We start from the raw sequence: 70218 nt of genomic DNA, 5'->3' as shown, positions 1-70218 counted from the left end.
TCTTTTGCATTGCTTTACGTCTGGCGTGCAGCTTGAATTTTGTTATCGTCACCACTCAACAAGACACCCACAAACACAGCTCACCACTTACATAGACAACATAGTACAACCTCTTTTTAAATCAACCAAAAATACCAACAACCTTTCTTTCATGCAGCTTAATAATAGGAGTCTAGCACTAAATTCAGTATTCAAGGTAGTGTTGTTTGTGCCGCTCCCAAAAAGTTATTGCTCCACTGTTTGTTATTGTTCAATCCCGCATGCATTAGTTAGATTCCACTTATGCCCTTGCATTATATATTGATATATACTAATTGCCATTAACTTATATACAGATCGAAGATCGTGCCAGCATTGTACCTCTGGTTGCGGGCTTGCGTAAGGAGGTCTTAAATCTGGTCTCCGAGGGAATTGGCTTGATCTGGGAATCGTATAAGCTGGATCCCTATGTTCTGCGCCTGTCTGAGTGTGTAACACAGTTCCAGGAGAAGGTAACAGATGCCAGTTTTATAAAAGAAAATTTCTAAATAAACATATTTTAGGTGGATGACTTGCTAGTGGTGGAGGAGCAACTGGATGTGGACGTGCGTTCGCTGGAGACGTGCCCCTATAGCGCGGCTACTTTTGTGGAAATTCTCTCCAAGATTCAGCATGCTGTCGATGACTTATCGCTGCGTCAATATTCCAATTTAAGTGTTTGGGTTACGCGTCTCGATGAGGAGGTGGAGAAAAAGCTTGCCTTGCGTCTGCAGGCGGGTATTCAAGCCTGGACTGAGGCTTTGACCGGTAACAAGAAAGAGGTGGACACTTCCATGGACACAGACGCTCCAGCACAGCCCACGCACAAGCTGGGTGGTGAGCCACAAGTGCAGAATGCTGTGCACGAAATACGCATCACCAATCAGCAGATGTACCTATATCCGTCGATTGAGGAGGCCCGCTTCCAGATCATGCAGCAGTTCTTTGCCTGGCAAGCGATTGTCACCTCGCAGGTACGCTTGCAGAGCACACGATATCAAGTGGGTCTTGAGAAGCCTGTCTCGCAGACCTATCGCAATCTGCTGACTAAGCTGCCTGAGGGCAAGATACTGGAGAATGCCTATGGCGCAATTGAGCACAAGATCAGCGAGGTGCGCAACTATGTGGATGAATGGCTGCGTTATCAAAGCCTTTGGGATCTACAGGCGGACACACTGTACGGCCGCCTGGGCGAGGATGTGAACTTGTGGATCAAGTGCCTCAATGACATTAAGCAGTCGCGCACCACCTTCGACACCTCGGACACACGTCGCGCTTACGGTGCCATAATCATTGACTATGCCAAGGTACAGGCCAAGGTGACGCTGAAGTATGATTCGTGGCACAAGGAGGCGCTGGGCAAGTTTGGCACGTTGTTGGGCACCGAGATGACCACGTTCCACACCAAGGTATCCAAGTCACGCACAGATTTGGAAATGCAGAGCATCGAAGCGGCCAGCACTTCAGATGCAGTCAGCTTCATTACATATGTGCAGTCTTTGAAGAAGGACATGATTGCCTGGGACAAGCAGGTGGAAGTATTCCGCGAGGCTCAGCGTATTTTGGAACGCCAACGTTTCCAGTTTCCCAACAATTGGTTGCATGTGGACAACATCGAGGGCGAATGGTCTGCTTTTAATGAAATAATCAAGCGCAAAGACACAGCCATTCAGACACAAGTAGCAAGCCTTCAGGCAAAGATTGTGGCCGAAGACAAGGCCGTGGAGACACGCACCGTGGACTTCCTTAATGACTGGGAGAAGACCAAGCCCACCGGTGGCAAAATACGTCCCGATGATGCTCTGCAGCAACTCCAAATCTTTGAGAGCAAATACTCGCGACTCAAGGAGGAACGCGACAATGTGGCTAAGGCCAAGGAGGCGCTTGAGCTGCAGGAATCGGCAGTTCCCAACAACAGTGCCGAACGTATGAATGTAGCTCTCGAGGAACTGCAGGATCTGCGCGGCGTTTGGAGCGAGTTGTCCAAGGTTTGGACCCAGATCGATGAGACGCGCGAGAAGCCATGGCTCTCAGTACAGCCGCGCAAGCTGCGTCAACAACTGGAAGCTATGATGGCGCAACTGAAGGAGTTGCCTGCTCGTCTTCGCATGTACGAATCATACGAGTATGTCAAGAAGCTTATCCAGAGCTACATCAAGGTGAATATGCTTATTGTGGAGCTCAAGTCGGATGCTTTGAAGGAGCGTCACTGGAAGCAATTGACCAAGCAGCTGCGTGTCAACTGGGTCATCTCTGATCTGACATTGGGTCAAGTGTGGGATGTCAACTTGCAGAAGAACGAGGGTGTTGTCAAGGATATCATTCTGGTCGCTCAGGGAGAGATGGCGCTAGAGGAGTTCTTGAAGCAAGTGCGCGAATCCTGGCAAAACTATGAATTGGATTTGATTAACTATCAGAACAAGTGCCGCATCATTCGCGGTTGGGACGATCTGTTCAACAAGGTCAAGGAACACATCAACTCAGTGGCCGCTATGAAACTATCGCCCTACTACAAGGTCTTCGAAGAGGAAGCTCTCACCTGGGAGGAAAAATTGAATCGTATTAACGCCCTGTTCGATGTATGGATCGATGTGCAGCGTCGCTGGGTCTACTTGGAGGGCATATTTTCGGGCAGTGCAGACATTAAAACTCTGCTGCCCGTGGAGACTTCTCGTTTCCAGAGCATTAGCTCCGAATTCTTGGGTCTGATGAAGAAGGTGACCAAATCGCCAAAAGTCATGGATGTGCTCAATATTCCGGCTGTGCAGCGCTCGCTTGAACGTCTAGCCGATCTACTGGGCAAGATTCAAAAAGCTTTGGGAGAGTACCTTGAACGTGAGCGTACTTCATTCCCACGCTTTTACTTTGTGGGCGATGAGGATCTGCTGGAGATCATTGGCAACAGCAAGAATATTGCACGTCTGCAAAAGCATTTCAAAAAGATGTTTGCCGGAGTCGCCGCCATTCTATTGAACGAGGAAAACAATGTTATACTGGGCATATCTTCGCGTGAGGGCGAGGAGGTGCATTTCATCAATCCAGTATCCACTGTGGACCATCCCAAGATCAACGAGTGGCTGTCACTGGTGGAAAAACAAATGCGCTTTACGCTCGCCTCACTGCTGGCCCAGGCTGTACAGGATATCAAGCAGTTCCGGGAAGGCAAAATCGATCCACAGAAATACATGGAATGGTGCGACAAGTATCAAGCTCAGATTGTCGTACTAGCTGCCCAGATCCTCTGGTCTGAGGACGTGGAAGCTGCCTTGCAGCAAGCCTCGGAGAACAACAATTCCAAGCCCATGCAACGCGTCCTTGGCAATGTGGAGAACACATTGAATGTCTTGGCCGATTCTGTGCTACAGGAGCAGCCGGCCCTACGTCGCCGCAAGCTGGAGCATCTCATCAATGAATTTGTGCACAAGCGCACAGTCACTCGACGTCTGATTACGAACGGTGTCACCTCACCAAAATCCTTCCAATGGCTGTGTGAGATGCGTTTCTATTTTGATCCCCGACAGACGGAAGTTCTGCAGCAGCTGACTATTCATATGGCTAATGCGCGTTTCTTCTACGGTTTCGAGTATCTAGGCGTGCAGGATCGTTTGGTTCAGACGCCACTCACGGATCGTTGCTATCTGACCATGACGCAAGCGCTGGAATCACGTCTGGGTGGTTCACCTTTCGGTCCAGCGGGCACGGGTAAAACAGAATCCGTTAAGGCGCTGGGCAATCAACTTGGACGCTTTGTGCTTGTCTTCAACTGCGACGAAACATTCGATTTCCAGGCTATGGGCCGTATCTTTGTCGGTCTGTGTCAAGTGGGCGCCTGGGGCTGTTTCGATGAGTTTAATCGACTGGAGGAGCGTATGCTCTCCGCCTGCTCGCAGCAGATCCAAACAATTCAGGAAGCACTCAAATACGAGATGGACAGCAATAAGGAGAGCATCACCGTCGAGCTTGTGGGCAAACAAGTTCGCGTCTCTCCAGATATGGCCATTTTCATAACCATGAATCCGGGCTACGCTGGCCGTTCCAATCTGCCAGATAATTTGAAGAAGCTCTTCCGATCGCTGGCTATGACAACTCCTGATCGTCAGCTTATCGCCGAGGTCATGCTCTTCTCGCAAGGCTTCCGCTCCGCCGAAAAGTTAGCGTGCAAGATTGTGCCCTTCTTCAAGCTCTGCGACGAGCAGCTATCCAACCAGAGCCATTACGACTTTGGTCTGCGTGCACTGAAGTCAGTGCTCATCTCTGCAGGCAATGTGAAGCGTGATCGCATTATGAAGATCAAGGAGCAGATGCGTCAACGTGGTGAGGAGAACATCGATGAAGCTTCAGTGGCAGAGAATCTGCCCGAACAAGAGATCCTCATACAGTCGGTGTGCGAGACAATGGTGCCCAAACTGGTAGCCGAGGATATACCATTGCTCTTCTCGCTGCTTAGCGATGTCTTCCCCAATGTGGGCTACACACGTGCCGAGATGAAGGGTCTCAAGGAGGAGATTCGCAAAGTGTGCCAGGAGGATTATCTGGTCTGTGGCGAAGGCGATGAACAGGGCGCCGCCTGGATGGAAAAGGTAAGTGTGGCCTGGCCGCTTCTCTCTGACCATATCATAACATTCGATTCGCCTCACACACGCTTACTAACCACTAAAAAGGGACTCGGCTCCACTTGGGTCGACAAAGTAACTAATTTCATATTCAATATGTGTTCATTGACAACCTTTTAATGTAATGCTGTGTTCCCATTCAGGTGCTGCAATTGTATCAAATATCCAATCTCAATCATGGCCTCATGATGGTTGGTCCTTCAGGCTCTGGCAAGTCCACGGCTTGGCGTACACTGCTCAAGGCTCTAGAGCGCTTCGAGGGAGTTGAGGGTGTTGCTCACGTAATCGATCCCAAAGCTATTTCCAAGGAGGCGCTTTATGGTGTTCTCGATCCGAATACGCGTGAATGGACTGACGGTTTGTTCACTCACATTCTGCGTAAGATTATTGACAATGTGCGTGGCGAGATTAACAAGCGCCAATGGATCATATTTGATGGTGATGTCGATCCCGAGTGGGTGGAGAATCTTAACTCGGTGCTTGATGACAACAAGTTGCTGACATTGCCCAATGGTGAACGCCTTTCGCTGCCACCTAACGTGCGAGTCATGTTTGAGGTGCAGGATCTGAAATTTGCAACACTTGCTACAGTCTCTCGTTGCGGCATGGTCTGGTTCTCAGAAGATGTGCTTTCCACGGAGATGATCTTTGAAAATTATTTGTCACGCTTGCGTAGCATACCGTTGGAGGATGGTGACGAGGACTTTGTGGGTGTGATGAAGCCCGCCAAGGACAAGGAGGAAGAGGTGTCGCCCTCTTTGCAGGTGCAACGTGACATCGCGTTGCTTTTGCAGCCCTTCTTCTCGGGTGATGGCATTGTGGTGCGCACACTGGAGTATGCCATGGACCAGGAGCATATCATGGACTTTACACGATTGCGCGCACTCAGCTCTCTCTTCTCCATGCTTAATCAGTCGGCACGCAATGTGCTCAACTTTAACGCACAGCATCCGGACTTCCCATGCTCAGCTGATCAGCTGGAGCACTATATACCTAAGGCTCTCGTTTACTCGGTGCTTTGGTCATTCGCTGGCGATGCTAAACTAAAGGTCCGCATCGATTTGGGTGACTTTGTGCGCAGTGTTACAACTGTGCCGCTGCCAGGTGCTGCCGGAGCACCGATCATTGACTACGAGGTTAGCATGAATGGTGAATGGGTGCCATGGAGCAACAAGGTGCCTGTAATTGAGGTGGAGACCCACAAGGTTGCCTCGCCCGATATCGTGGTGCCCACGCTGGATACGGTGCGTCACGAATCGCTGCTCTACACATGGCTAGCCGAGCACAAGCCTTTGGGTAAATACACTAAGCCTAGATAGCAACATTGTATATATAACTATGTATCTCTTTCACAGTGCTGTGTGGTCCACCTGGCTCTGGCAAGACTATGACACTGTTCTCAGCGCTGCGTGCTCTGCCCGACATGGAAGTGGTTGGTCTCAATTTCTCATCGGCTACAACACCAGAGCTGCTGCTTAAGACGTTCGATCATTATTGCGAGTACCGCAAGACGCCAAATGGCGTGGTGCTCTCCCCTGTGCAGATTGGCAAGTGGTTAGTGCTGTTCTGTGACGAAATCAATTTGCCGGACATGGATTCGTATGGCACACAGCGTGTTATTTCATTCCTGCGTCAGCTGGTGGAGCACAAGGGCTTCTATCGTGCAAGTGATCAGGCATGGGTGTCTTTGGAGCGCATTCAGTTCGTTGGCGCTTGTAACCCGCCCACAGATCCGGGTCGTAAACCCCTCTCGCATCGCTTCTTGCGCCATGTGCCAATCATTTACGTGGATTATCCAGGAGAAACGTCGCTCAAGCAGATCTACGGCACCTTCTCGCGTGCCATGCTGCGTCTAATGCCCGCACTCCGTGGCTATGCAGAGCCACTCACAAATGCTATGGTGGAGTTCTATTTGGCGTCGCAAGATCGTTTTACGCAGGACATGCAGCCGCATTACGTGTATTCACCTCGTGAAATGACACGTTGGGTGCGCGGTATCTGTGAAGCTATACGTCCTTTGGACTCGCTACCCGTAGAGGGCTTAGTACGTCTATGGGCGCACGAGGCCCTGCGTCTGTTCCAGGATCGTCTTGTAGATGATTCGGAGCGTCGCTGGACCAATGAAAACATTGATCTAGTTGGCCACAAGCACTTCCCAGGCATCAATCAGGAGGAGGCACTACAAAGGCCCATCCTCTACAGCAATTGGCTTTCGAAGGATTATATGCCAGTGAATCGTGAGGAGTTGCGCGATTATGTACGTGCGCGCCTAAAGGTCTTCTACGAGGAGGAGTTGGACGTGCCGCTTGTGCTATTCGACGAGGTTCTCGATCACGTACTTCGCATCGACCGTATCTTCCGCCAGCCGCAGGGCCATCTGTTGCTCATTGGTGTGTCCGGTGCCGGCAAGACAACGCTGTCACGTTTCGTGGCCTGGATGAATGGTCTGTCCATATTCCAGATCAAAGTACATAACAAATATACTAGCGAGGACTTCGATGAGGACCTGCGCTGTGTGCTGCGCCGCTCTGGTTGCAAGGACGAGAAGATCGCCTTTATATTGGACGAATCAAATGTCCTGGACTCTGGCTTCCTCGAGCGCATGAACACTTTGCTGGCTAACGGCGAGGTGCCCGGCCTCTTTGAGGGCGACGAGTACACGACCCTGATGACCCAGTGCAAGGAAGGTGCTCAGCGTGAAGGTCTTATGCTCGATTCCAGTGATGAGTTGTATAAGTGGTTCACACAGCAGGTGATGCGCAATTTGCACGTTGTCTTCACCATGAATCCCTCGACGGATGGCCTCAAGGATCGCGCAGCTACTTCGCCGGCTTTGTTCAATCGTTGTGTGCTCAATTGGTTCGGAGACTGGTCAGACTCAGCTCTGTTCCAGGTGGGCAAGGAGTTCACCACGCGTGTCGATCTAGAGAAGCCCAACTGGTCGCCCCCGGACTTCTTCCCCTCTGTCTGTCCGTTGGTGCCCGCCAATCCCACGCATCGCGATGCTGTCATCAACAGCTGCGTCTATGTGCATCAGACTCTCCACCAGGCCAACGCGCGTTTGGCTAAGAGAGGTGGACGCACAATGGCAGTTACTCCACGTCATTATTTGGACTTCATCCATCACTTTGTCAAGCTGTATAATGAAAAGCGCAGCGATTTGGAGGAGCAGCAGCTGCACTTGAACGTGGGTCTTAACAAGATTGCCGAGACTGTGGAGCAGGTGGAGGAGATGCAGAAATCGCTGGCAGTCAAGAAACAGGAGCTGCAAGCAAAGAATGAGGCAGCCAATGCGAAGTTGAAGCAAATGTTCCAGGATCAACAGGAGGCGGAGAAGAAGAAGATACAATCGCAGGAGATACAAATACGTCTAGCCGATCAAACGGTCAAAATCGAAGAGAAGCGCAAGTATGTGATGGCAGATCTGGCCCAGGTGGAACCAGCTGTGATCGAAGCACAGCAAGGTAAGTTTTTCGGATACCAATGGGCGGGAGGGGTCAGATATTTAGATTGTAACTACGTATTGCCTCTAAGTCTAGCTATAATACTTTTATGATAATATTTAAATCGATACTTCCACACACAAACACCAACACCAATCTATACATAAACACTATTCGCACAATCGTTAGCCGTTAGCTCGATTAAAAAGAAACATCTGGCCGAGGTGCGTTCGATGGCAAATCCGCCCGCTGTAGTAAAACTGGCACTGGAATCGGTCTGCGAGCTGCTCAATGAGAGTGCCACAGATTGGAAGGCCATACGTGGCATACTCGTTAAAGACAGTTTCATATCGTCGATTGTTAACTTGGAGACAGATAAGATCACGTACGCAACTCTCTATATCTCTATAAGCCACCTGATATCTGATATATATATATATAGCCATCATTTTATCACATTTATCAATTTATCATTTAACGCCAAATCATCTCAGGTTGTTGTGCCGTATTGTGACACTAATTGGCATCATATATCTCCACATATATATATATATAAATATATAAATATATATATACATACATATATATATATATATATATATATATATATATATATATATATATATATATATATATATATATATATATATATATATATATAAATACTCTATAACATAACTAAACAACTGCAATATATATATAATCGTATATCTACTACTACTACTACTACACACACACACACAAACACTCTGCATACGCAATGCACTGGCAAATATCTTAACTTACTATATATATTTTATCTGTAACCTTAAACATAATGTTAAATATCATGTGTATAAGTTGTAAACTAAAGAAGTTGTTAAGATTTGTTGATTAATTTACGCTATTGAAAGCAGGGCAATATTCTTGATCGTCTGGTCTGTTTGACATGGACTTTTCCAGGATAAGCCAAGCCATAAGCCAAAATATAAATTTGGAAAGAAATGATAAAAAGTTATAGTTATACTGGGGAAAACGTCGCAGGCTAGTTGAAAAAGTAATTTCTTTTATATTAATCTATATTATATGTAAGGTCTGAAATATTTTAATAATATTCTATTATAATCTTGATCAACAACAATCAATATAAACAATCGACTCGACATGTCCGTTGTTTTGCTTGTCTGTTTATGAATATTTGATCAAAGTTTTTCGGTTTCTCATGATGTCTTACAATACTTCGAATATTACTATAAGCCAAATGGGCTTGCTAAGCCGAATCAAAGTGGATTATCGTATACGAAATCTACTATTCAGAAACAATGCTCTCATAAGAAATAACAGCCGTGTCCTGGAATAGCCCATATATCGGAATAATATTTGTAGTCTTAAAAAAACGAATCGTTTTAACATTTGCTAGGCTAGTTTTTACGAGTTAACATTAGTTAAGTGTCCATATCGTTGTGCTGCATATCGTTTATAATAATTCTGATCCTTCATGTTAACCCAACCACCAAACCAACCCAATCGATCCACAAACAGCTGTGAAGTCTATACGCAAACAGCAACTTGTTGAGGTGCGAACGATGGCGAATCCACCGTCGGTGGTTAAATTGGCACTCGAGTCGATTTGCCTGCTGCTGGGCGAGAATGCGACCGATTGGAAATCGATACGCGCAGTGATAATGCGTGAAAATTTCATTAATTCAATTGTATCTAACTTCGGTACCGAGAACATAACGTAAGCATGAAACAAATTTTACATTTTGTTTTTCTTTTTTGTTCTCGAATTGATTTAATTTTTCCTTGACTTTTTTTATGGAGTGTAGCAATTTTTTCTTTTGAGATTTGTTTTCCCGTAGTAATTGTGAATGATTAAGCGAGCTGCGTTGTCTGTAAATATTATTTATGTTGCTCCTAATCTTTAATCTTAACTGGTAATTGGCTCCAATAATTAATTTCTTAATACTTCTTCATTGTTTTAATGGTTTTGGTTAAATTTTTGCGTTGAACGATGATAACAAACTGCTTTGCTTGCTCAATTCATACCAATATAACCCGAATAGTGGCAAAATTTGATAACAATTAATAATCTGTGATCTATGATTCATTTCGGAATTTCACAGTGATGAGGTTCGGGAGAAGATGAAGTCCAAGTACCTCAGCAATCCTGACTACAACTTTGAGAAGGTCAATCGTGCGAGTATGGCTTGCGGTCCCATGGTCAAATGGGCCATAGCACAGGTAAATATTATATAGTATATATATACATATTAGTTCAATTCTAATCTGTTTCTCTTTTCCAGATTGAATACGCAGACATGTTGAAGCGCGTGGAGCCGTTGCGCGAGGAACTGCGCTCATTGGAAGAGCAGGCCGATGTGAATTTGGCAAGTGCACAGGAGACCAAGGATTTGGTGGAGCAGCTGGAACGCAGTATTGCGGCTTACAAGGAGGAATATGCGCAGCTAATTTCCCAGGCGCAGGCCATTAAAACTGATCTGGAGAATGTGCAGGCCAAGGTGGATCGCTCTATTGCGCTGCTCAAGAGCTTGAACATTGAACGCGAACGCTGGGAGTCTACCAGCGAGACCTTCAAATCCCAAATGTCCACCATTGTGGGCGACGTGCTGCTATCGGCAGCCTTTATAGCGTACGGCGGCTATTTTGATCAGCATTATCGCCTGAATCTGTTCACCACCTGGTCACAGCATTTGCAATCGGCTAGCATACAATACCGTGCGGACATTGCACGCACGGAATATCTATCCAATCCAGACGAGCGTTTGCGCTGGCAGGCGAATGCCTTGCCTTCGGATGATCTGTGCACTGAGAATGCGATCATGCTGAAGCGCTTCAACCGCTATCCGCTGATCATTGATCCGTCGGGACAGGCCACAACTTTCCTGTTGAACGAGTATGCCGGCAAGAAGATAACAAAGACATCCTTCTTGGACGATTCGTTCCGCAAGAACCTGGAGTCGGCGCTGCGTTTCGGTAATCCTTTGCTTGTACAGGATGTTGAGAACTATGATCCCATATTGAATCCGGTGCTCAATCGGGAGCTGCGTCGCACTGGCGGCCGTGTGCTCATTACGCTGGGCGATCAGGACATCGATTTGTCGCCATCCTTTGTCATCTTCCTGTCGACGCGTGATCCTACTGTTGAGTTCCCGCCCGACATTTGCTCGAGGGTGACCTTTGTTAACTTCACAGTGACGCGCAGCTCTTTGCAATCGCAGTGCTTGAATCAAGTGCTGAAGGCCGAACGTCCAGACATTGATGAGAAACGTTCCGATCTGCTGAAGCTCCAAGGTGAATTCCGTCTGCGTCTGCGTCAGCTGGAGAAGAGTCTGCTGCAGGCATTGAATGATGCCAAGGGCAAGATTCTAGATGACGATTCGGTCATCACAACATTAGAGACACTCAAAAAAGAGGCCTACGACATCAACCAGAAGGTGGATGAGACGGACAAGGTGATAGCCGAAATCGAGACGGTCTCGCAGCAGTATCTGCCACTCTCTGTAGCGTGCAGCAGCATGTACTTCACGATGGACAGTTTGAACCAGGTCCACTTCCTCTACCAGTACTCGCTGAAGATGTTCCTGGATATATTCTCGACCGTTCTGTACAACAATCCACGGCTGGAAGGTCGCAGCGACCACTCGGAGCGTTTGGGCATCGTGACCAAGGATCTGTTCCAGGTGTGCTATGAGCGTGTTGCACGTGGCATGCTGCACAACGATCGCCTTACCTTTGCTCTGCTGATGTGCAAGATCCATCTTAAGGGCACCGGGGAATCAAATCTAGATGCAGAGTTTAACTTCTTCCTGCGCAGCCGCGAGGGACTCTTGGCTAATCCAACACACGTTGAAGGATTAAGTGGTGAGCAAATCGAGGGCGTTAATCGCTTGGCTTCCCGTCTGCCCATCTTCCGCAAGCTGGTGGAAAAGGTGCGCTCCATGCCTGAGCTTGGCGCCTGGTTGCAGCAGAGCTCACCGGAGCAGTGTGTGCCTCAGCTGTGGGATGAATCAAAGGCACTGAGCGCCATTGCAAGCTCCGTGCATCAGCTTTTGCTCATTCAGGCCTTCCGGCCGGATCGCGTCATTGCCGCTGCCCACAACGTGGTTAACACGGTGCTCGGCGTTGACTACATGCCCAATGCAGAGCAGGAGCTGGACTTTACGGCCGTGGTGGACAAGCAGTTGAACTGCAATACGCCTGCTTTGCTATGCTCTGTGCCCGGTTTCGATGCTTCGGGTCGTGTGGACGATTTGGCCGCCGAACAGAACAAACAAATCTCGAGCATTGCCATCGGTTCTGCCGAGGGCTTTAACCAGGCTGAGCGAGCCATCAACATGGCCTGCAAGACAGGTCGCTGGGTGTTGCTTAAGAACGTACATCTGGCGCCACAGTGGCTGGTGCAATTGGAGAAGAAGATGCACTCGCTGCAGCCACACTCCGGCTTCCGCCTCTTCCTTACCATGGAAATCAATCCCAAGGTGCCGGTGAATCTTCTACGTGCCGGTCGCATCTTTGTCTTTGAGCCACCGCCAGGTATTCGGGCCAATCTGTTGCGCACCTTCTCGACGGTGCCTGCGGCCCGCATGATGAAGACGCCCAGTGAGCGTGCTCGACTCTATTTCCTGCTGGCCTGGTTCCATGCCATTGTGCAGGAGCGATTGCGGTATGTGCCTCTGGGCTGGGCCAAGAAGTACGAGTTCAATGAGTCGGACTTGCGAGTGGCTTGTGATACGTTAGATACGTGGATCGACACCACAGCCATGGGACGTACCAATTTGCCACCAGAGAAGGTGCCTTGGGATGCGCTGGTCACTCTGCTCTCTCAGTCCATCTACGGTGGCAAGATTGACAACGATTTCGATCAGCGTCTGCTCACCTCTTTCTTGAAGAAACTCTTCACGGCGCGCAGTTTCGAGGCAGACTTTGCCTTGGTGGCGAATGTGGATGGCGCTTCGGGTGGGTTGCGACACATTACCATGCCGGATGGCACTCGCCGTGATCACTTCCTTAAGTGGATCGAGAATCTAACGGATCGCCAGACACCTTCCTGGCTGGGTCTGCCCAACAATGCAGAAAAGGTGCTGCTCACAACTCGAGGCACTGACTTGGTTAGTAAGCTGCTCAAGATGCAACAGCTGGAGGATGACGATGAGCTGGCATACAGCGTTGAAGAGCAGTCGGAACAATCCGCACTGGCCGTGGGACGCGGCGAGGATGGCCGTCCGTCCTGGATGAAGACGCTGCACAACTCAGCCACCGCCTGGCTGGAACTGCTGCCGAAGAATCTGCAAGTGCTCAAACGCACCGTGGAGAACATCAAGGATCCGCTCTATCGCTACTTCGAGCGCGAGGTGACCAGCGGTGCTCGCCTTCTGCAGACTGTCATCTCAGATCTGCAGGATGTTGTGCTGATTTGCCAGGGGGAGAAGAAGCAAACGAACCATCATCGTTCCATGCTGTCCGAATTGGTGCGTGGCATTATACCCAAGGGCTGGAAGCGTTACACAGTGCCCGCTGGCTGCACCGTCATCCAGTGGATCACGGACTTTAGTACGCGTGTGCAGCAGCTGCAGAAAGTATCACAGCTTGTTTCGCAGGCTGGTGCCAAGGAGTTGCAGGGCTTCCCCGTCTGGCTGGGTGGTCTGCTCAATCCGGAGGCGTACATCACGGCCACCAGACAGTGTGTGGCTCAAGCTAACAGCTGGTCACTCGAGGAGCTCGCTTTGGATGTGACTATTACCGATGCCGGTCTGAAGACCGATCAGAAGGACAGCAGCTTTGGAGTCACCGGACTCAAGCTTCAAGGCGCCCAGTGCAAGAACAACGAATTGCTACTCGCCTCCACCATTATGATGGATTTGCCCTTGACCATACTTAAGTGGATCAAGTGAGTATTCCCACAGAATGTTTGCTTAATTTGAACTTGAATAATTTGTTTTGCTTTGCAGAATCTCGTCGGAGCCGCGGGTGAGCAAACTAACTTTACCCGTTTACTTGAATTCCACGCGCACGGAGTTGCTCTTCACAGTGGACTTAGCCGTGGCCGCTGGCCAGGAGTCGCACAGCTTCTATGAGCGTGGCGTGGCCGTGTTGACCTCTACGGCTTTGAATTAATATATCTAACTATATTTCATATTGTATACGTATTTCATAATATGATCCCCATACTGTTTTGAAAACCCAATCCCCCATCCCAATCAAATTTAAATATATATTCACATAACTAACGACCCCAACAAATAGAGCAATCCAGTCCTGAAATTCAAAAAAAAAAGAAAGTAAATATGTTCAGCAAATTCGGGAAACTCCTACAAGGGGAGACCGTTAGACTTTCTCAATGCCGGCGATTCTATGGCCAGCCAGTCCTGCCGTACGACTGCGTGCAGGACATGACGCCTTCCTCTTTGGTCATCGAAGCTGAGGCGCGTCGATTCATTCACGATTGCCTGCGACGATTGAACGTACCTTTTGAGAAGCTGCGCTGCGTCAGCGACATTATGCTCGCTGCGGACTACAGGGGTATCCATGGCATGGGCATCGGTCGGTTGGAGACGTATCTGAACGATCTGCAATATGGTGGTGTGGACATCACAGCCGAGCCGGAAATCATCAGCCAGACGTCGGTAACTGCCCAAGTAGACGGCCATGGCGCCATGGGCGTATTTGTTGGCAATTTTTGCATGGATCTGGCCGTCGAGAAGGCGATTAAATCGGGCATTGGCTTTGTGGTCGCCAAAAGATCCTATGACATTGGCATGGCCTCTTGGTATGCATTTCGAGCCATGGCCAGCGGCTGCGTCGGACTGGTGTTGTCGAATTCACCAGCCATGATGGTGGCTCCGGGCTGTCGGGAGGCTAGCATCGGGGCCAATTGCTTAGCCTTTGGCGCAGACGGTAATCACTCTCATTTTATGCTAGACATGGCAACCAGTGTAAAGGGGATGGGTGCTGTGGAGTGGGCGAACATCAACGACGAGCGTATTCCGGTCAGCTGGGCAATGGATGAGTCTGGCGTGCCCACAACGTTTCCCGGTGTGGCGTTACGGGCTAATCGACTCAATCCTGCGGGCGGGCAGAATGGATATTGCCTGGCCACCATGATTGACTTATTGTGCGGAGTTATGTCTGGTGCCAACTATGCCACGCGCCTTGCGGCCATGTCTGCGGAGGAAAAAAAAGTTGCAAGCTCAAATTTGGGAGTTGCCATGCTCGCTTTGGATCCGTATGTATTTGTGCCAGACTTTGGAGAGCGATTAGATGATTTCAAGAAGCGTATCGACAACAGTACTCCGGTGGACAAATCGCGACCTGTCAGGATGGCTGGAGAGCGGGAGAGGCTTTACATGCGCCATGTCGATGAGATGGGTGCGCTGTCCTTTCCCAACACCTTGTTGGCTAAATTCAAACACATTGCGGATAGTCTTAGCGTGCAGCCGATGCAGCTGGCCTTCATAAACGCCAAGCCAAAATACCTTCGGTTCTAGAATTCTAAATGTCTAGATGTTATTTTATGTAAAATAGAGATTGCAATTGTTGTGACAATATGTGCTGACGCCAGATGGCGTGTGCAGAGGAAGGAAGCTTATATTGCTTAGCAGAATTGATGTCAGTAAACGCTGCACACTAAAAACGAATGTCTTAAGATGACGCTAATAGAAATTCGCTGCCAATTGCAGCGCCACCTAGGGGTAATTTTGTTACTTACATAAGGACAATAGTGGGAGCAGTTTATAAAGGATGAAAGGAAACGTCGTTGGGTGGCGCTAAAAGAAATTCGCTGCAAATTGCAGCGCCATCTAATGTACAATTTTATTACAATTAAGGATAATAGTGGGAGCAGTAAATAAAGGGAAAATGTGAGGTGGGAGTACAGTAAGTGTAGCTAAAATACTAGGGACAGGCGTTAGTTGTAGAAAGTGTATATAGAGAGCGCTGTCAAGTGGCAGTTACTGCTGTTAAATTTTGAAAAGCTAATTTAAAATTTTTCTATATGAGATATATGTCAACTGTGCATCAAATTTGACCTGAAAACATAGTTTAAAATGGTTTGATTTGTACTTCCAGTCATAAATATCCAAGATGAAGGATGAATTCTATATTCTTAAGCATAGCTATAATAGTTACAGATACAATAATAGCAAAAGTTCTCTCAGCAAGTGTAGAGCTGCTGGTGCCACGACAGATCGTCTGCTCAGCTTGGCTCCCATGTGGTTTTCTGAACTACTTAAGGTAATTGCTGGATGCAAATGTGCAAATTTTCACAAATTACGCGAATTAGGCAGCCGTTGAAGGGGTATAAATAGGCTGCGAGTGCACGCGTGGCACTTCATTGTGGCAGTCATGTGGTCGTCTTCGCGCGTTCGGATATTCGGAGCCCTCTTGCTGGTGGTGCTGTTGCTGGACTGGTCGCTGGCTCAGTCGCAGCAATCGAAGGATGCCCAGAGCTTGGAGGAGTTCCGGCAGCGATATCTGCTGCCGCTGCTCTCGGCTGGCACTCGCAACTGCACGCTGAATGCCTGCGAGACGCTGAGGATCATTTCGCAGCTGCTGCTGCTCGTTAGGGCGTTGCCCAATGGCACGCTGAGCTCCAGTCCGGAGGCTGCACGACGAACTAGGCCGGGTGGCCAGAGCAGAGAGTCGTCGGCGAGCGGAGATGTGAGCTCCATCTTCAATCTGTCGGAGTTCGATAAGCGAGTCAGGCAAATCGAGAGCCGGCTGCGCTCCGTGGAGCAGCCCATCTGGCACCTGGCCAGTGGCAGCGAGCTGGAGTGGAACCACTGCACCTCAGGCGTCTGTCGCTGCAATCCGGACACCAAGAGCTTCACCTGCTGGAACACGAACCTGAAGACGGTGCCCGTCAGCCAGGTGATACCCATGAACATGGTGGCCATCGATCTCTCGCGCAACGCGCTCTCCACCCTGCACAAGGACACGTTCCGTGGCCTCACCTTGCTCAAGCAGCTGGACATATCGAACAACGTGCTCGACTTTCTGCCCTTCGATCTCTTTCAGGATTTGGATAGCCTACTACAGCTGTAAGCGAACACCATTCATATTCACTTGTGCCCACTGAACTCGTTGTTTGTCTCCTCGTGCAGTCGCATTCAGAACAACCAGCTGGAGGACATCGATCCACGGACTTTCTGGAAGCTGCGCAATCTGAATCTGTTGGATTTGAATAAGAACGAGATCAGTTTCTTGCCCGAGTCGCTGTTCTATCACGCCCAACGGCTGACCGTCATCAATCTGTGCGACAATCAGATCAAGAACTTCCCGCCCAATCTGCTGCGGGACCAGCTGATGCTCGAGGAGCTGGACATGTCGCGCAACAGGATCGAGCAGCTCGTCTCGGGCAGCATGCGTTACCAGACCAAGCTGAAGGCCCTGGACTTTGGCTTGAATCAAATCGGTGAGTTATCAATTGAATTTGCCGTTTGATCGACTGACTGACAGCTTGCGTCTTTAGCCAAGATTGAGGACGACTTCTTTGAGGGCCTGAAGAGTCTGCGCACCTTGATGCTGCACAACAATCGCATCACGTCCATCTCGGGCACCATATTCAACAATCTGGTCAGTCTGGTCACGCTCGACTTGACCATGAACCGCATCAGTCATGTGAGCTTCCATCTGACTAAGCCCAGCTGGCACTAGATTTACTTACCACGCCGCTTGCCCCACAGATTGATGGCCATGCCTTTGCGGAGCTGAAGAACCTGAACGAGCTGCTGCTCGGCCAGAACTCGCTGTGCAGCATACCGTCGGGCCTCTTCCTGCAGGTGAGCGCCCTCACGCGACTGACGCTCTTCTCGAACAACCTGACAACGCTGGAGGCCAACGACTTCCAAGGCCTGGCCAGCCTGCAAATCCTGATGCTGAACAACAACGTACTGAAGCACTTCGATGCCCGCGCCTTCGGGCCGCTCACTCAACTGCAGAAGCTGTGAGTTTATTGCCCTTCCATTAGCCACTCCAGCTCATTGGCTGTCCTTACCTCTGCCCTTACCCACCAGTCGCATCGACTCCAATAAGCTCATGTATCTGCCGCATGGCGCTCTGCACGGCCTGGACAAGCTGGTGGCTGTTAAGCTGGACAAGAACCCGTGGCACTGCGACTGCCGCGCCCTGTACTTGGCCCGCTGGATACGCGAGTTCGTGGTCAAGCTCTGGGACGGCCAGCAGCCCATGTGCCGCGGCCCAGGCGACCTGGGCGGCCACGAGGTGGGCCTGCTGCGCTACGACGATCTCTGCGACGGGCAGTGGGCGAGCATGCTGTCGCTGTCGCCGCGTCTTCCGGTGCGCACCCATCGCATTTCCACACCGATGAACTATACCGACTATTTCAATTTGTACTTGAAGCATATCTATAACGCCACCACGGACGAGCAGCTCAAGGAGGCCGAGATAACCAGTGTGGCCATCAAGAAGGTGCACGTCGACTAAGGCGTCTCGATTTCCTAGATTTCCTAGACTTCCTAGACTTCCTAGACTTCTCCTCTATCTGTCTGCCTTGCCTTAGCATATCTATTCAGCATATTGATTTTAAAGTGAGCTGCAGCAACTGCAGCTAAAACGAGCTCTGTATCTTTTAGTTGCCTTTTGGCATTCACTCTCATTCCTTGCTTCATCAGCTCAGACCTTCCCCAACAGTCAGGTCAACTTCATAGTCAGCCAAAACCTGGACATAACTCATTAAAGCTGTAGTCTGAGTAAGTATTTTACATGTGTAAGGCGCTAGCTCTATCCCTAAGCAATGCAGCTCCGACAGTTCGTTAGGCTTTGTGCCTCAAAGTCTAACTAAGCTCTAAGATCTCACAGTCTTTAGCTTTATACATATTTATATATACTCATATGTGTCCATGGGTAATTCATCCAGACATAGCTGTAACCAGTTTCCATTAGCCATTTCCCTGCTGTCTCTTAAATATTATGGCCATAATTGTTGTCCCTGTCGGTTGGCACTTGCTGCCTCTGCCTCTGCCTCAGCCTCGGCCTCTGCCCGTTTTCTATTAGTTCTCAGCCACATGGGCAAATACCTTCATGGCTAGCTGGCTGTGCTTCAAAGCAACTGCACTCTGTGTGATAGCCAGCTCGCTCTGCCCCTGCTCCCTGCCTTCGTGCCTTTCGCTCTCACAAATTACGGCCATGTCTCGCGTTTCGGTTTTTGCCTATGTGTCTGCGTCTAGGACAAGCTTTTTACCTAACCAATTTATTGCTTCCGTTGGCGTGCCCACTCCCTATCTCATGCCCTTCGATATCACTGCTCCTTGGCTCACCTAGCCGTGGCAGTTTTTGCCGTTGTCCTTGCAATTTCCATGTGTTGACATTGCCCACGCTCTTCGTTTTCCCGTTTTCCCATTTTCCCATTTGCCCATTCACTTTCCCCGCTTTTTGTCGCTGACCCTGCCCCGTGCTAGCGTCTCTGCCTATCTGCTGGCTGTTTCCTGTTTCCGTCTATTGCTGGTCGCCTCCCTGCGGGCGTGGCAGTGGGCGGCGGCTGACTCGCATGCAGACAACAAATGCATTTTATGCGAAATTTGCAAGGCAAATATTAAAAATTGAATGCCGACATTGTTGTTGTAATACACTGTACGCGCCTGCAGTGGGGCATATTAGTTCTGCGTGCTTAAATGCGAGCAATAGCTGAAAGCTGTGCACACATACTCTGCGTTAGGCGAGTCTACTGAGTGTGGCTCTAGGTCTTCCTACTGCTCTCCCTCACTCTCTTTGAGAGGTTTTCCTACAGTTCATAAAGTCAGCTTCGACTTGTAAGAGATGTTCAGACTCTCATCTCCTCTTGGGGTGCCTACATTCCTCCTCCACCTCTCCTCTACACATTCTTCATGGAGTCTAGCGGAAAGGCAGCTGCAGATTAGTTGCTAAAGCAAGCCAAGTCAGCAACTGCCATTGCCACTCCAGTGTGCACAGGGTATCTGGCAGTCGTTCACTCGCCACTGGGCACACTATAATTCACTGTTGTTGTTTTTGTTTATGCGCTGCCTTGCTTGGGCCTGGGGCGCTGATTGCCTTAAAAGTGTCTTCGCTTTGTGTCCGCTGGGCGAGGGGTGCCTGATAGAGGGGGGGCGGGAAGGGGAGCTGCGTAAACTGTCAACCCTTTTCCTGCATGGATAGCGAGCTCCGTGCATAATGTACAATATACAATATACGATATGTAATCATGTATTTTTTTCTTTTTACGCAGGGGTTGTGGCTGGGGGTGGTTGTGCAGGGGTTGAGTGTGAATCTTTGCTATCAGACGCATCTGTCTCAGCATGCGCCTTATCGTTGTTTTGCTTAAAGCGGAAGTAAAAGGATTTGAATTGCCTGCTTTGCCCTCTGAGCCGGCTAATAAAACAAACCCCCTTTGCCAACCGGCCTGGTCCCATGAGGGCTAATGGATGTAAATTTCTTCGAGTTGAAAATCACTCGGTTGGCCAAACGGCACTTATCCAAAAGTTTCTGAATCGGAAAGTCGTGTTGAAAAGCTGCTGCTTGACTTAGCCGAGTCACGAACCCAAGTGTGTTTTGCAGCGGCCGCTGCTGGGCTCAATGGCGCTGCTGTGCAGCTCTGCTACCTATCGCTTGAGCTGAACTCGCCGTTTGTCACTCAATTTACTCTTGAGCTTTTTCGTAATGCTCAAGCGCGCGCTTTAGTCAGCAGCTTCGCTCTGCTGTTGGCGTTCGGCTGCGCTCGTCGGCGCTCAACAGCCGAAGCCGTTGACACAGTGAACTCGGCAGTGGCCACGATGACGGACGTCGGCGTTGATGTTGGCGTCGCTGTCAGCAGCGTTTTGGCAGCATCTGCGATTGTTGTTGTTGCTATTGTTGTAGCTGGTGCTCAATTTTGGTCAAAATTTGTGATTTATTTGAAAATTTGAAATAATTTGGTTTTTATTGTGCAGCAGCAGCAGCGCGCAAATTAATGCAAATTTCATGCAGCTCTCACGCAGAGGCAGCAGCAGCCGCAAGACACCCAAAGGAGCAGTTGCTAAAAGTCCTTTAACGTTGCCCAGTGCCCGATGCCTGACCTAAGGCAATGCCAAGCCAAGCCAAGCCAGGCCAGGCCACACCAGGGCAGGCGCAAAATTTGACTAAGGCAAATTCACTTAGACGTCGCCCCGACGCTGTTGGCCTTTTGCACGGCGTTCGCAGCTCAACTTTTTGTAGCTGCCCCACTCACGTACACTCGCAGAAAATGAGTGTGAGAAGGCGAAAAGATCGCCAGATCTTGCATTGGCAAGTCTTTTATTATATTAAATGAGTGCTTCACAAGCTCCTTTTTGTAACACTAGTTCAGTTAGTTCAGCTTTTCAGTTGATTTGCTTAGTACGGTAGAGTCTGACTGTGGTCATCTAGAGCTGAATAGTTCAATAGAACTTGTAGTTCGTGAACTAGTAAGCAAATGAAGAACGTTCAGTTTATGAATAGCTGTAAAAAATTAATTGTACATTTCCTCAATAAGTGAGTAAAGTTTGTTATTCATGACCGACTGAACTATTTATTTTAGTGATCAGTGAATTAACTTCGTAGTTCCAACTGTGAACTGTTCAATTGAACTTATTCTGATCTATCTTTATTTGGATTTATTTAGGCAAAAGTCAATATTTTTCTAGATTAAACCTATATATATATATGTATATATATATATATATATATATATATATATATGTATATATATATTTATATATATATATATATATTTATATATATATATATATATATTTAATTCTATTTTAAGCATATTTTCTCTGAGTGTATATTTATATATACTCTATATATACACAAACACACTCATACTTGTATGTATATATATATAGCAAATGCTGCCAAAGGAATCATATTATGTGTGTGTGCGTGTGCGTGTGTGTGTGTGTGTTTGGCTGCCACTTTGGAGCTGCTACAACGCATAAAAATGCGAGTATTAGCTTGTCCCTGTGAATATTTGTAAGCGAGTGTGACTGTGTGTGGGTGTGTGTTTGCGTGTGTGTGTTTGCGTGTGTGCCGTTGGTTTTTGTGGCCACGCGTCCATTCGGTTGCCGCTGCTGCGCCTGGTCCTCTCTGCGCCAGCACCAGCTCCAGCTCCAACTCCAGCTTCAGATTGTCTGTTGGCTGCTCGCTGGCTGACTAGCTGGCAAACGTGGCGTATACTTAATTCGGTTTATGCTCGAACGTGTCGCACATTATTCTTATGAGCGACGCTGTCGACTACTGCTACGATGTGTGAAATATGCTGAGTGTGTGTGCGCAGCAATACTGATTAGATACACACACACACACACACACACTCACTCACAGCGCGGCTCAGTTGACAGAAAAACAATTAAAATTTGGTTGCAATTTGTTTGATTTTTCACAACAGCGAAATGAAAAAATGCAAATGATGAATATGAAAATGAAAATGAAAATGCAAATGGAAATCTAAATGAAAACGAAAATGAAAATTAAAAAAAAAACTGTAAAGTCTGCCCATTGACCTTATTGAGCACTCAGACGGCAATGGGAGCAAAAAGTGGACGCAAACCAAAGCCAGGGCTGAGCGCAACAATAAAAAAATTATATATATATATAAATATATATATATATAGTACTTGGCAAGTCTTTTTATTGTTATGAAATTTTGAGTGCTTGACAAATTTTATATTGAAATAGCTTTTCTCTGGAAAATACTTTCATTAAGCTTCAAATTTTGTTTTCACGCATTTTCCGCTTCGTCAATGTTGAGTATTCGACTCAATGGTGATTGAATGGACATGGCAGTGCCTTGATTGGTATATCATTAGGTCAATCATTCAATCAACAAGTCGTAAAATGATTGAATACTCTTTTGATTGAGGCATAAATAAAGCTGTGGGCTGTGGGCTGTGCTGCAGTGGAAGTCAAACAACTGAATAGTCAGTCAATCTGTGAGTCATCAATGTCTCATTGACTGAGTCAGTCACTTAGTCAATCATTATGATTGAATGGATGTATGGCTAGAGCTTACGATATCGTCAGGTATTTCAAGTTTTTTTTCAAACATTCTCTTCAAGCTATGAGCTATGCTGATGTAGAAGCCAACAGTCAGTCATCTGTCCTTTAAGAACTTAGCTAATTACTTAGTATATATTTTAATATATCATGCGAAATCATAGCATCCACGCATTCAGCGAGTAGCAAGCCCAGCTCTTGGCTAGCTAGGCATGGTCTGCGCCTTTGTTGAGGCCATTTGGAGCGGGCCGCATTTGTGGCTTTCATAATTTGAACGACCTATTTCGTGTGAAAAGTGTGTCGCATTCGCCTCGACTGGCTGGGTCAGTGTGGAGAGTGGACAGTGGACAGTGGACAGTGGACAGTGGACAGGAGCTGCACAAGTGGAAGTTTTAATTTCAATTTTTTATTGCTTGGAATCTGTTTGGACAGCAACCTGAGCTACCTTCCGGTGGCAAGTTTTAGTTTTTATTTTGCCTGTTTGCGTTTTTTCTGCTTCTTCTTCTTTTTTTTGTGGCAGCAATGAAAATGTTTTTCGCTTCGCTCAACTCTCAACTCAGAATCCCCCTTGTCTCTGTGTCTCTTGACTTTTTTGGGGCACATTTATTGGCTGGGCGACAAATTTTTATTGCCCAGTTTTAGTTTTGGTCTGCGGCTGCATATGGCGCTGATTTCTTCTCGCCAACTCCGGCCCGCCTCCGGTGCTGAGCTCTTTCGGTCTGCTGACAAAAGTTTTGGCCCGTCCTCAGACTGCGGGTCTAATCATATTGCCAGGCGCCGTGGCCAGCCTTCGGGTTACGTGATGCATTTTTACAAGACCAACCTGCTCCAGTCAGTCGAGACACGGGCTCTGACTCCATAGAGTAGTTCGACTCGCCTCGCTGCTCACAATTTGACTTTTGATGTGGGTATGTGCGAGCGTGAGAATGAGTGTGTGAGTGTGTGAGAGTGTGTGCATGTGTGTGTCTATGTGTTTGTCTGTCTTGGCACGCCCCGCTGGCACCATGGGCTGCTGCGAAACTTTGTGTTTCAAAAAAGGCTTAAGCTGCACACAGAGAGAGCGGGAGAGAAAGAGTGTGCCATATGAAGAGCTGTACATACTTTGAAATTAGAAACCAATTTGTTAGACAATCGCGATCAGTCGTTCGACCTGTAAAGACGTGAATTCGAACAGCCTTCGCTTAAGCTCTACTGCTGCAGAGTTCTAAAAATAGAACTTTGCGGTGCATTCTTCAACGCAACAGCAACAAAAACCGCACACGCAGCGTTTTCTTATCGCTTGCTTCCGCGTAACTCAATTGCTTTAATTGCAATTTACGAAATTTCGTCGCTTGGCGCGAGTGCGCCTGCACTCAAAAGCACAATCCGCGATGACATCTAATGTCAATGACCGCGCTACAGCTGTAAAGGTAAATGCAGAAATGCAAGCCCAGCTTAACGTTGTGATGGCAAATAGGCAAGCCTCCATCATGCCAATAAACTCAAAAATAGATATCGCCTCCGTGCAAGGCATCACTAACAACAAAAACACGAAACGTAAACAGCCAAATTCACCAAAAACCATCAAGAAAAGGCTCATCTTCGACGAACCAAGCACCAGCAATGCAGCATTAATATCAGAAAATCGATTTTCACTGCTCGTAGAAGAAGATGAAGACTACAGCGAATCACCTGTAGCTCCAGAAGCCCCAGTATTGACCGACCAGCAAACTACACCGAAACCTCGTCCGCCCCCCATATGGTGTCCAAACATCAAGTCTGTGGCCCTACTTCAACAGATAATAGATAAAGTAATTGATGCTAAATCATACGTAATTAAGCCAAAGAAGAATAACATAGGTGTATTAACCCAATGCAGTGAGGACTATCGCAGAGTTATAGACCACTTTACTAAGCTGGAATTGGAGTTCCACTGCTACCAGCTTAAGGAGGACAAACCATATAGAGTCGTGTTCAAAGGGCTTCACTCCAGCACTGATACAACACTAATTAAAAAGGAATTGGAAACCAAAGGCCACACAATTACAAATGTGCACAACCCACTGAGCCGTATGGACAAAACACCGCTAAATATATTTTTTGTTGACGTGGCTCAGGCCCCCAACAACAAAGAAATTTTGGACATTCGAGTTGTCTGCAGGCAACGCTGCACAGTGGAACTGCCAAGAAGATACAACGACCTGACACAATGCCATCGCTGTCAAGAATTTGGACACACACAACGCTACTGCCACAAAGCTCCCAGGTGTGTGCGTTGCGCCGGGAAACACGCATCCAAAGACTGCACCCGCGAAAAGGACCAGGCACCAACTTGTGTGCACTGTGAGTTACAGCACCCAGCCAACTATAAGGGCTGCCAAGTATACAAGCGGTTGCGCAAATTGCAATCCCCAGCACAAAAAAGGAGTCCCACACAAACACCGTCTACGGGTCCGAGTACTGCTTCCGAAATTACAAGGCCCCGGAGCATTACCCAAGCCACGAGCTTTGCAACGCCTATTAGTGGTGTTTCTTACGCACAGGCCGCTAGAGGTGGACCGTCAAATAAGAATACCACAAGTGACACTTTGTTCACTGAAATGCTTCAGCAACAACAACGTCAGTTTGACGCAATTAATGCCGAGCTCAAAGCGATGCGAGAAGTACAATCCCAACAAGCAACCATGCTAAACAGTTTAATGGCCATCATAACCAAGCTTGCCTACAAATAATGGCTTTACGTGTGGGTATCTGGAACGCCAATGGCCTGAGAAACAAGACTCAGGAACTGGCTGCGTTTCTCTCACAAGAAAACATAGATATAATGTTAATAACAGAAACTCATGAGTGCCCCACTACACAAATTTTCGGATACGAACACTATCAGGCTCATGGTGAAGGAGCAAACTGCTTTGGTGGATCCTCAATCCTCATACGAGCAACAATACCGCATACACCTTTACTGTCAATTTGCAACGCAACAATGCAGGTCTCAGCCATCACCCTGCCTACGTCTATTGGAGCGATCGAAGTTGCGTCAATTTATCTTCCGCCAAACACTGGTCTGTGTGATCATCACATGGAACAGGTTCTAGGCCAAAGGTTGAATAAGACCCTCATCGGCGGCGACTGGAATGGATGGCACCCATTTTGGGGAAGCAATAGTGCGAATCGTCGCGGAGAAGTCATATTTGAGGCGATTCAAAACTTACAATTCAGCATATTGGCGACTGGAGCCCCCACCCGTTACCCAATTAATGGACACAGGCCCTCGGCAATCGACTTCGCTGTCTACAAAGGCATCTGTGACCGGCAATTGACCATTGAAGAATCCTTGGACCTATCCTCTGACCACCTGCCACTAATAGTCACAATCCACGCGCAGCCACAGCCCTTGCCCATTAGGAAACAACTACTGCCAGCAGGATCAGATTTAGGAGTCTTTAGGCGCGAGCTCCATTACTCTTTGCACATAGAAATGGAACTTAACACTCCTGAAGACGTGGACTACGCAGCAAACAAACTGCAGGAAGAAATAGTCAAAGCTGCGCACCAAGCCGCCCCACCATCTTGCCAAACAAGACAACAGTCTCCGTACAACATCCCCCTCACCTTGGAGGCCCAACACCTACTAATACACAAAAGATGGGCCAGGAGACGCTGGTTAAGATTACGCACGCCTGATGCCAAATCCACGTACAACGAAGCCACGAGGCATCTTAAAGCTGCTCTCGCCCTGCTTCAAAAGAGGTGTATCAGCGATGCGCTGGTACGAGCTGAATCGCCCACTGACGCAGAGTTTCAATTATGGAAATTTACAAGAAAGCTCAAACGGCAGCCAATACGTCGACATCCCATTCGGAGCATTTCTGGTTCCTGGCACATTGGTGACGAAGCTCAAGCTGAGGCTTTTGCAAACCACCTTCAAGACCAATTCACGCCGGTGATTACCGCAGAGGCCTCAGAAATCGAAGCAACAGAAGACATCGTTCTCTCGCCCCTCCCAGCTGAAGACCAGATAACTGGATGTACAAAAGAAGAGGTTCTTGAACACATCAGAAGAGTGAAGGCAAAAAAATCCCCTGGATATGATCTAATAAACGGCAGAGTCCTTAGAGCACTGCCTGACTCCACCATAGACTACATAACTATGGTGTACAACGCCATGCTCCGCATCCGGCACTTTCCAGCCTGCTGGAAGCGCGCCGTGATTGTGATGATTCCTAAGCCTGGCAAACCCGTGGGAGAAATTGAGTCGTACAGACCAATTAGCCTGTTGCCAGTACTCTCCAAAATATTCGAAAGAATATTTCTGGAACGAGTACTGACACATCTGGGACGCCAGGAGGCCATTCCAAACCATCAGTTTGGCTTCAGGAGACAGCATGGAACACCGGAACAGGTTCACAGAGTTGTGCACCATATCCTTGGAGCCTTTGAAGAAAAGATGTACTGCTCTGCCGTCTTTTTAGACATCAAACAGGCGTTTGATCGAGTTTGGCACCTGGGACTGCTGCAGAAAGTGAGGACCACCCTTCCAGCCCCATTTTTCGCGTTGCTATCCTCATACCTTATTGGAAGAACCTTCCAAGTGTCAAGGGGGCAAGCAGTATCCTTGACTAGACCAATTATGGCTGGAGTACCACAGGGTAGTGTTCTAGGCCCAACACTTTATACTTTATTCACAGGAGATATGCCAACTCCCGAGCCAAATATAGGAAGTACAGATGCAGTACTCATAGCGACCTATGCAGATGACACCGCCATCTTATCACGTCACGTATCTGCGCAAGAAGCTTCAGACTCACTACAAAAATATCTGGACTCTTTCGGACGCTGGGCAAAACGGTGGTGTATCACCATTAATGCACAAAAGTCTGTACATACTACCTTCGCCACTAGAAGAGGAGATTGCCCAAGCGTTGCATTGGGGCCCACTATTCCCAAAGCCTCAAAAGTAAAGTACCTTGGTATCACTCTTGACAGAAGGCTGACTTTTAAAGCGCACATAAGTCAAGTAACCTCAAAATGCAAAAGCAAGCTAAAAACCCTCGACTGGATGCTGAGAGCTTCAAGCAAGTTGTCTTACAGCAGCAAGGCCGCCATCTACAAGGCAATAGTTGTCCCAACCTTCGTATATGGTATCTCTCTATGGGGCTCCTCGGCGAAGACTACAAGGAACAAAATTCAGACCCTGCAGAATAAAGCACTACGCAGATGGACTGGAGCCAGCTGGTTTGTAAGAAACTCAGTCTTACATAGGGATTTAGCAATTCCCACAGTTGCTGAACTCATTGGGCGACACAGTTCAAGATACGCGGACAGACTTGCAGCGCATCCTAACCATCTCGCAAGCAACCTGGCTATAAACAACAATAGGCGAAGACTGAAGAGATTGCATCCTCTAGACAATATTAGAACTAATTAAGATAGTAGCTACAAGTGCAGAATAATTGGCATATCTGCCCTCCCATTAGTTAAGGTTTAGAGCTAAATGCGCTATAGAGTCTAAGACAATAAGCTGCAACAAAATAAAGAAAAAAAAAAAAAAAAAAAAAAAAAAAAAAAAAAAAAAAAAAAAAAAAAAAAATTTGTTAGACATTTTCGACATAGATACCCTTTACTTGCGGGCAGGAGCTTAATGATTTTGGATAACCACAGAACTGGGCTAAACATACATGCATATAGCTTGTCATGCGTTGTCATTGCCTCAAGGCTTGCTAGAAGTTGGACAACCTTTAATCGCACAACGGATGTTCATGCTGCTTACATAATTTTTTATAATTATTTTTTCATTATTTGAATAGTTTTCAAGTAAGTTTCAATGGAAACTTTAAACAATATCTAAAATCAATGCACGTAAAACATATTTTTGTGTTTCATCAGTGACATCGCTGCCTAAAGAGCTCGTCAGCTTGGGCAGTTTTTAGCTGCATACAGTCATATATATGAATGATTGATTGATTTAGTTTTTGTCGATTTTTTGGCCCATTGTTCAGATTTGGTGCGGCGCATTCGACATGTCAGAATTTGTGGATATTCTGTTTAAATACCGTAATGAAGTCTGCTTATACAATATAATGTACCGTGTTTGTGCTACGTGCCTTGGTTATGTTATTGCACGCTAAAGCCCAACTTCCGCTCAGCATCCGCCAGCGGGCCACAGAGAGCGAGGGGGGGGGGGGGGGGGGCCCGAAGCTGGCTGTGTGTTTTTATTTGTGTGCCGGCAAATCTTAAAGTTGTTTTACTGCTCGTTAGTGTTAGTCGTCCGACTAGCGAGTCGAGCAGCAGCCAGGCAGTGTGTGCGGGAGCGGGATATATTGCCACCATGACACCCTATTGTTATAACACGTTCCACGACCCAGCCAGAGGGAGGCTGCGATTGAGAATGGGTTAGAGGCGACGGATGAGACTGAGAGACAGCGAGACGGCGTCTGTTCTGTTGCTCAACTGGAACTGAAGTCTGTGTTTGGCCAACCAGGCACTGGAGTATACTAAAGCTTGAGAGCTTGTGTGTATGTGTGTGTGTTTGTGTGTACTGATGCGTGTGCCAAGGTGCATGCTAAGTGCCACATCCCGGCAATGGGCGCCTTGGCTAATGTGGAGTGCCAAACGTTGAGGTAGAAAAAAACTTTCTTCTCTCTCTGTCTCTGCCTCTGCCCCTGTCTCTGTCTCTGTCTCTGTCTTTATCACCATCTCGCTCGCCTCGTTTGGCTGTCCTGGTAAATGTTTGTCCAGCATAATTGCGCTCAGCATGCAGTTTTCTCTTTGGCCAACATGCGCCTTCCCTCTGGCCCTCTGCTCCATATCCTCTTCACTTTTATCGTTTCCGAGTTTGGCTTTGCTTTTCAATTTTGCCGCATGCGGCTTTCTTTGGGGCAGCTTTAAAGGATTTGGGACTTGTTTACGTGGCGTATTAGTAACATCTATAACGAAAGCCATCAAAGGCAATTCGAGGCGCCGCAGGCGCCATTGCAAATTATTTTCACATCGGCCCAGCTAACTAACACATCAACAAACAGCCACAAATTATTTGTTGTTTCAGTTGAGTGTGTAAGCCGCATCATAATAAAATAATAGCAAATATTTGATATGTTTGTGAAACTATGCCTAAAGAGCTACATGTCAGCTCTTCATTAGATATTAATTACACTAAGTAACTAAATTGTCTGTAGAAGCTGCTGCAGGACAATCACTTAGCCAGCAATCCTGTTGCTTACGCTGGCAATTTGTAAGTGCTAAATTTTTATGTTGCTGCAACTGCAGCACACTGGATTCTGATTGATTTTATTTCAAGTATATTTCATTAGCCATGCAGTTGACGACTTGCCATTGATTATATAATTAGATTCGTGTCAACATTGTTAAAGCTCATTTAGACATTTCTATTCACTTGGCTCTGATGTTTTCCTTATGCAGCTTGCTCTTGGACTTAGTCTACCCTTTGAGTAAAGTATCATATAGCAATTGCTGTCAGACCAATGTATATAGCAGCAGTTCAGACACAGCTTGTTTTACTTTACCCCCGCCTCTGCTCTCATCATTTACATACCATATATTGCATTGCTTATCTGTAACCCAACACTTCTATTCATTCCTAGCACAATTCACTAACTCAGCCGAGTTTTTCAATCCACTTGCCTGGCTTTAAAGGGTATCTGAAACTTAGTCAACTTGCAACAGGCAAAATTGTGTTTGCTTTGATTTTCATTTAGCATTGTCGAAGCAATTGCTGTGACTGGCCATGACAATTACTGTTTCGTTTTTAACCATAATAATCTGCTCAGTTATTTGTGTAATTAAACAAGCAATAAACCCCCCAGTGGCAGCGTCTGTGGAAAGTCTGTGGAAGGCGTGAGCCCAGTCCAGAGAGCCATAAAACCCCAAAGTCGAAACCACTTGGGTCTCTGTGCGTTCGTTTGTTTGTTTGTTGTTTTGTTAAATGTTGTAGTTGTTATTGTTGCAGTTGTTGCTGTCGTTCGCTCGTATTTGTGGATGAGATTTAAAATGTTTTAATCAACTACGAAAATACACATAGCATGTAGGTTTGTTCAAATATTTGCAATGATGTGCAAAGTGTTTCTGTAGTCGACTTTGCGGCTAGAAGTTGGCAAAACTTTGCGCAATTTTGCGGCTATTCGCTGAAAATGTAATCAGCATTTGGCTCCAACACATTGCCCACTCGAATGCCAATCATAATCGTAACATCTCTGCTCTGCCATTACTCAATTAAAGTGCAATTAAACAATTCATTAATAGTTTTATATATATTTATTTATTTATTTATTGTGTCGTTATAGAGTGTTATATATATATATGTATGTAGGTATATATTTAGTTTTTTTGCTCTGTGTGTGTAGGTGTACTTGTTGTAAACACTATGGTTAAATTGTATATAAATTTGTATATATATATATATCACTTAAACTATAATTATCCAATTGCTGGTTAATAACAATGCATCAATGCGCATTAAATGCCAATTTTACCAATTTTCGAAGTGGCGTCGTCGTTGCTGTTGGCTAAGTGCGCGTCAGCATTCCGTTGATCATTATATTGGCCAATGCATTGCGTCTCTTGCGCCACGCCCCCATGCCTTGGGCGTGATATTGAAGCTGTGTGTACCACTGCTTAGTGCGTAGGCCATCCTCAGCCTGTGTAGAGACAAAGAGACAAGGAGAGAGAGAGATTTAAGCAAATGTTGTCAAAGTGTTAGACGCATTTGATTGAAACGTCATTTGGACAGGTGTCATATGCTCGTCTGTCTGTGCGTCCATTTGGCCGTAACTAAACGCAACAATTTATGCAAAGCCTGATTCGTCCTTACACGCAGCGACAATCCTGTAGCGCTTCCCTCTCTTTTTGCCACGTTTCTTTTCATTCTCTTGTTAAATTTCAATAAATGTCATTCATTTTGGCAGGCACTTTACGTGCGCTGCCTCAACGCACTTCAAAAGGGCGTAAAAGAGGCAGTGCGTTGGGTAGTCGGGGGGCTCGTGGCAGTCAGCTACCGCAATCATCTACCCGATGGCTTAACTCGGAACCCCGGGGCAACAAAAAATTCGCATGAGTGAAGCTGCGTCTCGCTTTATATTAGACAGGATTTCAAATGGATTTCTATATGCACTGCTCTGTGTGCGTGTTATGAGTGCGTATGCGAGTGTGTGTGTTTTCGTAGTCTGGGCATTGTGTAACTCCCATAGGTATACTGTAGGGGAATTCAAAGAGCATCAAAACTCTCTACTCTCTACTCTCTACTCTCTACTCTCTACTCTCTACTCTCTACTCTCTACTCTACTCTCTACCTCTACTCTCTACTCTCTACTCTCTACTCTCTACTCTCTACTCTCTACTCTCTACTCTACTCTCTACTCTCTACTCTCTACTCTCTACTCTCTACTCTCTACTCTCTACTCTCTACTCTCTACTCTCTACTCTCTACTCTCTACTCTCTACTCTCTACTCTCTACTCTCTACTCTCTACTCTCTACTCTCTACTCTCTACTCTCTACTCTCTACTCTCTACTCTCTACTCTCTACTCTCTACTCTCTACTCTCTACTCTCTACTCTCTACTCTCTACTCTCTACTCTCTACTCTCTACTCTCTACTCTCTACTCTCTACTCTCTACTCTCTACTCTCTACTCTCTACTCTCTACTCTCTACTCTCTACTCTCTACTCTCTACTCTCTACTCTCTACTCTCTACTCTCTACTCTCTACTCTCTACTCTCTACTCTCTACTCTCTACTCTCTACTCTCTACTCTCTACTCTCTACTCTCTACTCTCTACTCTCTACTCTCTACTCTCTACTCTCTACTCTCTACTCTCTACTCTCTACTCTCTACTCTCTACTCTCTACTCTCTACTCTCTACTCTCTACTCTCTACTCTCTACTCTCTACTCTCTACTCTCTACTCTCTACTCTCTACTCTCTACTCTCTACTCTCTACTCTCTACTCTCTACTCTACTCTCTACTCTCTACTCTCTACTCTCTACTCTCTACTCTCTACTCTCTACTCTCTACTCTCTACTCTCTACTCTCTACTCTCTACTCTCTACTCTCTACTCTCTACTCTCTACTCTCTACTCTCTACTCTCTACTCTCTACTCTCTACTCTCTACTCTCTACTCTCTACTCTCTACTCTCTACTCTCTACTCTACTCTCTACTCTCTACTCTCTACTCTCTACTCTCTACTCTCTACTCTCTACTCTCTACTCTCTACTCTCTACTCTCTACTCTCTACTCTCTACTCTCTACTCTCTACTCTCTACTCTCTACTCTCTACTCTCTACTCTCTACTCTCTACTCTCTACTCTCTACTCTCTACTCTCTACTCTCTACTCTCTACTCTCTACTCTCTACTCTCTACTCTCTACTCTCTACTCTCTACTCTCTACTCTCTACTCTCTACTCTCTACTCTCTACTCTCTACTCTCTACTCTACTCTCTACTCTCTACTCTCTACTCTCTACTCTCTACTCTCTACTCTCTACTCTCTACTCTCTACTCTCTATTATGCTTCACACATTATTTTACTGTCAGCTGTTTTCCCGCTAGTTATTTGGCTTTTAAAAGCTGCCTTCGCTAACCAGCTGTTGCCTGCTCTTTTAGCTGTGTTAATTGTGTTGTTGCTGCTCTATTAACTTGGTAAGATCATCTGGTTGGGCACACTCATGCACAGCCAGGCCGCCCCTGAAGCGAAAACTGAAACTTGTAGCCCCACACAGAAAGTGAAATGGGAAACCCGCCAAACGGCTGGGGCAAAACTAACGAAGCCCAAACATTTGCTGGTGTGCAGTCAAAAGGCAAACGGTTCCATTTAAAAGCCAAGTCAACTGACAACAGGCAAACCAAATCCAAACGAATCTGGGGTGAGGGCGAGGGGGTCAAAACAATGCACAGGAGGCATCGTAGCTAGGTATAGATGTGTAGGTGGCGTCTACTCACTTTGAATATGAATGTGTCCTTCGATGAAATTTCCTGCACTTCGAAGTAATCATCCCAATCCGCTTCGCTGCACACAACACATCTGTCCAGATACAAGGGCTCCCGTGTCAGCGTATAGCGTCCGCACTTCTCCTTTACCATCAGCAGCGAGGCCTCCCGAATGCCATTGTGCTTCGGGAAATTCAGTTTATCCGACATGGCCTTCTCTGCCCTATAATTGGTACTTGGCTGCAGAAAAAGAAGGAGAAAAATGGAAGTAGAAATAGAAAATTGTGTAAAACGAAACTAAACAAAATTACAAATAGAAAAAGCGTAGCGTGGAGCGAGCAGCATGAAGCGTGGAGCGTGGAGCGTGGAGCGTGGAGCGTGCAGCGTAGAGCTGCCTACAGATAACGCGAGCACACAAAGCTTGTCAGGCAGAGCAACAACTGCCGCAGGAAGCAGCAAGACAAGCAGCAGGACTCGCACTAGCATCAGCACCAAAACAACAGCCCAGAAACAAGCAGCAAAAACAAAACCAAAAAAGAAATTGAAAAAAAGAAATTGCCTTGAATTGAGCAATTGTCGGGTAAGGCTTTTGCAGAAATTTAGAGCAGGGCACAAAAACCAAACAAGTGACATACGCACTGCGTCGCCATCGATGTGCCACAAGCCGAACTCCACTCCCTACGCAGCGCCGCACCCTGTTGGCCTTTTGGGATACTCGGCTTGTGGGCCACTTGACGCCATTGGTTTTATATACCCTGCAAACGTTGTGCATAGGATATTTTGGCTTTACGCATGTCTTAGAATTTATGGCTGCGCGTTTGGCATGTGAATATCAAGAGATTATCGCAGCGGATTAGCTTACTGCATTGATCTTCATAATCTTAGAAGTCTTTAATATTAGTTCTACTTAGACAGAATCGCTATCAGACTCAATGATAGGGTATCTGCTGAGCAGGAACTATCTTAAGTAGAGCATATTTTGCTATTTTTTTATGGCTCGCCTACGAATGGGGAAACTCGTTTTGTTTTTAGGCATCAAAAGCAGATAGTTGCTTGGATAAGCACTTTTCATTAGGACAGGCCGGATGCGCTTCCGTTCCACTCGATGCGTCAACCGGGCATTCTCCTTGCTGCTCTTCGCTCTCCACTTCACGCTGGACCTGCTCTGCTCTGCTCTGCTCTGATTTGTTGAAATCCTTTATCGTGCGGCAAAACTGTTGCCATGACATCAGTTAGTTCGCACATGCTCTCAGGTCCGTCTTCCGCCCTGCAGTCCACTTGAAACCTAGTTTGGAAGGCGTGATCCTGTGCCGAGGCACAAAGAGAGAGGGAGAGAGGGCTATTAGGTGCAAGCGGCGCTCGCTAATTGCCCACACCTCATGTCAAACGCCCGAGCGTCGTTTGTCGCTTGTCAAACGTGACCGGGAACTGAAGTAACAGGTCCCGTTCGAGCAGCTCCTCCTAACTACTCCCTTTACCTTTATCTAGCATCTTCCCTCCAACCATACCTGCATCCCCATTCACACTCACGCCCACACCCACTTACCTTGCCATTGGTCACGAGCAGCGCATTCACTGGGGTCAGCTTGATGGTGCGCGCCTTCTTCCAGTTGCTGTCGGTGGGCTGCGTGTAGAGGAGCTTGCCCTCCATGGCGAAGCGGACCTCATCGTGATTCCACTCGAGTATGTCGATGGCCATTTTGCGCAGCTTGATGTTTATCATATCAATTTCGCAAGAGGCACGGCGATTGGGGCTCGAGGAGCTGATGCGACGCCAGAGCTTGGTGGGCACATCCTTGGCCTCCTGGTTGATGTGATTCAAATGCAATTCAATTTTCTCTTGCGCCTGTTTCAACAGCTCACGTCCATCCAGGTGTGCGGGCGTCACCTTGTACAAACGCGCCAACAGCAACGGATACTTGGTGACACGCTGCACGGGCACCTGTCGACGGCATAAAGGGAAGCAGCACAAGGGGCAAGAGGATTGGGAAACAGACGTTTAGAGGCTAGTCATGAATATAAAATACAATCGAGCAATCGCTTACCATCAGAAACGAGTTGAGATTCATGCGACGCAGCACGGCGTTCTCCATTTGCGAGACCTTCAAGAAGATGCGCAGCAGCTCCTTCTCCTTCTCGAGATTGGCCAGCAGTAGGCTGGCGCCTGCCTGCCGCACACAATAGCTCTCGAAGGCGTGCAGCATTTGGGTAAAGTCGAGAAAGATGCGTCCAATGTTAACCGTCAGCAGATCATCGTCACCCTGCTCCAGAGCAATGTCCAGGGCGTCTCGCATGCGCTCGGCCAGCGTCTGATTGTTCTCGAGCAAGTCTTCCGTGTTGAGGAAGATTGCAGAGAGCTGCTCTTGGGTGAGCAGGCCAGCCACCAGCATCGGCTGACAGAACTCCTCCAGTATGATTTGCAAGTCGCGGCCATATTTCTCCTCCGTCTCCACAATCTCGGTGATAATCTCCTTGCGCTCCACCCGCTTCTTGCCACACTTGCGGCACACGAGTGGGGCATAGAGTACGCCCGCCTCGCTCAGCTGGGTCTCCACAGCTCCGTCACAGTCCTCGCACAGATGCAAAGGACTCACAGCTGGCTGGTATTTGCTGCGCGAGGATTTGCTTGTCTCGGAGCCAACGCCCGAGTCCTGGCGCTCAACGTCGCTGCCGCTCTTGCCGCAGATGAAGTTGTGCGGCGGTGGCGACAAGGAGCTCATGTTGCTGTGGCTGTCGTCGCAGCTAACGCGCTTCTCCAGCTCGCTGAGCGTATCGGTGGCCTCCTCCTCGATGATTTTCGGATTGTTGCTGTAGTCGAAGCTCTCCTCACGCGCCAGCCCGCGCTCCTTGGCATCTACCAGGTAGGAGAGTATGTCGTATTTGGAGGCGCCCTCGAAAATGGAGCGTGCCGCCTTCTTATCCAGCTCTGCATCGTTTAAGGGAGGCGCAGTTAAAGGCAAAGGTGGCGGCACTTCGTTGATCTCCTCATAAATGGGATCGCCATGATGCTTGATGGATTCATAATGATGCTCGGCCTCTGTGTGGGTGCTGTGCTCGATCTCTGCTAGAGTGGCGTCCACTAGAAGTTGATAGAACTTGGCGCGCGTGGTTGCATCCACTTCGGATTCCGGCTCTGGCTCCTCCTCTGTGGCCACCTCCTCCAGCACGCCTGCGGCTGTCATCTCACTCGAGCAGCTCTGGTAGCAGTCGGACTCATTGGCCGCCGCCTCAAAGTCGAACAGCTCGTAGTTGTTGGCGGAGGCGAAGCTGGTGGCGGAACTGATGCTGCCCCGATTGGACAGACGATCCTCCTCTTTGGTCGTTGCCGTCGTCGCCGCCGTCGGCTGTCGCTCCTGGCGCACTCGTTGCAACGAGACGTTGATCAGCCGGTTCATGTCGTCGTGATCTTTGGTGCCGCTCATATCGATGCCTTCGCGCGTTCTCTGCAAACGCTCCAGCGAGTGCTCGATCAGCTCTGCCACAGTATCCGTCTCCAAGCCATCGGCCACCTGGCCGAGCATCGGATCCTGCAAGAGCTTGGCTATAAAGCCGCTGTTTGGCGCTGCCTCCTTGGTGGGCGGGGCAGCTGTTGGCGTCTCCTGCATTTTCTTGCTGCGCATGACATCCGCTGCAGGCAGCCGCAAGCCACAGACATGCGGCACAAGGTTCCGTTTGACAGCCTCCACAGGATTGCGTAGAATCTTAAGCAACTCGGTCTCGTGCGGTACCAGAGCAGCGCTTGATGGAGAAGAAGGCGGCGGTGGAGTTGGCGGCGTTGAACAAATAGCTGGCGGCGAGGGCGTATTAATGGGCGTGGTTGTGGTAGATGAATGCCTGCTGCCTGTTGTGGTCAGCTCCTTGTCATAGTCGAGCCTGATCAGGGTGCGACCGCGTCCACTCGAGCTGCTGCTGCTCGACGTCGAGCTGCTCGACGTGGATGAGATGCACGAAGCAGAACGGTGCAGGTTCACTTCGCTTGGGTTGCTGCTCCTAATCGGTATAATGGCAGCCAGATTCGGGTGCTGACTGCGCAGCGTGTTGAGCAGATTGTGCTGCTGTATGAGCTGCTCCTCGGCGCTGCTCACATTGATGCAAACACTGTTCGCTGTCTGGCTGTTGACCACCACGGAGGACTGGTAGAGCGGCTGGGCGGCATCGGCGCTGAGATTCATGGTGGAGTAGCAATCATCGCCGTTAATCAGTATCGATGTCTTCTTGGGCGCCACATCCGACTCGGTTGGGGAGTGGCAGCGCAACGTGACATTGTGCTCCAGCTGCAAGGGGTGTTCGTCCTGTTCGCTGTGCGAGATTTTCAGGCGATGCACCTCGCTGCTCTTGTTAAAGGGCGCCACCCGGACCACAGTTCTCTGCTGTGGCTGTTGCTGCCGAGACGGAGACGGAGACGGCAACGGAGCGGCAGCAGCAGCAGTTGACTTATTGATTTGCTGCGGCTGTGGCTGCCGCTCTAATCCGTTTGCGGTCGACGTCTTTGGCGAAGGCGGCGGCGGCGGCGGCTCAGTTGGTCGCCTTTGAAATAAATCTCTCGAGTCGTTGCGGTTGCTTTTTATGCGCAGCGCCATTGTGTCCTTAAAATTTAAAATGACACCAGACTGCGACGGGGCCTGGGCCGAGTTTTCTGCCTGCTCCTGGTCCTGGTCCTGGCCAATCTGTGGCCTCGACTTCGAGGTGGGCGGGGCAGACAAATGCCTTTCGCTGTGAGCGCGTCTGATGGGATTTCGCGATTGTGTCGTTTGTGCTGCACGCTTTTGACTTGCCCGCGGCCTGCTGCTGCTGCTGCTGCTGCTGGCCTCGTCTTTGCACTCCTGCTCCTGCTGCTGCTGCTGTTGCTGCTGCAGCCTCAGTTTACCCTGCCTCGACTCAGTCGCAGGCTCAGTCTCAGCCGCTGCCTCAGCGTCAGCCTTAGCCTGCTGGTCGTAGTCCTCGTCTTGGTCCTTGTCGTTGTTATTGTTGCTGTCGTTGTGCTCGTCATCATCGTCATAATCGCGATTTGCTGCTGTCGTCTTTTGGGCTGTCGTCGTTGTTGTGGTTTTGCCTGCCAAAGAAAAGAGTGGAGAGGCGCTGGTTAGTGGTGAGTGGCAAGTGGTGAATCGCGTGTCGCAGCTAGCAAAATGTTGCCTTTTGCAAAATAAACCGAAGACAGCAGAGAGGCAAAGGCTTTTTCTTAGCTTGATGAACGGCTAAAGGAAATGGAAAGACCCAGCGAACAGTTTTGTGTGCGTGGAATAAAGCTTAGCTCAGCCACAGATACTCTTTAGTGGGAATGGAAGGGACATCGAAGAATTCTGATTATACTAATTAAAATAAAATTAAGTGAGATCAGAATTATAAAGAAAACAAAGGAAAGTTTAAGGAATTTCATTTTAAAACTGTCATTTATCTTTTTTGGTATATTTATATTTTATTTTATTTTATATTTTATTTAGATCATAAATATCATTTCAAATCCATAAGAAGAGTGCTTGTCTTTCTTTGCTATTCGTTTTTCTCAGTCTTTCCCCCACTCGTTTCCTCGCAGTGTATTTTTATAAAAATAATTTAAATAAATAAATTATTTAACCATTTAATTTAAGAGTTAGACTAAATATCTCAGAATTAAATTAATTTCACTAAAATTTCTAGCTCAGTTTTCCTCCATTTAATCTCTTTTTCCACAGTGTCTGTATTTCGGCTAGGCACATTGACCACTTGGCTGCACTTCATGCATGCAGATTTATATGCCTTACGGCCAGCAGCTGCCAGTGGGCAAACCGAGCCACCAAAGCCCAGCCAATCACCCAGCGACACCAGCCCAAACACCCTTGTGTGCCACGTTGACAGCCACTTAAAGATGTGCTTGCCAGCGATAAGGTGTTTTGTTTTGGTTTTGGCCACGGCTTTGCTGCTCTCGCTGGCCGCCACCCAGTGGGTTAGCTATTCCCCATGCTCGCTGACAATATGTACATATCTTTATTTATGGTAAATTGGGTGATTTACGTTGTGGCCGATAAGCGTTTGCTTTTCAGCGGCTGCCGTTCGCTCCTTGCTCTGGCTGTCCTACGCTGGCATTTGAATTGCCAGTCCTTGAGACTGGGTGCGGGGTGTTGGGCGCACAAGTCAACGCTACTAAATGGCGTTTGGCATTATTTGGAGAGGGGTTGAGGCTGCTCTTGTTGGCTGGCTGGTTGGTCGGGTTAAGAGAGCGCGAGCGGCAGAACGAAATAGGATAAAAGAACGCGGCTGTCACCGCAGGCAGCGCCCAGAGGGCAGAGCGCGAGACGTAGCAAACAATTTGTGTCGGAATTAAGATAATAGATTACATTTAAATGTGTTTTGCTCTTTATTTTGGTATTTTTATTTGCTGGTTTTGCCGAGTCGCAACTGAAAACTGAAATGCGGCTGCGAAAAGGGTTCGTAAGCGCGTATCTTTGAAATTTAAACGGAACGGCGCAGCTAACGTCAGATTGACGTCAAGTCTGTGCGACGATAACCAGGCACTTGCAGGACATGCTCGCCCATTCACACCCACACACATACAGCGACACACTCGCTGATGTCCTTGAGCAGTAGCTGTGGCAGTAGCTAGCGTGGTCCTTATCATGCTCGCTCTCGTCCATTTTAATGAGTGTGAAAAGTGAGCTGGTTTTATGGCCGTCACATTGCGGTGCGGCATGGTGCGCTGCTTGAGCTTTGGCCATGTCCAAAGGTGGACATTTTATGTTAATGAGTATCATCAGCATGGAGATTTGAGCATTAATGATGTACATCTGTCAGATATGGTGCAGGCACTCTAACTCTCTTGACTAGCTGACTGAGTGGCTTTTGCCTATGGCAGTGGCTTCGGCTTCGGCTTTGACTTGAATCGAATTAATTACTTGCGGCAAGCACTTGAATTTCAATCGAACCTTTGTGCGCTAATCGCATTTCCAAAGTTAGTTTTCTATGCAAAATAGCGACAAATTACAACAACAAGGATATCAGCGACAGAGAGAGGGAGCGAACGAGAGAGATACAACTACAATTAGGAGCAACAAAAAGGAGGTTAGACAAAACAATGCAGACAATGCTAAACGAAGTGAATTCAACTCTTTCTCCATTTGCCACGTTTTCGTTTTGTTGGTTTTCATTCATTTCTTCTTCTTCTACTTTTTTAAGTGTACACTAAATGCCACCTGCTTGGCAGCTCGTTGCGAGCCACTTAATGAGATTTTGTTGAAAATTACGTTTGCTTATCTTGTTGTTGTTGTTGTTGTTGTTGTTGTAATCGCTTGTCTTTGAGTTAAAATATTTAATTAACACCTTTAGTATTGCCAACAGATATACGTACAAGAAGTGCCCAACTGCAAAGCATTCGTGTTAGCTAATAAAATGAATGACTGAATGCGCTAAGCGAGTGCGACGTATACGTGATATTTGCCAAGCTGACAAAGCCAAGCAACAACTCGGCTACAAATTAAAGTTGGTTTTGGAATTAAAAAAGTAAAAAGAGAAGTGATTAGGGAAGGCCAGATGAATATGAAGCAGTTAGTTAATATATATCAATTATTTTTATACGTATAAGAGAGAATTGTTTACAGTAGTCAAAACAAAACTTTCCATAGGTAAAACCTTGAGCTCTTTAGTCAACTTATCGAGTCATATATGTACGTATATTAATCTATTCTCAGAAACATCTATAAAAACTTGTTAGTTTTTCTAATTAACTCAGCTAATCTCATGATATATAGTTTTTGCCATACAAACTCTGTGGCCAATTTTAAAAATGTGTTAAATGACTGCAGTTGTCTGCAAGGCACACACACATAGATGTATGTATAGTTAGCCGTGTTGACCCGATTGATTGGATAACAAAAATATTTTTGTAAGGAAAATTGATTTGTCAACGAAATGAAGAGTTTCTGATAACAAGCTTATTTGCAGCTGAACCAAATGTTGTTGAAATTAAATGGAAACATTGTTGCCAGCTCTCGACTCGATGCGATTTATGTGGAAAATCATTTTCAGTTTGTTTTTCATTTTAATTAAATTAAATGCCAAAAAAGATTTTATAAAATTTTACAGCAGTTTTGCCAAAGCTAAAAATCAAACTAACTCTGTCTGTCCCTCTCCCTTTCCAGCTGTCACTCGTTATCTGATATATAAATATTGTTGAACAGTCTATTATTATTGTTATCATAAAATATATATATATATATTTATGAGTGTGTGTGTGCAGCAGTTGAAAGGATAAGCAGCATATCGAATAGGCATGGCCGTGGGCGTGGGTGTGGGCGTGGGCTTTGGTCCATTACCAATGTGGCTGTGTGCATTTGAGAAGAAAAAGTAATTAAAAGCGTTACTTGTCGGGATTAGTAAAACATTTTAATTTAGTTGTTGCACAAAAGCAAAATGGACAGCCAGCCATGTCTGTGAGAGGTGAGAGAGAGACAGAGAGAGACGGAGGGAGCGCGGGTTGATTGAGGGGATACAGCGAGTCAAGCTGAAATGGGTCAATAAATCCGAGCTTAATTTTATTGCTTTGCGCGCTCTTTTCACTATTTTCCACAGCGGAAAACGAAAACGAAAACGAAGAAATATAAATCGCAATGGTAAACAAATCAAAATAAATGAGTAACAAAAGCAACGGCAAGACGGGCTGAACTAAGTAAGCAGCTGCGCGCCCTTTTCTCTGCCACGCCCCATTCTACCTCATGGCATCCTAATGTTAGCTCCACACTCAACTTGCTGACAAGCTGACAAACTGGCTCGACTCTGAGCGTCTGGCAAACTGCCGAGCTGCGATTGGGTATTTGGGACTGCGATTTGGCGTTGAGACTGGAGACAGGAGACTAGAGACTGGGGCGCACTGCTAGCAGAGATAATATTGCTTAAGAGCGAGCTCGGGCTGCAAACATTGTGCACATTTCGGCTCATTTCAATAAGAAAATCGCAAGGCGAGGAAAAAATTTACTAGCCATAAAAGTCAGAACATGTCGGCAGTGGGAGTGGCAGGGAGGCGTGGCAAATGATAGTTGTTTCTCGTTGATACGAATTTCAAGGGATAAAGCATATAAACTCGCATTAGAAATGCACGAGTTGATTTGAGTTTCATTTTGTCAGTAAAATAAGCAAACAATGCCCATTGCAAGTGGCAGCAGCAGCAGCAGCAGCAACTGAGACAACAAAACAGACAGCAACAAAGTGCAGCAGAAGGTGGCAACAATGAAATGAGCAGTTGGACTAAAGTAGTCTGGAATACCCTGCTGAATACCCTATATCTCATATTCCAATATACCTTTAGCTAATGCTTTTAGGATTCCAGTCCAAAATATATTTGCCCAAGAATATAAAATATAAAAAATAAATTCAAAGACGAGAGAAATGAACACTCAGCGGAACCTAGCTGCATCGACTCGTTTCTTAATTCTGATCAAGTTTATATATATATATATTTAAGTAGTTTATGGGTTTTCCTTAAAGGGTATAAAATGACAACAACAACAACGACAACGACAACAACAACTGCTGCTGGCTCGACTGGTTTTGGCTGCTGTTGTCGTGGCACGTTTTGTTGGCCTGCACAACATTCATTTCCTGCTTCTTGTTGCTGGAAGACGCCAGATGCTGCTGACTTGGCCACTGGGTCGCGTTTTGTCTTGAGTGGGCCTTCCTCTGTTTCGGCTTCTTCTTTTAAATGCGCGTAAACTACTTACAGGGCGCATCCGACGACGCCAACGCCAGCGCCAACGCCGCCTATATTATATTTTCCCATTTTGGGAGTAGAATAAAAAAATAAATAAAAGGAGCAAAGGAAAGTGGGGAATGCAGCTGAAAAACATATTGCTAAAGCGCAAAACAGCGAGCAGAAGATGCGTTGAAAATCTTTTATCAGTGAAATTATTTGCCCAGGGACAACGGCAACGGGCAACGTGCAACGTGCAGCAGAATGAATGCGCCCGAAATGGTAAAAAGAAATAATACCCAGGAAAATGACTGCACGAACAAGAAGAGCATGAAGAAGAGGTAGAGACAAGAGCAGCAGAAGATGTAGGCAGGAGTCCAGCTAGATGCCAAGGGAAAGGAAGACAAAAGCAACTGGCCAAAACAAGTCTGGCCCCAAGTTGCAGGCCAAATGTGTTGGAAAATTTCTTACTGTATGGTTATAATAACGTTGCGAAAAGCGTTTTTCCTTCGCTGACGCTGAAGTTGAGGCTAAGAAAATCTGCGCCAGGCCCTCAAAAGCATGCTACACTTTGCTTTAATGGCAGTCGCGTCGCTTTTATGTCAACAAAATTGAGAGAAAAGCAACAAAAGGCAACTTTTTAGCAAAATGAAAAGAACGACGTGGGAATACCCTCACTACAAACATAAACTGAAGAGCAGTTCACTAGATTATTGTACGGAATCAGGGAGCGAGAGGTTATATACATAAGGTATTCTCTATCTATGATGGTTTTCTCTAATACCCTGCAAGTTGCATACGAAGGTATAAAGTCTCCTGCTGTCAGGCTGCGTTTCTTTGTGGGCAAAAAGCAGCCGTAAAAAAACTGAGTTACTTTGGCTAGCTGCTGCTTTTATAGCTGGCCAGCAGTCGTTGGCTTGATTCTTTCTTTTCTTTTTTTCTGCCTGTGAAGGCGTGGCTGCTCACCTGACTGCTGCAGACAATGCGCTGCATTATTTAAAGAAGAAGCAGTAGAAGCTGGTGCCCAAGAGCAGCGAGCAAAATGCAATTAAAGCATCGCGCGCAACGACGGAACCTTTCAGAAATAAACTCGTAAAATTTGCGCATGCATTGGCAGACAACAGAGACATAGATAGGACGCAGCAGCAACAGCAACAGCAACAACAACAGCAAACAACAGCTACAAGAACAATCTCTACAACAACAATATCTACAGCACGCGCTCTGCACAAGTTTCAGACAACTTCTAAAAAAATACTAAAAATACTTAATTTAGCTAGAAAATGTCGCTGGCTTTTGTTTTTCACAACGCGTCGCAGCCTTCCAGGTACCTCAAAAGCCCCTGCCACCTACGGTCACCCCTTCAACTAGCGCTTTTCCTGCCTGCTCTTGCAGGTGCTGTACGTGCAAGCCATGTATGTCGGTGTCTGCTAAGTGCAGCCAGAACTGCTGTGTGTGTGTGTGCATTAGAAACGCTTATGACAAACGGATATTAAGTTCAGCAGTCACGTAGCTCAGGTAAAATTCTTTTACGATAATTTTTTGCGAAAAGCAACAACAACGCCTAGAAGAAGAAGAGCCAGAAGCATAGCAAACATTTCAAACAGCCAAATGAGCGCTAACTTTTTGAAGTTCTCCAAAGCAGCCTTTTCGCGTTTAAAAGCCGCTCGCTACATCAGCAGATAGAAGTATTATAAGCTCTTAGCTTTTAGAAGTCACGAAGGAAGAGGGTATATTGACTTTTGCGTAAATGCCGAGATCGTTTTAAAATCTTTAGTAAGACTTGACTTAACATAAAAAGTTCACTTTCGCTGCCCATCAATACGTAAAATACAACACACAGTCTATTTCAGCTCAAAAACTATTCAGTTCATAATCGCAAACATTACAAAATTATTTCAGCTCAAATCTATTTTAAATCAAATTTTTTTAAAATTTACTAAATATGTCATTTTTTTCTTTCATTTCAGAAGCAATCCTATTTGCTCAAAGCTGTTTGGAATATTTAATAAAACGTTAATGTTCGATTTTTAAATTAATTGAGATTGTTATAAACTTCTTACTAATAAATTACGATGGTATTACTATTTTCAAATATCTGTTTTCAGGTACAAAACTTTAAAACATTTAGTTTTACATCAATGTCTTAATTATGACATAAGCACATTATAAAATAAAAATTCGTTTTAATTTAACAAGCAAAATGCAATGTATAAATAATATTGACAGATGATATTTGATAAATTAAAGCAAAATAAAAATAAAAACAGCTGAAAATTTCATTGCAGGGGAGGGTTGTTGGCTGAAAGTTGGATTAGTTAGCCAAAATCCAGCTGAAGTAATAGGCGAACAGAACTGGCAAGAAAGCAGCCAGAAATATAGCGTGAGTAAAATAATGTTGCATACGCGTAAGGGACGGCGACTGGTGAGCCGTTAAGCGAAAATACTTAAACGAAAAATCGGCTGAGTTACTAGGCGAACAGAAGTGCCCCGCAGGCATCCGAATTCTGGACCAAAAAAGTGCTGTATACTTTTAGCTGTTATGATAAAAACTCGCTAAAAATTTCATTGCATACCCGCAAGGGGCGTCTATTGAATGAGAAGATAGCCAAAATCCGGCTGAAGTAACAGGCGAGCAGAAATGGACAGAAAGCAGCCAGAAATATAGCGTGTGCAAAATAATGTTGCATACGCGCAAGGGGCGGCGGCTGCCGAGCCGTTAAGCGAAAATATGTGAACGAAAAATCGGCTGAGTTACCAGGCGAACATAAATGCACAGCAGGCAGCTGAAAAAATGCAGGACGAAAAAAGTGTTGCATACTTTTAGTTGCTATGATAAAAGGAGCAGGGTATGCAGTGGAAATTTCAGAAATGCAATTTCCCAGTGCATATGTTCGTGGGCAGCGAAACAAATGCAATTTGAAAGTTTGTGATCGAAGTGCAGGTAAACGAGTGGCGATAAAATTCAAATTTTTGGTTTTTATTTTAGCTTAGTTCACGCTTAGCCTAAAAATAGAAAAATTGTTACTAAATATTTTACATAACATATTCTATTCGTTTCTTTTTTGTTTATGACAAAAAAGCGCAATTTAAGGAATCCTCTGTAATTTTTGTGGGTTATTTCAGCTGGCAAGGGGTAAAAAGGACGGACGAGGCGTTTAACTATGAAGCAATAAATATTTTGCATTGAAAATACTTAAATAAAATACTAAAATAGCGTAATATAAGTGGACTGTAGGCGAAGAGGTGAAGCCATCTAAGAGCCATTTCATATTCAGCTTATTCACTTACACACATGTACATAGCTAGAGACATAATTAAAGACCAGACTTAAGTCCTCATAGAAGCATAACGATCCGACTGACAACAGCACTTGAGCTGTGTTAAAGTGAAATGGTAGAGGTTGAAGAGGATTAGAAGATATTTGCCCTGCATAATTGAATTGCGAGTCCACTCGACTTTTCATGTACCATACAACAGCATAGGAACACATACACACAGTCACACACACACACACATTCATACAATATTGAAATCTAAAGCAACGTTTAGTTTAGGGGGTGTTGTTGTCTGCTCTGCTTTCGCTCAATTATTTGCGATTTACATGATTACATTTTAAGCACAATTTATGCAGGCAACTGTAAAATGTTGTTTAGTGCATACGAGAAATTGTTACGTATACGAACCGTTGCCAGCAGCAGCGACGGCAGCAGCAACAGCAGCAGAACGAGGGCAACTTTTCGAGTGTCGTGTTCATTTGCAATTTGTGCAGGGCAAAACAATTAAAGTGTCCTAAATGCTGTTGTTGTTGTAGCTGCCCACACACTTCGCACATACACACATATCTATATATATATATATTTATATACATATTTATCAGGCTGTTAACAATTAAGCTAACAGCTGTGAGTTTTAATTGTTGATGGCTTTTTGCGAGCAGGTGATGCTTTGGCATTGCAGCTGTTTAATAAATTCTTGCTACAAATAAATATTAGTTAATTAATTTGTGAGCACTTCGATGTGCAAAACTCTGGCCAGTGGTGGTGGTGAATAGCCGTGGCAATACTGGCAACAGCTTTTAGTTTGAAGTTTTCAGTTTGCGGCATTTGCCGTTCGCTTGTGCAGAGCCTCTGTGGCCAGGCGCCTTTGGGTCTTTTTCGGTTTACGGCTTTGCTAGTTTTAGATTTCCCATCAAGGTGTCCTCGTCTTCTATCTCGCTCGCTTGCTCGCTCGCTCTCTCTATCTATCTCTCTGTGTGTGGTTTTCGTTGGTTTTTGGCTTTATTATTGTTGCACTGCATTGGGTAATACGATTATTGCTCTGCCGCTTTGACCCCAGAACGTTAGTTGCTGAATGTTTATTAAATTACACATTTGCTGCTGCTGCTGCTGCTTTTAAAGTGACCCAAAGACTCGACCACTTGAGCGGAGTTTGCCACAAATTGTCGGCAATTAGATGCTTCAATAAAAAAGCAGCTCATAGCTACTGCTGCGGTTGCTGCCTTCTTTTTGTGGCTGTGTGTGTGTTCTTCTTGAATTGCCAGCAATTATTTAATAGCCGTCTAATAGCTAACATCCGAGTGGGGCGGCCCATAACAACAAGTCCACATTAACCTGGTAATAACAAAGCAACTGGACACAGTTGAGGCGCAGTTAGCGGTGGGGCCGTGGGTGTGGCCCATTTGATATCCAAGCACAAATAAAAAGCAAACAAATTATTACAAAACGCCCATGGGCTATGCCCGTGCAGCTCGCAGCTCGTCCCTCAGTTTGCCCTTCTCTAATTGCCAAGTGCCATAAAAATGCGTCTTCTTTTTGGCGAACGCCCTTCCCGCTCTGTATCTTTCCCTCTCTATTTTTGTGCTTTATGTGTCTTTGAGTGTGTGTTTGTGTGTGTGTGTGTTTGGTGGGGTGTAGAAGTCGCGTTGTCTGTTTATATTTTTTAATTTCTGCCGCCAACAATAACGCGTCGAAAATACATAAATTCACGTCAATTAATAAGAAATTGTGGAGCGTGGCACAACGAAACAAAATGGCGCACACGTGTACGTATGTGTGTGCGTGTCCTTTTCAAGGATGTGGATATGGATGTGGCTGCGGCTGGCGCTGCCACTGTGCGTACTTCTCCCTAATTGTGCACTAAAGAGCGCGCGCTGCGAACCGTTCGCCAGGCTAAATTACGATGCATTTAATTGCTCGGATTTGGAGCACAGATTTATGTCTGTGCCACTAAGTGGGCTGCTTAAGGCTTAAATGGCCGACGACGTGAGCGCCAACCACGACGCGCACTAAAAGTGAAAGCCGGAGTCACAGTCCCAGCCACAGACAACTAGGTGCCATCCCAGTCTGTTGCGCGATATGGAGCCATATGGCGCCCGCATGGCCCAATGGAGAAACAGTAACAGAGAGCAAGCAGCAGCAGCCGAGACCGAGCACCTGGCTTGCTGTACGTGCTAGACTTGGTCTGGCTACGACTGTGACTGGAACACAAGCTCTCTATCTCTCCTCGTGCTGACCAGAGTCCTGCTTAACCCACTGACAGCTCAATATAGTCGTTATATAGAATATATCATACTATCTCATATTATGTCGAATTATATATAGATAGATATACTAAAATATATTTATTATTTGTTATGATATTTCGATTATTTCTGGTTTCAATTTTCTCAAAGTTTTCTGAACATCAAATTTTTTTTAGCTTAATTTCTTGAAATTTGCATTTGTAACACTTATTTCTCGGCTCTATTTTTATATATAAGCTAAAATTTAAATATCTTTAAAAGCAAATAATTCTGTCACTCATTCTATTGCATTCAATTGTCTGAAAAATGAATTGAACTGAATTTTATCAATTTTCGGAACTTTTAAGTGCAATAAAATTTAGCCATTTCTCAGCTGCTATAAATGAAATTTATCTTAAAATAAAGTAATCTTTTTTTGGCCCAACAAACTCAGTGGGTTAAATAGTGTGCACAGTGCCTGGTGCGTAGTCCATGGCCTGGCTGAATAGCTGGCTGTCTGACCGGCTGACCGGCTGGTTCTAGAGCCGTAGTCGGGTCGAGTGTCGCGCTGGATTTTAATTGGAGAGCGTGAAGGAAGCGTTGCATGCAGCAACATAATTTTAATTTAATAATTTCCCGTGTGCACTCGCGCCGGCTGGCGGACGAGATGGCTATTACATATGCAGGACGGAAAATCAGTTTAGGAATGTAAATTGATTTTGTGGTAATATGCAATTTGTGGACGCCACCATAGCACACCAGGGCGCTCGCCAGGAGCCAGCAAACAGCAGCGCTACAACTATGCGGCCAATGGTGCGTATGCGTAATGTTGGGTCAGCATTTTATTGCGCAAACTTTAAGTTAAGAGCGGACCGTAAATGTGCAGAGAACGTGGTCGGGGTTGGGGTCGGGGTTGGGGCAATGTAAATGGCGGCCAGGACATTGGGCAGCAAATTTTTAAACAACTTGAGGCTGGCCCAGCCAGGACAAGGAAGAAAAAACGCTCAACTACAAAAGACATTTTCGGCCGAGGCTGAGGCCGTAAAAACTTGCTAAGAATAAACAGAAATTACCAGGCCGCAAGTAAATAAAAATGTTCAAGCAGAAAAGCTGCTCAACGGCAGCACGGGACGGAGCGGCTTGTAGTTGTGGCTGTTCGAGAGGGGGCGTGGCCAAGGGGGCTTGGGTAGTGGCAACTGAGCACGCAGTGGACCCTTGCGGGTTTTTGGTCGTCGCTTTGCGCATGAGAAATTCTTGCTTTTTAAATTCTTTAAGCAATGCAAATTAAATTTAAATAGCAAATAGGCAAAGAGCCAAACAACAACAGCAAGAACACAAAAAACAACAACAGCAGCAGTTACAGCAAATTAAATGCCCATGGTCCATGGTCCAAGACCAAGGATGCGTCCTTGCCTTGCTTTGCTTTGCCTTGCCCAAGCATTTCGCTCAAGAAACAAATTTCAAAGACAAATAAGCGCCGAAACAGCAGTAATTAATTTGAGTCGCGTGTGTGAGTGGGTGTGCGTGTGTGCGTGTGCGTGTGCGTGTGCGTGGGTGTATTTGCTTGCAGAACTTTGAGCACAACAACAATTGGTCGAGACTTTTAGTGGAGACAATTGCTTGGCATTTGGTACGTGGCAAGTTGAATGCTGGCCAAGATACCGCAGCAACTTTTAGCCAACGCTGCGAGAAACGAGCAGTTAGCAAACTGCACGGCTAACTGTAAAGTACCAACAACAACAACATCGACAACAACAGCAACGCGACAGCCACAACAGCTACAAGCAACCTAAGCTCAACAACTTCAAGTTGTTTCCTAGGCCAACAAACGCACCCACACGGCAAAGACAACAAGTAGAAGTGCTACAACTGAAGTTGGTGTGGACGACTGCTGGATACCCTGTAAAAAATACGTGCTATAAACTTCTTAAGCTTTACTCAGCAAACATTTGTATTATTTTATTGTATTATTTGTATTATAGGGTATCTAAATGGCATATCAATTGAGCACTTCACAAAAAATTGTGAACACAGAGCTAAGACCAGCTCAGCCCAATTTACGCTGCTCGTTACATGTCGAACGTGTATGCCCGCTCGTAAGCTTTCACGTTTAATGGGTATTTTTTTTTAAGACAGCAAGTACAGCGAACTGTGTGGCACCACGGCGGGTGGCAACGTCTTCGCTTCGTTAGTTGCCGCCGAACATTTTCACACATTTTGCCAGCGTACATGCGGTTTAAATTCAAATTTGTTAGCAACAAACAGACAATTAATTTCGCATATTGCAAAGGACGCGGCAAAGTCGCAGCTTCCATTGTCCATGCGGCAAGGCAAGGGAGCACCTAACCATCTGTCTGACGCGCCGCTAAGTGCTGCCTTGGCCATGGCCATGGCTAAGTCGAACGCCTAAGCTGCTGGCTTTGCCATATGTGCCTGGCGCCGTGGTCTTGTCCCTTGCGCCTTTGCATTATAGGCGTAAATTATTTTTGTCTTTTTTTCTTGGCATTTGAATTTTAAATGTTATTACTTGGTTGCAAATTGATTAGTGCCAACATCAGAGGAACGCCTGCTGCTAATTTATTCATGGCGCATAATTGTTTTGTTAAGGACAAGACAACAAGGACTGGCGCCTCCCTGTTTGCTGGAAGGCAGCTTTAAGACGAGTGCTGTCAAATTTCCTGATACCCTTAACAGATAGATTTGGTGTGTGTGGCATGGCCAAGTTGCCAGGCGTATTAAATATCGCAATTAATACTCAATGCCTGCAGCGTGCACAGTGAGAAATGGTTGGGTGGAAAACTTTAAAGAGCTCTGCAGCGACGAAATCCGTCTGAGTTGGCAAAGAAAACTTGAGCGATTTTCATGTTAATTAATTCGAATCAAATGCTTGCGAAGAGTCTGTCGTTTTTCTTGCAGTGTAATTGGTGTGAGAGTCTGTGCCAGCTGTGGGCATACTTATCATCGTAGTGTTAGTTGTGTGGACCAACTCGGGGTCATTTGGGTGGCAGTTGATTTCCATTAGCAAGTACATAACTTAAAGCCAAGCCAGCAATGATGCAAGTGCTCTAGAGCTCAAGGACAGGAGCCAGGGTAAGCTTTCGTGAGCTCGCATAACTATAGCAATTGGGGCAGCTGCTCAGCTTGGCGCGTTAAATTTCAGTTCAAACAAACCTAAGGACATGTCAAGCGCAGCACGCGTATACAAACAAAAACAGGAAAGCCACAAGCACACACACACACACACTCATACTGTGCGAGCAGGACTCAACAAACGTTTATATGTCGGAGGTGTTGGAGCCATAGACAAAGATTAAATGACGCTCATCATTCATATGCCAGCAAGAGTGAAAGGAGAGGGAGAGAGAGAGTAGGAGCCAAGTAGGAGCTGCAGCTGGGCAGAGGTCCTGTAATGTAGTGCCATAATCCTTGGCGCAATTTTTGTATGTGCACAAACGTTGTGGAGCAATATGTCGTAATATCCGCTGCCTGTTTTTATTTGCGCCGCATACATTTGTATGGCCTACACACACACACACCCGCATACACACGCATACGCACAGCAGCAGGACATATGAGCAGTCTGACAGGACTCGTTGAGCAAACGCACTTGGGCCACAAAACACAAAGACCCAGTGAAAAGTACTAAACGTGGCTATGATTTAGCGTTTTATTATTTGCCTTGCCAGGTGAAGGTGTGGCCAGGTGGAAAGCAGCTTGGCCAAATGCCTTTGCTCGCCTCGACTGCCGCCATACGAACGTGACCGCTTTATCCGAGCCTTGTTGTTGTAGGCAAAAGGGCCAAAACAGTTGGCACAACGATCCGTTGCCATTGTAGCCACTTCATCAATTATTCTTAAGCATAAAATATTTGTCACTTTTACTAAATTTATTGTGACAAGCGCTCCACACCTATCCACACACACACACACACATACACTCGCACAGCTATGAAGCTGCCTTTATAAACGACTCTGCATATGAATCACGTGCGTAATGGTAAACAGCTCCTTTTTGGCCTGCGACTTTACGCTTGCCTTTGCCTCGGCGATTGCCTCAACATTTTTCCATTTAATACTCTAGCAAAGGGTATTTTAATTATGTTGTCAAATATTGCAAGATGACTTAGAGATTTTATATATTCTTGACTTTTTGCGAAGCTTAAAAAGTTGTCATAGAGTCTTCAAGCTAGATTAGTTGACTATATGAAAGTAGAGCATAAGGAATGAGATATATATTCATATGTAAGATTAATGAAATGTTAAATGTATATATTGCTCTCTTCTTCAGATCAGTTTTTAAATGTATATATTGCTCTCTTCTTCGTTGACATAGATCGAACTCAAAGCCAAGTCTTAATCAGATATAGTTGACAATAAGGCAGCTGGACTGGTTAAAACTGAAAAGTATCTTAAGCTCTTTTGCAGCAAGCACACATCCTGTTATATGCTCTTATGCATTAAGTTTATATGTTTCTCGGCTAGCGTATTCGGTGTTCAACCGGCCTGTCAAATTCAGAAACTTCCTTTGACTCGTTCGTCTTTACCTTTGCGTCTGCCTCGAGTGGACAGCATTTTGTTTTTTGGGCGTATTTCTAGTTTGTTTCCATTTCCGCCACGTTTTGTATGCCACAAATAATTTATGTGTGTGTGTGTGTGTGTCTGTGTGTGCTACGTATTTGTTGCTTTATTTATGCTTTCAACTGAGGCGACTTCCACTCGAGTTGCTTTTTGTGCACGGCTCACGGTACGTATACGTAATACAAAAGTCGCTTGAATTAAAAGTGGAAGTTGGTGTCAAGCGTCGTCCCAGCGGAAGCTTTCAGGCACTTCTTCAAACTCAAATGCCGCGCCCACAAATCAGATAAGAGGCACCCGATTATATATAGAAACATATATTTTTTGTCGTGTTAAATCATAAAAAGCGTTCGCTGCTTGAAGTTGCCGACAGGTTGCTTTCCAATTTTCATCATCATATTCATATGTGGTGCATGTGGTGCAAGTGGTGCAGGCGGCGGGTCAAAAGCAGTTACAAAAACCCATTTAATCCCACGCTAAATGGGCGCAATGTAAACTGTTGACATTTCAGCCTCCGCTGCATGACACTACTCGAGCTCAGTGGGCGTGCCGCCCAATAGGCGTGGCTAGCCACGTTGCGTTCCACAATTGTTCGCAGGACATGCACGTGCTGACGCCCCTACTACTAGTAGTACAACTGCTGCTGCCGCTGCTGTCGCTGCTGCTACCGCTGCCGCTGTTGTTGCTGTTGCCGTTGGCTGAAGTGCACTCGCCTCTAAACAGCAATGTAGTCGTCGCTCGCTCGCAGTGTGTTTGTTAAACACCTACACAAATGGCCACCTCTCTCACCTGCCTGTGCCCACTGGCCCACAGCTCGACTGCAGCTTGACAAATATTTTTGAGTCCTGTGTGTGGAAAACAAGGAAAGCGCCAGGGCAACTAAATGAAATGCCAGCGCATGAGAATTGTATAGAGAGCAGCAGGGCAAGGCAGGCAGCGGCTCGAGTAGAGCAAGGGCAGAGGGGCACGGAACATGGCCGCAATCACGTGCCAACATGCAGGTGAAATGCAAATAATTTTTGTTTTCCCCTGTTACGTTGGCATTTTTTTTTGCTTTTCTTCTAGCTGCTGCTGTTGTTGTTGCTAGCTGCTCTCATCGTTGCTGCTGCTTCTGCTGCTGCTGTTGTTCCCAGTTGTTGTTTGTTGTACACACAAACACACACTAGCACAACATCTAAACAGGCAAACACGAGACAAGAGTTACACACAAGAAAAAAAGCACCAAATACTCAACAACTCGTGGCACTAATAAAATGAAAACGATTTATATAAAGCGAGATAACGAAATGTAAATGCTCTTTTACAATTGCCATGGGAGCGCATTGGGAACGATCTAAGTGAAGTTATGTAGCTGACTAGATACAGCAGAGAGTGAGGAAGAGAGGCCGATTTCAATCTCTTTCAAATCCTTCTTTGCAATTCTTATTCCAATCTTAACAAAGAATAGACAACATTTCATTTTTCAACGTTTTATTTAGCTTATGTTTTGCCTAGTGCAGCACTACAATTTTAATGAACACATGCTTGAGGTATACCACAATTATTTTCTATGATCAACTAATGGAATCTTAACTGCTCACTTCAACTTATGAAAGAGCATGACGTTGACATTCAAATTTTCTTTGCAGAAAATACACCTATGCTATATAAAACCTATCATTCCATATCTCTACTTTTAATATATATTTTATATTCCCATATAGAGTCATTCACATTCAGTTGCCTTAGCCTGTTCACTTTTTACCTGCTTTCATGTCAGTTGAATATTTTGTTATGAATATTATAATGATTTTTCCTGCTGGTTTTTCTTCAACATGTGATGGCAACCCTGGCAGACTTGTTCACTTATTTTTATTATATGGTTTCATATGTGCAAATACCTAAAGCTGAGCCAGCCGCCATAAAGGTGCGTGTGTGTAATGGTGGCTTCAAGTGAGGCAGTTGTTGTTGCTGCTGTTGTTAAAGTCAGCCAGGCATCCTCATCCGCTCAGAGGTCCCCTGGACTCTGACTGGTGCACTTTTATGCCGGGGAACTAGTTGCATTTTTATAAACGCAGCGTCAAGTTTTTTTCCTCAATTTTATTTTTTACCCAACGCCCACCACTCCACACCACGCCCCTTACCTCGTGCTGCGTGTTGCTGGCGCTGTAATATTTACTGACGGCTTTGCCACGCCCACCCGTGCTCCCGACGGAGTGCTGTCAAGCGCACTTGTCGACGTCACGGCTATTTTGCGCGGCACAAAAACCAAAAAACGAAATCATGTCAAAACTGATTTTTTGTTTGGCATGCGAAAGCCCCCTTCAACTGCCCTCTCTCTCTCTTTCTCTTTGCAGGGCGTTCGAGCGTTGACTGAGCCGATTTACTGTATACATTTATATATATATATATATATATTAACGCAATCTCGTCGCTGATTTTCATTTATTTGCTGCGGCTCCTGCGGAATTTCAATATTAGTTGCCGAAGATATTTTCGAATGCGGGCAAGCAACAGTTTATAATGTTACCGCAGGGGCGGCTCTCTGGGCGGGGGCGTGGCTGGAGCAGCAGCAGTAGCTGCTGCTCACGTAACATTTCAAAGTGCAGCTAATTGATTTTTCAGCACAATGCGCCATCAATTGACGTCCACAGCGCAAATTTGCAGCACCGAAAATTTGACGTGCAGCTGTGAAAATTGACAGCAGCAGACGCCGCTTTGTATGCAACACGAAAAAATGTCTACATATATACATATAGATGCATATACGTATATAGATTTATATACGCATATAAGTATTACTGCATCGTACGTAAATGCCATAAATCGCAGCAGCGCGTTGCTGTTGTCAGTTTTAATAATGCCCTGCAAACAGAGAGCAGCGTTTACAGGGTCTATCAATGCAGAAGCAAAAGAGCAGTTAATGCTTCAGTACGTTTAATTATGTATCTACATATATATTTATATATACAGAAAACATATGCTTTATACTGGAAGGCAACTGAAACCTGAAAAGTGCCTTATTATGTATAAATATTTTATTTAGAAAAACGAAATCCGCAGTAAATTCTGGCTAAGAACTTTCTATACCAGCTCTACTACTTGTTTGCTAAGTGAATCGCAAGATTGCGGGAAATGTCACGACTGATAAAGCCGCTGAAAGAGCCAAAGTAAAAAGGCAACACAGTCGAAATATATGTTTGTGCCCAAATAAATATTTGACTAAATTTTGCAGTGCTTGGCCGACAGCAGTAACTGCAACACGAGCAACGCTACGGCAGCTGCAAGCTCATGTGGTGACGTTACGCATGGCCATACAGTTGTCAGCGAGCGTGGCTCTGATTGACGCACTGACTGACTGAGTGACTGACAAAGGCAGACAGCTTGTAAAGGCCACACGCAACTGCGAATGGCACTGCAAATTCCATTTTTTGTTGCCCAAATTTAAAAATCAAGAAATTGTCAGTGCGCTACAAAGTTAGTTGTTACAAGCGATTGAGTGATTGATTGACAGTAGAGCGACTTTAAGTGAAGAACAGCTGCTAAGATGCTGAGTTGACTGGCTTTAGAGTTAATGTTTGATTGAATCACAGCTTAATTGTAATAGAAGTTCTGTTTAATTAAGCGTAATGGCTGGAATATTATCTTCATATTCTGGCGTCAATCACTATTGATTGATTGACTGAGCGCTTACTACTGCTGATGTACGAAATAAGCTACAAGCTCCGCTCAATACTAACTTTTGCTTCCAGCAATGTTATTCACACAGTCTTAGCTGGCTCAGTTGTCTTCTGAAGGGGTGGGGCCGGGTCACTTCCTGTGACCTCAGGCAGTGGAAACCCCAACACGTTCGCAGCACCGAGACACAGTTACCCAATCAAAGACAGAAACAAAACACAAAAAAAACCGCAATAAAGAAATGACAGTCGAGGAGAAGTAATATGCAAGCATTTCATACACTTCAACAAATATTGTAGTCGTAGTCAGTGTCGGGGCCATGTGCTTTATAATTTCTGCTGTTCGGGCCAGCCACTAGCCCTTGGCTACCACTGTCCACTGCTCCACTGCTGTGCGCCCCTGCTCTGAGCAACCACATCAAGATGAACATGTTCGGCCACTCACGTGGCGCATGCTTTGATTTGTTTCGTTACGTTTCATTACAACAATCGTGCTGTCGATTCTCTGGCCCTAAGCCCAAGCTAATATACCCTGTAGCTACTTAGAATGGGTGTGATGAGTGAAAACTTAGAGGAGAGGAGAAATCCTGATAAGCAAATCTAGTTCTAGTTTAAGTTACTCAGATAACATTCGCTCTGAAAATCGATAAATATTATTTTCGATATGTAAATCGATATCCGTCTAATCATTAATATTGACACAAGAATCCTTTTCTACCATATCATATCATCTAGAAACACTAAGCACAACTCGCAGCTGTGTTCGTTTACAGGGTATCTCGTAGTTGAACAAACTCTTACTTGTTACACTTTAGGTTGCTTTCATTACAAGTGGTATTAGGAATGTTGCAGTTGTTTTTGTTGCTGCTGCTGTTGTCAGCCCATACACAAAGCAAGAAAAGGAAGTAGCAGCAGCAGCAGCAGCAGCAGCAGCAGCGGCAGCAGCTGTTGCAGCAGCAGCAGACGAAGACAACTTTGTGGTTTTCGATTTACTGGCTTTGTCGCACAAATTCTCAAGAGATGCAGCAAATTTCATTTGGTTTGCCTTTCCCATCACAAATGTTCCAAAACAAAAGGCAACTTTTGCATGCGACAGCAGCAACAACAACAAAGCGCATAAAAAATTGTTATAGCAATCACAAAATTGTAACTGGCCCATTGACCGCTCTTTTTCTAGCTGTGCGAGAGACAGAGGCAAAGAGAGAGAGAGAGAGAGAGAAGAGCTGTCTTTCGTGTCGCTGGCATCGAGCACTTTTATTATTATGCCAAATATTTTGCTACCTTTCGGCCAAGCAAGTGCTGCCCCGTGCTGTGTGTGTGAGAGAGAGCGAGCTACCAAGTTGGGCCATCGACATCGACTGTTTTATTGATAGATTTTTTACTTGTGCAGCAGTTGGCGGAGCCAAGTTTGTGCCACCATTGACATGCACTGCGAGAAATTGAGAGTGACATTGGAATATTTTAGCGCCGCACTTGGCGCTGGCATCTGGCAGGCGGCGCATCCTTAATGCCAGTGCATTTGTCTTCTGCTGTCCGCTTGCATTTTCATCTCTTGCTTCATTTGAGAACTTTGCGGTTTCTTCTTCTCTCTGCTCCGTCTCGCTTGCACACACGTGAGCAAACTTAATTTATTTTCCAACTAAATCGATAGCAGACAGAGTACAACAACGAAATATAAATAGCAATCGAGAACAGTTGCCTTCAATGGCCAAATATGCTGTCTAATGCTCGATACAATGCAGTTCATACGAATAGAACACTTGATTACACTTCGTTCATTCTGAAGTCTGCGTGTCAGCTGCTCCGAGTGCACATACAGCCATTCAGTGCTGATTAACCTGCTGAATATTCAGCACTCTTAGGAAGTCGGTAAGTGCAGCAGCTTGAAAAAACTTTGAATTTCGAAATTGGCTACGCAACATTTTGGTAGCATCTTTCAAGTATTTAAGCCTGAAATCCTTTCAAGCCGCACTCGTACATTGAAACATTATGATATGGAAGCCAGTGAAAGTAGCGGTAGCGGCAGCAGAGGCTGAACACCTGGCAAATTAGTTGTGCTTTAGCATGTCTCAAGTGCTGCACAAAATGGCTGCTGCCACGCCCCTCCCACAGCCCTCAGTGCTGCTAATTGTGCACGTTGTTGCATATGTTTTCCATAAATTGCAGCGAGTCGAGTCGAGTCGGTTCAACTCTTCAAAGTTGAAGAAACGGAAGAGGAAGCAGCCTCCACTTGAGTTAAATGTCTAAAAAGAGATTTGCCTATTTGTTTGTTTTTGTGGTGCATTGGCTTGGGTCTGGGTCTGGGCCAAGATTTAATTCACTTTTTCTTTGGCTTTATTTCAATATATTTTGTGCAGAGATATTTTTCGATGGTTTAGGATTTTTGAATGCCAACTTGAATTTGCGATGAATGTTTTATAAGAAAGGAAGACACGACTCGTTCAATGTTTTTTGTAATGCAAAATGCGCATCAGGCATTTGTATGCATTAGTCGAGTAAAACGAACATTTTATGGCATTAACTTGCTGCAGCAGCAGCAGCATCTCTGAAGCAGAGGATAGTGGGCGCTTAGGGGGTGTGGCAATGGCTTTAACACAAATATGCATGTCGGCAGAGGCAGAAATTCTTGCATAGAATTGCACTTAAATACAGAAAATGGCACACAAACATAAAAGTGCAGCACGGCTATGTACAGCCAGGCAGGATAAGCAGATACAGAGGCGAGAGGCAGCGGCGGGGCAGACAGTCGAAAAACCTAGAAACTGTGGCAGCTTGAGCCACGTCAACGGCAGCGGTAGCAGCAGCAGGAGCAGCAGTTTGCTGCTGGGCAATCCAAAGTACGTCATGAAAATCAGGAAACAGGATATATTAAGTTTGAGGAATGGGCGCTGGGCATACAAACACATACATATGCAAATGTTGTCGCAGCAATTGGACAACTAGCCCCAAAGCCAGCAGCAACAGCAGCAGCTACGCCGACAGCGCAGTCGTAAAAACTGGCCCTTGGCCTGTCGCCTGCGACAGTTTTTATTGCAGCACATAAAACAGGAGCAACAGCAGCAGCAGCAGCAACAGCAACAGCAGCAACAATAGCAGCAACAAGGACATGACAAAGTTTTGCATGCGCCTTGTTATGCACTGTTCATAAGAATCAGAAGGGTATATGGAGGCTGTTGGCTAAGCCAAGTTCCTTCGATGCAGTTGAAGTTAGACAAGTAAAGATTCAGATCTATACATATATGAAGCTGTGCCACAACTGCTTAGCGTGATTGTTGCTAGACACGCCTACCGAGGAGCTATTAGCTTCGAAATTAATCTAAATTTGAGAAGTGAGTTTTTATAGATTAGGATGACTCCTCGTACGCTAGACTAGTGTATGAAAGTAGGTGTTATCTAGTAACTATAGCAAGCTCAAATTACTATCATAATTTATATATGGATTAATTAGCATATAAAGATATCCTTAACCTTATTATTAAGTTTATATTTTTTCTCTTCTTCAAATCAATCTTGCATCAGTCACACCAGATCGTTGCTTTGCTCGTTTCCTTCTTCGTTTCGAGTCTCAAGCAGAGCATTGCCTCGTCATTATACGCATTTCTTGTTGCTTTTCCTTTTTTTCAATTGGCAACCACATTTTCTATTAGTGTAAATATGCAAAGTACATGAAGACATGAGGCTCCACTTCCGTTATGAGCGTAAGCGAGAAATAACCATAAAAATGTTGAATGCTGAATGTAAAATGCAAAGTGTAACTTTGTTGCGCCCTTTGGATAAACGGAGGAGCCCGAGCATGTGGCAGGGCGGTGAGGGTGTGGGGACGGCGTTAGCCAAGGCAAGGGGAAATGACACTGAACCAAATCGAGTTTTTAGCTGTTTTTGACATTTGAAATTACATTTGTGGCACGCGTATTAAAAATCTCTTTAGTTGTTTTCATTTATTTATTTTTTCCTTTGGTGTGTGCCTCGCCTCTTATTTTTCATTCACACTTCATTTGACGAGCGTTGAAATTTAAAGCGAGTCCCATTAAACGCAAATGAAAATGAAAATGAGAATCGAGAATGAAAGTAAGGAAGAGGAAATAGCATTTGAGAGCAAACAAGAAATATTAGCAGTGTAATTTGCAAAGAGGAAAAATCTTTTGAGCGCGCCACAAAGCTGCGCATTTTTTCAATTATTTATTATTTTCAGCAAAAAATTTAAATTGGAAGTTGACCCATTGGAAAATGAACATTATATAAATAAAACTATACTAGATTAAATGGTTTTTAATATTTTAACTTTTTTGCATAAAATTAGTCCACAAAATGTCAAACAATGCCTGGAAATGTTTTGCTAAATCCTATAAATTATTTAGTTTAGTTTGGGAAAGCCATCAACATGTTAGCTCATACTTCATGCTGAAAATTAAACGTTTGATAAATAATGCTGAATATATGAAGTTATACAATAAAACTGACCGAGTGTAAGAGGAAAGAAAAACTATTTATGATACAGATGCGACAAACAGTTTCGAGTGGCAGACCTTGAATACCCTGTACAATGCTAGAAATAAGTCATATTATTTAATGGACATTTTGAAGACCTCCTAAACGAAGCCTTACTGAGAGAAGAAGAAGAAGAAGTTAGAAAGAAGTTAGAAAGAAGTTCTATTTCTATTTGATTAGTTCCTAAACTAGCCTGAGTCCAATCTGAGCTGCATTTTGACTCTCTTTTTCTTTCTCTGTATCTAAGTTCTAACTTCAAAGCAATACCTTTAGATAGAGGTTATCCTATCTAGTGGTTGCACCACTAAATATCGTATATTCTATTATCAGCATGGTTAGTCTAGTTTCCTGAAGTTACTAGCCATATTCCTGCTTCTTTCTACACCTCTCTCTATATAAAAACTGTAGTGAAAGTTAGTTTGTAATGAGAGCTTGATCTAGCTGCCCACAGGCTATCTGTTGGTCTGTCACACCCACCTATTTGGCTGTTTGGCTGACTGTTTTCATGATTTCAATTTGCAGGCTTATTCAAATGAGAGTGGTGTATGCCCCTTGTCGCCGGCACATTTGCTGCTTATCAAAGACAAATATGAAATATTAATAATGCTCGGGACACGCTGTGGGGCAGCAAGCACATTAAATATGATGGAGCAATCGCGTTGGCGAATTCGTGTGACACAGAAAAATGCAAATTTCACCGGGCAAACGGGACAGAGCTACGGAGCTCGACTCATATCACTTTAATGCCTTTCACTTTGATTCGCAGCCAGGCAAATGCAACACGTGCGCTATAAATCAACTCAGTTGGAAGCGCAGGGAGAAGGAGCTGCACAGCGTGCCTGGCTGGCTGGCTGTAAGCGCACTCATTTCAAAAATCAAATCAAAAATAGTTTGAAAAGTTCCAAGTGCTTAACTCTTGGCCGAGGCGCAGAACGCGACACTCACACCCAGTTGCCTGGCCCCACCCTTCACCCTTCCCTGTCCTCTAGCCCGAAATGGAGGCGACAAACAATGCAACAAATTGCAGCCAACAGCCAAGCAAAGGAGCAACTTTGTAATTGTCTGGCAGAGACACGTGGGCGCCACGACTTTCACATATATGCTGAAGACAGAGTGAAGGCGAGGGTATCCCATAGAATAAAGTGCTTGCCATGTTGCAGGTAATAGGCAACCATAATCATTATCATCGTCATCAACATCAACGTCATCATCGCCGTTGTCGCGACCATCGCATTTGCGGCTGCTCACAAGCAGCGCCTCAGTTTGTGCGTTGACATTGTCTTTGTAGCCCGCATTGCTGAAATAGCAGGGCATTAGGCATGCCAGCCAGACATCGTCATATAACACTGTGCAACACAGCACAGGCGCGTGCCACAGTTACAGCCGCTGCTACATTACAGTGGCTTCAATTGCAGCCGACTGCTCAATGCTCTGTTCACACTTGAAAGGGCGAGTGCCTCGAAAATGCACTGAAAGGTGTTTGAGGGTCAAAGTAGATTAGATTGGAGTGTGTTGGAGAGATACTCAGCTGCTGTATGACAGTGATTGAGAATGGAAGCAACTACAGAATACTCTGTTTATAGTCAAATGAGAGTCTTGAGAATTGGTTTTAAAGAGCGGTCTCTGAGGTAATGTAGATTAGATAGGATTGGATGAGTAGAGAAGAGGTAGCAGCTGATATGCTAAGACCTTTAGAGATTTCTAGCACTACGCACTGAGAACAGTTTTCTAATAATAAGTTTCGTGGCTGTAGCAACTGTACTCTAAACTTAAAGCACTTTATGGTATGAAGGCAAGAATATATATTTCCATTTCTTACTTCACCTGTCTATCTCTCTTTATGGATTCATTCAGAACATACATGTTATAGCATAAGTTCACTTCTGTTATTTATTAACTTGTAGCATAGTGTATCCCACTTAATAAGCATCTCAAGTCTATTTTTTTTTGAAATGTTCGACATTTGCCGCAGTCAAAATTTAATTGAATAAAAACTTTTTGTGTCTTCTGTTAATTTGCTTTGAATGAAGCTGAAGTTGAACATGTGCGACTATAACTGCAGGCGCTAGCCACGCCCACTCTCAAACAGTCTGTATGTATAAATATATATATATATATATATATATATAGTATAGTTAGAGGAGTTGTCGCGTAGTCGGTTTGCCATTTGCGGGTGCAAATGTCAAGTTGACTTTGCCAGCTGCTCGCAGCGCGGCATGTGTGCATGGCTGTGTGTGTGTATGTGGGGGAGTCCTTTATAGTCTCCAACTGTGGACTTAGCCTGGCCCTGCGCTTGATTATAGGGTTAACCCGCTGAACTTGCAGCAGGTGCGCCAATGTCAACGGTAACTAGGGCTTCCATTCAAACGTCGCAAATTCAATTGCCTTGACTCGTGTGTGTGGGTGGGTGTGTGTGTGTGTGCTGGTATGTGTGGGCGTATGTGTGCGTGACAGTTTAGGTGTTGCAATTGTTTGCTTAACTATTTCATAGTTATTAGAAATTTGTTTAATGCATTCAATGGGGGATTACTTGGCGTATACGTAATTTCCGGAAAGCGCTGCAAAGGAAAGCAGGCGACAGAGAGATAGAAGCGAAATGAGAGAGAACTAGCGCATGCTGATGAGCAATTAACAAACAATTGCAACGTTTTTAGTCAAAAGCAAACACTGCGGCAAGTGTGGACAAACGATAGACGAATGCGAGCGAAGGCGAAAGAATGACACGCGGCAAAAGAGACAAGCGAAAGGAACTCGGCGAGAGTAAGATAAAGTCGCTGCGCTAAGCAAGTGAGTAGAGAAAATGAGACTTGAAAAATTAAGTTGAATTTGGGAAACGAGAAATATATTTATATAATGAACTATATGGTTCAATTGAAGTCCCTAGCTTAATTATGATTCGTATTGCTCCGCAATGCAGCAGCTCAGTTGCTTACAATAAAGAGCTGAATAGCTTTAATAGAACGTTTGCTTTAAGAACGTTTGAAATACTCAAAAGAATGAATCGTTTATGAATAGCTGAACTAAATGAATCATTTATGACTTTTGTAAGGAGCTGAGCTAGGAATATCGCTCAATATTTCTCATTTATTTTGGCAGTTCATTTTAATGAGTTAGTCAATTAAATGCATGCTGCAGAGCTCTCCGCTTGGCTTGGCTAATATGCCCGCTTTGACAGTGTATAGAAAAAACTGCTCACATTGCATTCTTTTAGTTGCAGCGCGCAAAATTTTTGCTCATAATTAAAAGCTAACAAAAGGCAAAAGTTGCCGCGTTGCCTGACAAGGCCAATGTGGGGGCTTGTGAGGGCTGCAAAGGGGGCGTGGTATGTTTGAGAGTAGCTGCAACAGCAGTGAATTTCGCTGCTGTTGTCTCTGTACTTACCCGCTGCTAAAGCGCTAACAACATTTGCAGTGACATGCGGTGATGTTGCTGCCGTTGTTGCTGTTCCTGTGGATGCTGTTGCTGCTGCTGTTGCTGCTGTTGACCCAGCATGGCTCGGACTTGACGCCGACAATAATAATTTGAAGCCAGCAGGAGCTGCAGCAGCAGTTGTTGAGTTTGGCAAAATTTCAGCTACTTGGCAAACATCAGTCGGCTGGCTGCTGCTGCTGTTGTTGTTGCTTTTGCTGCTGCTGCTGCGACTATTGTCAAATATTTGATGCACAGGCGGCAGCACATCTTCATAATGCAAACTATCTGGCATAATATGCGTGGCCAGCGCTGAAGTTGTTCCTGTTGGCTCAGCGGAAGCTGTAAAGTTATACTCATCATCAATGTCAGATTCAAGCGCTGACAATGTCAGTTGCAGCTTCAGCTCTTGTTGTTGTTGCTGTTGTTGCTGCTCTTGCTGCTGTGCTGTCGCCTGCTGTGTGGCTGCGTTGCGCTTGCGATTGTAGTACTCATAGTTTGCTGTTGTTGCAGCAGTTGCTGGTGCTGCTGCTGCTGCTGCTGTTGCTGTTGCTGTTGCTGTTGTCTCATCATCAGAAGCAACAACAACGGAATTTTCGCTGTCATCAGTTGTCGCCGTGGCTGCTGCAGCATCCGTAGTCGTGGCTATGATTTTATCCTCAACCATAAATTGCACTTTTTTGCGTGTACTCGACGCAGATGTGGGCGTGGGCGTGGCAGTTGCTGTTGCTGTTCCTGTCGCCGGTGTCGTTGGCGTTGGTATATAGAACTGTGACTTGCCCGCGGGCGTCAACACAGGCGCCGTTGCAGGCGTCAAGCCAGTGTCAGACGACAGCAAAGGACCATTCAGCTCCAGTGTGGTCGGCCGCTTCAGTATGGACTTGATGCCTGGCGAAGTAGGCGTCACAGTGAGCACGGTGTAAGCCTCCGAGCTGCAAGCCTCATCGCCAGTCGCTGCAACTGCAACAGCAACGGCAACCGGAACAACAGCTGCTGGCTGTGCATCGACGAGAGCCAGGTTAAGCGACTCCTCTGGCTTCTTGTTGCGCGGTGGACGCCTTGGATTGCTGGCAGCTGTTGCAGCTGCATGTGGCGTCGACTCTGTGGCAATTATTATGCGTTCATAGCTATCGCTGGAGTCAGCAACGTCGCTTGACTTCTCGCCCAGGCTAATGCGCTGGCCGGCAATGGCAGCCACATTGTTGTTGTAGAACTTGCTGCGCTGTTGCTGCTGTTGTTGCTGCTGCTGCTGTTGTTGTTGTTGTTGCTGCTGTTCGTGCTCATCCTCGTGCAGCTGAGCATCGGCCACATCAAAGTCATCGTGGTTTTTGGTCTTGGCTTGGCTTTCGACTGAGATCAGTTCGTAGGGATTTACATTGCAGCGCAAGATGGAGCGACGCGAATTGCTGGCTGCTTGCCGCTTGCTGAGCAGCCCGCTGCTTTGCAGCAGTGCCTCGTTGTCCTCCTCAAGCCAGCAATCGGCTGGATCTGGTGGAGCCGTGGGCGTGCTCTTCGATGTACGAGCTATGGGCAGCTGTGCTCGCGTTCTGGTGCGTCCGCGTTGCATGCTCGTGGCAGTTGCTGTTGCCTTGCCATTTGACGAGGCACTCGCTGTGGCTGTGGCAGTTGTTTCGCGGCTACGTGACTTGCCTTCCTTGGCGCTTGACTCGGCGGCGCTGGGCTCCGGCGATAGCAGCCTTGTGCGTCGCATCAGGTCATAGGGATCCTTTTGTGGATCCAGAATCGTTGGACGTGACTTTTTGGTGGCGCTAACCACGCGCATTGTCGCCGCCATCGGACGCCGAACGGTAGCAGCTGCCGCTGGCAGTCGAACGGTGCCGCCACCACTGATGGTGGCCAGAGGAAGGCGTGAACCTTTGCACTTCTTGCACACGCTCGCCTTCTTCACATCACGTTTCGTGCCATTCAAATACTCAGCGCACGAACAGATCACAACGGCCAATGCTGTGGCTCCGCCCGGCTCCCCATCCGTCGCAAAGATAGCCGCTGCATGCGGATGCCCATAGTTGTAGGAGGGGCGAGCGGGTATGCCACGCACCGTGCCATAGATCCAGGGCTCTGCGTATTTCATGGAGCGCGACAGCGCGCTGGGCAAGAACTCATAGCCAGGCGGCGGTGCGGCAGGTGGCGGGGGCAGCTGATAAGCTAAATGCTGCAAATGATGATGGGGATGATGCTGCTGCTGCTGCTGCTGTTGATGATGATATTGCAGCTGCTGCTGCTGCTGTTGTTGCTGTTGCTGCTGCTGCTGCTGCATGTGCAGCAGTTGTAGGGTCTGCATGCCGCCGGCTGTGGCTAGAGAAGCGTTTTTATTGTCGCTGCTGATTTTGAGCCGCTGACTCCAGGTTTTCTTTGACTTGTCATACATTGGCGTGGGCTGCAAGGAGACGGGAGGAGATATCAAAGAGTTAGTTGGTTAACTTCCAGTTTGAGCAGAGTTTAAGCAGAGTTTGTGCCGGCTCACCTTTTCCTAGTTGTTGCTGTTGCTGTTGCTGCTGTTGCCGTTGCGCTCATAATCCTCAATTTGAATTAATGGCTTTGATGTAGTTTGTCTCACTCACTCCTTCTCTAGCTATCTCTCGGTTGGGTTCGTGGCTATCAACTGTTGCTGCTGCCCGCCTGCAAAGGATATGACAGAAAATTATTAAAGCGCAACGTCCAGCGGGAAATCCGTTTAGAAAAGTTTATTATTGAAAAAGTTTAAAATGCGATTATATGTGGAGCAGCCACGTCAAGGGGGCGTGTGTAAGAGCCGCTCGTCAGCCTGGAAGCAGCTGCATTAATATTTTGAGTAATTTAATGAGACGACCCGGCTGCTTACACTGTTGACAAATAGCCGAGATTAACAAGGCCCAGCGGCCATAAATACAGAGAGACCTTAATATATACTATATATATATATATAGCTTTCAGGCGTGAAGTTTTACAAAAGAATTTTGCTAGCTAATTACCAATTTTGTTCGAAATATTGGTTAAAGCAACGCTAAGATGCTTTAAAAGGCAATTGAATTCATTTCCGTTTTGCTGAAGTTACCCATTATTGTGGATGTATCATTCAAGATACCCTGTAAACATTTATATAAGGGGTAAATATATTTCTTCAGAAGGGCTGTATGAGTAGTATTACATTATGTGTTTGAAAGTCAGATAAGGCCAGTATAATTCTGCTTGAATAGGTTCTGCGGTTTGAATGCTTGCCAATAAATTAAGAATCTTCGAGCTTTAGCAGCTCTAATTTTTCCCATACAATTTACAGCGTATCTGTTAGCACTAATCAAATAAGCATCTCTACTTGTTGCTTTTAGAAACAGACTCTCGACTCATATTAATTGCAGCCCTGTTGTTGTAGCTGTTTTGGCTGCTATTGCGTTCATTGTTGTATCCAATCAACTTGAGAGCTCAATTTCGACCCCTAAATAGACAAGAAGTGCCCCACAAATCCCAAGTAATTTTTTACAATTTTCACAGAGGAATCCCCATTCTTTCCTCCGAACTGTCACGCCCCTTTGCCAGAGTATTCCGTGGAAATCAAATAAAGCAGTCAAAAGCATATAAACCGCACTCATCTCACCTACCCACCCTCGCATCCTGTCAAGTTGTGAAAGTTCGTTTCGCTGGACGACAGCAGCGGTGGGTAAAGCGGAGTGGGTCATAGGGGTATTGGGCAATGGAGACCATTTTTGGACAATACTGCTGTACGCATAGCTGCGGCTGTTGCTGCTGTTGCTGCTGCTGCTCTCCCGTTGAACTTTGTTTTCATTTTTCGCGAGTGAATTTTCGGTCGTCATCGTGACCACTTTTCACAATCAGCCGCCTGCCCGCAAAATCTTTGCAAGCGGCTTACAGTTCAAGTTGCTGCTGCTATTGCTATTGCTCTTGGTGACCAGCTCAGCTTCCTGCTGGCCCGCTTCATGGTTTTGGATATTAATCAAACGCAACCGTCTCCGTCTCCGTCTTGGTCTTCATCTCCGGCAGCTACTTGGACCGGACACTGGCGCTATGTGTTCCCTTGGCCAGACGCTGGCATACTTTAGCTTAGTTACCGTTACAATTGTTGTTGTTGTTCTTTTTCTTGAGGTGCTGCTGCTGCTGCTGCTGTTGCTATTGCATTGCTGGCCAAACACGTCGCCGCGCGTTGAAAAATGTTGATAAATGTTGACAATTTTTCCGGCAACCACTCGTGATAAATCTAATTTTTCTCTTGCTCGCCTTCCACATTGCGTTCTTATAGTTGGCACCCACGGCATTGTTGCCAGTTGCCAGTTGCCAGTTGCCAGTTGGCAGTTGTTGTTGTGACTGTTGCTCTGTTGCAGTTTTGATTACATGGCTGCCTCCTTGTTGTTGCTCAGTTGTTGCTGTTGTCAAGTTGTTGTTATTGTTACCGTCGCTGTTGCTGTTGCTGTTGCTGTTGTGTAGGTGTGAAGTAAAATTAAAAACGTGTCATTTTTTGCTTTATCGCGTGACGCCCATTTGGGCAAAATGTTGCCATGACCCAGCGCCGTTGGCGGCCCAAACGCAATAACAATAAAAATAGAATACTTAAGTTTCAAAAGACGAACACAAAATGCTCTTGCAGCTGCATAAGATTACCTTTTTTTCCTCTGAATGCCATTTGATATGCTTAGCGGAATCTTAAGAGCTTTTGCTTAGGTAAAAAGAAATATTTTCAAGTCATACAGTTTGTGATTATGAAAGCTCTATATACTATAAATATCACTATATAAATTATAAGAGCAAAGTTAATAAACCTATTGAGACATAAGCTGATCTGACTGACTGAAATCACAATGAGCTTAACATCAGCTTGGCTTCAGCTATATGTGCCCAGCTCTCTTTAGCCCATTCATACACTCCCAATCAAAACTGTTACAAGCTGCCTGAAGAATTGATAATACCCCATGCAATAGCACTACAAGCAACATCAGCATCAACATCTAGAGAACGCAAA

General features: G+C 45.8%; 5 protein-coding genes across 8 annotated transcripts in view; 3 read left to right on the top strand and 2 right to left on the bottom strand.

Annotated features, from left to right (window-relative positions):
- LOC111598655 (dynein heavy chain, cytoplasmic) overlaps positions 1 to 14203 on the top strand; it is an 18350-nt gene extending 4147 nt beyond the window's left edge. The window contains exons 6-14 of one of the 4 annotated variants that reach the window (XM_030225254.1): positions 158 to 196; positions 336 to 491; positions 543 to 4598; positions 4775 to 5927; positions 5987 to 8095; positions 9596 to 9794; positions 10180 to 10297; positions 10360 to 13964; positions 14026 to 14203. In XM_030225254.1, the coding sequence (XP_030081114.1) occupies positions 158 to 196; positions 336 to 491; positions 543 to 4598; positions 4775 to 5927; positions 5987 to 8095; positions 9596 to 9794; positions 10180 to 10297; positions 10360 to 13964; positions 14026 to 14191 (11601 nt within the window). In that variant the 3' untranslated portion in view covers positions 14192 to 14203. Of the gene's footprint in view, positions 1 to 157; positions 197 to 335; positions 492 to 542; positions 4599 to 4774; positions 5928 to 5986; positions 8096 to 8263; positions 8460 to 9595; positions 9795 to 10179; positions 10298 to 10359; positions 13965 to 14025 lie in introns of all 4 variants that reach the window. The other 3 variants (XM_030225255.1, XM_030225256.1, XM_030225257.1) reach the window with 3 other exon arrangements.
- Positions 14204 to 14354: 151 nt separating this feature from the next.
- On the top strand, positions 14355 to 15934 carry LOC111599454 (uncharacterized oxidoreductase YjmC). The gene has a single exon (XM_023315116.2). The coding sequence runs from the start codon at positions 14362 to 14364 to the stop codon at positions 15559 to 15561; it is 1200 nt and encodes a 399-aa protein (XP_023170884.2). The 5' UTR covers positions 14355 to 14361; the 3' UTR covers positions 15562 to 15934.
- Positions 15935 to 16251: 317 nt separating this feature from the next.
- Positions 16252 to 20203, top strand: LOC111599457 (leucine-rich repeat-containing protein 15). Its single transcript, XM_023315130.2, has 5 exons — positions 16252 to 17112; positions 17176 to 17486; positions 17544 to 17692; positions 17758 to 18017; positions 18088 to 20203. Exons 1-5 carry the CDS (start codon positions 16418 to 16420, stop codon positions 18515 to 18517), a joined length of 1845 nt encoding a protein of 614 aa, XP_023170898.2. The 5' UTR covers positions 16252 to 16417; the 3' UTR covers positions 18518 to 20203.
- An 11126-nt stretch (positions 20204 to 31329) lies between these two features.
- On the bottom strand, positions 31330 to 38396 carry LOC111599571. Its single transcript, XM_030225264.1, has 5 exons — positions 36008 to 38396; positions 35509 to 35904; positions 33975 to 34202; positions 31510 to 31674; positions 31330 to 31475 (listed from the first exon to the last, which is right to left on the bottom strand). Exons 1-4 carry the CDS (start codon positions 38132 to 38134, stop codon positions 31543 to 31545), a joined length of 2883 nt encoding a protein of 960 aa, XP_030081124.1. The 5' UTR covers positions 38135 to 38396; the 3' UTR covers positions 31330 to 31475; positions 31510 to 31542.
- Positions 38275 to 67885, bottom strand: LOC115483418 (pneumococcal serine-rich repeat protein-like). The gene is made up of 4 exons (XM_030225315.1): positions 67735 to 67885; positions 65223 to 67647; positions 38373 to 39015; positions 38275 to 38296 (listed from the first exon to the last, which is right to left on the bottom strand). The coding sequence occupies exons 2-4, from the start codon at positions 67636 to 67638 to the stop codon at positions 38275 to 38277; spliced, it is 3081 nt and encodes a 1026-aa protein (XP_030081175.1). The 5' UTR covers positions 67639 to 67647; positions 67735 to 67885.
- Between the last annotated feature and the right edge of the window lie 2333 nt (positions 67886 to 70218).

The sequence above is a fragment of the Drosophila hydei genome, unplaced genomic scaffold (assembly GCF_003285905.1).
Source record: "Drosophila hydei strain 15085-1641.00,03,60 unplaced genomic scaffold, DhydRS2 tig00008128-arrow-arrow-pilon, whole genome shotgun sequence".
In the NCBI taxonomy this organism is placed as follows: Eukaryota; Metazoa; Arthropoda; class Insecta; order Diptera; family Drosophilidae; genus Drosophila; species Drosophila hydei.
The sequence above is the reverse complement of the archived record's forward strand: the minus strand, read 5'-3'. Positions and strand labels throughout refer to the sequence as shown.

Excerpts from the sequence above, each read along its gene's own strand:
- LOC111599454 (XM_023315116.2), top strand. The coding sequence starts at position 14,362 with ATGTTCAGCAAATTCGGGAAACTCCTACAAGGGGAGACCGTTAGACTT.
- LOC111599457 (XM_023315130.2), top strand. The coding sequence starts at position 16,418 with ATGTGGTCGTCTTCGCGCGTTCGGATATTCGGAGCCCTCTTGCTGGTG. Across the intron at positions 17,113-17,175 it reads TTGGATAGCCTACTACAGCT|TCGCATTCAGAACAACCAGC; the intron begins GTAAGCGAACAC and ends CTCCTCGTGCAG. Across the intron at positions 18,018-18,087 it reads CTCACTCAACTGCAGAAGCT|TCGCATCGACTCCAATAAGC; the intron begins GTGAGTTTATTG and ends CTTACCCACCAG.
- LOC111599571 (XM_030225264.1), bottom strand. The coding sequence starts at position 38,134 with ATGAATCTCAGCGCCGATGCCGCCCAGCCGCTCTACCAGTCCTCCGTG. Across the intron at positions 35,905-36,007 it reads ATCTCAACTCGTTTCTGATG|GTGCCCGTGCAGCGTGTCAC; the intron begins GTAAGCGATTGC and ends TGCCGTCGACAG. Across the intron at positions 34,203-35,508 it reads TGCTCGTGACCAATGGCAAG|CCAAGTACCAATTATAGGGC; the intron begins GTAAGTGGGTGT and ends CTTTTTCTGCAG.
- LOC115483418 (XM_030225315.1), bottom strand. The coding sequence starts at position 67,638 with ATGTATGACAAGTCAAAGAAAACCTGGAGTCAGCGGCTCAAAATCAGC. Across the intron at positions 39,016-65,222 it reads TGTTAGCGCTTTAGCAGCGG|GCAAAACCACAACAACGACG; the intron begins GTAAGTACAGAG and ends TTTCTTTGGCAG. Across the intron at positions 38,297-38,372 it reads ACTGCTGCTGCTGCCGCTCC|AGCAGCGAGGTGCATCGCCT; the intron begins GTTGCCGTCTCC and ends CCCTTTAACAAG.